The sequence below is a fragment of the Pollachius pollachius genome (assembly GCF_949987615.1).
Source record: "Pollachius pollachius genome assembly, chromosome: 11".
In the NCBI taxonomy this organism is placed as follows: domain Eukaryota; kingdom Metazoa; phylum Chordata; class Actinopteri; order Gadiformes; family Gadidae; genus Pollachius; species Pollachius pollachius.
In genome coordinates, this window is record NC_136944.1 from 13,607,552 (window position 1) to 13,668,499 (window position 60,948).

General features: G+C 46.3%; 1 protein-coding gene and 2 long non-coding RNA genes across 9 annotated transcripts; 2 read left to right on the plus strand and 1 right to left on the minus strand.

Annotated features, from left to right (window-relative positions):
- Positions 1-24,094: 24,094 nt before the first annotated feature.
- On the plus strand, positions 24,095-24,833 carry LOC307082492. Its single transcript, XR_013812223.1, has 3 exons — positions 24,095-24,115; positions 24,193-24,267; positions 24,370-24,833. It is a non-coding gene; the product is annotated as an uncharacterized lncRNA (long non-coding RNA).
- A 6,055-nt stretch (positions 24,834-30,888) lies between these two features.
- LOC307082318 lies at positions 30,889-31,746 on the plus strand. Its single transcript, XR_013812211.1, has 3 exons — positions 30,889-30,909; positions 30,987-31,061; positions 31,164-31,746. It is a non-coding gene; the product is annotated as an uncharacterized lncRNA (long non-coding RNA).
- On the minus strand, positions 31,739-56,123 carry LOC307082317 (uncharacterized protein). Of its 7 annotated transcripts, none has more exons than XM_079745844.1 (17): positions 56,069-56,123; positions 55,764-55,934; positions 54,937-55,126; positions 50,815-50,964; positions 45,890-45,970; positions 45,160-45,290; positions 44,196-44,234; positions 44,038-44,074; positions 43,724-43,873; positions 38,642-38,758; positions 38,256-38,395; positions 36,196-36,264; positions 35,218-35,345; positions 34,790-34,898; positions 34,208-34,282; positions 33,826-33,966; positions 31,739-33,317 (listed from the first exon to the last, which is right to left on the minus strand). In XM_079745844.1, the coding sequence occupies exons 2-17, from the start codon at positions 55,932-55,934 to the stop codon at positions 33,234-33,236; spliced, it is 1,812 nt and encodes a 603-aa protein (XP_079601970.1). In that variant the 5' UTR covers positions 56,069-56,123; the 3' UTR covers positions 31,739-33,233. The 7 variants fall into 7 exon arrangements, 6 of the variants coding, with proteins under 6 accessions (XP_079601970.1, XP_079601969.1, XP_079601974.1 ...); XM_079745843.1 differs by having other exon boundaries at positions 45,160-45,293; XM_079745848.1 differs by lacking the exon at positions 50,815-50,964 and having other exon boundaries at positions 45,160-45,293; positions 54,958-55,126.
- Positions 56,124-60,948: the final 4,825 nt, after the last annotated feature.

Sequence of the window (60,948 nt, forward strand, 5' to 3'; positions counted from 1 at the left end):
ACCTTACACCCAACTCTCTTGCCCCGAACACCCTGTTTGACCTCGTCTCTGCCCACAACCAAAATTGTGGAATATGCCGTCTCGCAGAGACATTTTTTTAATTAAGTGGTGGCTTTATTGCTGTTCAGGCATAGGTCACCTTCTATTCACTACAGTCGTGAGTTCATATTTTAATTAGCATTTAAATATTATATATATATGCATTCATGTCGAGATTTTTTAATGAAATGGTAATAAACTTTACTTTTGGGGTATGGTTCTAATCCTTTATGGTGTTCCCTGTTGTAATATTTAAAGCAGGACATACAGATGTCAGATACATAATACCAACAATTGACAACAGGGAGCACTAGACAAATCCTCCATGTGGAACATCAGATATCTCAACCCATTGTGGTGATATATAATACAGAGCAGAACCAAAGCAGGTGGAGGCTGGGGTGGTGGTGGGCCAAAGCCTTCACAGCCCACTTTACTTTGAGCGTGTGGGAGGTGAAAGGTCTTAAATCTGTGTAAATGTGTGCTTGACTGGACCAAATCTGCCATCAATTAATAACGCAGCGCATGACTAGAGGGTCCTTCGTCCCCTAAAATCATTTGTTTTAGGGTTTGGTTCTCCTTTTAAATACCTTAAATAGCTCTTTTAACATGGTGCCGTTGAAACGGATACTCTGCTTCCAGTTCCTCGACCTGTGCCTGCCGCCCAGCTTCTCAAACTGGCTGGGTGTGTACCACGTATAGCTCCTCAGGATGCACGGCTCTCCTGAAACCACAGAGACAGTGAGGTTAAAACTGCTTGAAGGTGGGAAATAGGTTTAAAAAATAAAACAGAACTTAACATTGCATTTCTTTGTTTGTCAAACCCCTCTAAATTGCGTTTAAATCTCTGGTCAAGCCCACTCTGTTTAACCTGAAGAGACAAATAGAAACCCCATCTTGTTGTTTTTCCCTTTCCTCCAGTTGGTCACTGTTTCCAGTGTAACCAATGTCTTTTCATTTTTTTTGTTATATATTAATTAATTTTCAAATGCAAGACCTGGTTTGATTTTCAACATTTCTAATGAAAACCATAATAATTCATCTTTAATGTTAACAATAATACAGAAAGTTTAATCATGAATCCCCTAAACCAAGGAGGAAATCAGGCTTTTACTCCTTCATGGCTCATTTTGTAGTCTTATTAGTTCATAACCTCAAACGCCACACTGAAAACTTCAAGACCAATTCCTTCACATAAATAAAAAAACATAAATCCCATTGCTGTGTTTCTGTACACAACTTTGTATTTAAACTCAACCCTTGGAACAAGAATAAAATGATCACACATTCCAGCCCCTAATCAGGCTGTTTCCCGCTCACCTTTTGCCAGTTTGGTGCGGTAGAGCACCCCCTGCTGGTCACCACAGGTAACAGGAATGTGTGAAGCCAACTCCGCAGAGCCTGGGCTCAGGAATACAGCAAAAAACATATTAAAGGCCGTGTTGCAGGCTTTATTTTCCAACGAATTTGTGCAATTTGCTTGTTGATAATAAAGATTTAAACAATAGTCATCCATTGAATTTAATGTTGTTAGGTATCACAAAACAGAATGTAATATGAAAAAGTAGGTACTATTTTAGCGGTTTGCTATTGATTCTCATTTCCCCCAGAATGCATTGCATGACGTCACTTGGGGAGACACGGACCAAAGCCGCATTGAGTCCCTTGAGAGTAGAGACAAGTAAGAGAGTGTTCAGCAGATTATACAGATACATATAAATACATAGACATTATATATAGTTAGTATATGCTACACGTGACCCTCCTAAGATGGCACAATTTGATTGGTTCGCTATCTCAGGATATTGGGCAATATCCCATGATTGACATCTCAAACTCAATATAGTTTTCATCGCAAAATGTCTGCTAATAAAAACAAATATATCCTGGCAAAAAGTGTTATCTTGTTTATTTTTGGGCTGTTCACGTGTAGTATACACTAAAACATTTAATTAACAATTATTCACCTCAGGCTCCGTGAATAGTGTTTCACTATTCACTTCGCCTTCGGCGAATAATTGTTCATTAATAGCCTAGATAGATAGATAGCCTAGTCAAGTCTTTATTAATACCAAACGACACAAATCGTCGGGAATTCATTTAGGTGATTCTGCTCACACAGGACAGTATAGCCTACAAGACCACACAGAACAAGGGAGACAACAAGTCTGACTGGACATACCCAAAATACATCAGATTAAAACTAGACACATGCGTTGATAGATAGATAGACAGATAGAAATATAATTAAATATGTTCTATTATTTGCCTTGCGGAGCCAGCCATCCTGTGCAGGGATGCAAATTAGCCATGTGCGCCTAACAGTAATGTTGAGAAGTCATACTAAAAACGATAGCAAGCGAAAGCTAAACCAGACTGTATCAATCACACACTTTGGGTCCATTCTAACTTATGGTAAGAGGCTATTCTTTAAATCTTTGCAATGACTGAATGTTGACGATAAAACGGATTGTTTTGCATAAGATGAGTGTGTGCGACTGTGCGTGTGTCCTTTCTGGCTTCTGCATACTGCATGATTATGAAGGCCTTGTGGTTAGTTGTGGTCTTAGTGCGGCAGCCTAGCCTTGGAGTTGGATACGTTGGAGTGATTGTGTACGGGCGTGCGAGAGTGAGAGAGAGAGAGCGCACCCGCCGTGGTGATGTTTGGCTTGTTGTGGGCTGTCTGACACCACGATCGGTCATACTTGCAAGCACTCATTTGCAAGTGCACTGATTGCGTGTTGTGGCAACCCGTCTCCCCAAGTGTCAGATACCCGGTAGGAATTACACGGAAAGCAGGGGTTAAAGCCGCAGTCGGCGTTTATTTCAACAGAATAAGTAGTCTGTATACTCGTGCTAGGGTCTCAGTGAGCCTCTAGATCGCCGGCGTGGTGCGGAATCCCTCCGTGTCGCTTCGCCCTTCTCCCGGTCTAGCGAGTACTCCCGCCGTGTCACTTGCCCGGCGCTGTGCGGAATCCCTCCGTGTCGCTTCGCCCTGGTGCGTACTCCCTCCGCGTCCCTTGCCGTTCGCCCGGTCTGGTGCTTACTCCCTCCGTGTCACTCTCCCGTTCGCCCGGTCTGGTGCGCCTTTTAAGCCCGGCTCCTGGTCCTTTCCCTTCCTCCGGCCAGGTGTCCCCGATTGCGCTGATTGGGGGGAGAGACGTGGTGCTCTCTGTCGCCGGCTGGAGGGTGGGGACGGTAAACCAGGTCTACTGCGTGTCCTCGGACCCGCCCGGTCCGAGGTTCAGCGGCGGGATGCCACACTCCTCCACCGCTTGCTCAGGCCTCTGGTCGTCGGTGAACCCGCTCAGGCAGGCATCCCGGCGTGACAGGGCGTTGGCGTTCTTGGCTCCGGCCATCCACTTCCGGGGGCGTGGTTGGTGACCAGGATGACCTCCCTCCCTAGGAGATAATACCTGATGTTTCAGAGGGCCCGGAACCACCGCGTCACTCGTGCGTTGGTGTCCCTGGCTCCGGCCATCCGCTTCAGGGGGGCGTGGTCGGTGACCAGGATGACCTCCCTCCGCCCTCCACCGGCTCTGGGCTTGATAGGCACACTCGTGGTCCACTGTGATTCGCTGCAGCGGCTTGGCGGTCGACGCCTTCTTGGAGCCGGGGTCCTTGGTCACCTCCTCCATCAGGTCGTCGTCGTCATCGTCGTCGTGGCCCGTGGGTCCAGAGGGGACCCGGTGGTCGTCCGAGCTCTTGTCGGGATCTGGAAGCTTCACAGGTTTACCTGTCTCCGGGAGGTCGTCCCCATCCACGTCCAGCGTGATGGCGGCTTCATTGGGGATAGACACGGGCAGGTGGTCGTCCTCAGCTTCTTTAGCGGAGTCCCTTGCTTCGACTGACGTCTCTGCCGCTTCCGTCTCTGCCTCTGCCTCCGGCTCGGTGTCGACGTCGGCCTCTGGCTCGGCCTCGAGCTCTGACTCCAAGTCGGCCTCGAGCAGCGCCACGGCCTCTGGTTCCGGTGAGGCCGCGGGCTCAGCCTCCGCCTCGGGCTCCGTCTCCACCACAGGCTGGGTCACGACCGACGTCTCATCGGCCTGGATTGAGGCCTCTGTCGTTGGCTCGGTGTCGATGTCGGTCTCTGGATCGGCCTCGAGCTCTGGCTCCGAGTCGGCCTCGAGCAGCGCCACGGCCTCTGGTTCCGGTGAGGCCGCGGGCTCAGCCTCCCCTGTTCGCCCTCCGGGGGGCGACGGAGGCCTGGTGGCCCCGTAGGCCTGTTGAGCTCCCCTCACCCCTCTGCGGGGTGGTTCTCTCCGGCTCCGGAGTTCAAGCGCCGGGTCCTGTAGCCAGTGGAAGATCGGGCAGTCCTTCCCGATTAGCAGCGGCACCGGGAGGTGGGGTACGATCCCTGCCCGCGTCGTGAATACCCCGTGCGGGGTCCGGATGACGACGTGGCAGGTCTCGAACGTCCGGGTGTCCCCGTGTATGCAGGTCACCTCTATGGGCGCGCCCTCCTTCCCGCCCGCCAAGTCGGGGCGGAGGAGAGTGACCACGCTGCCGGTATCCACGAGGGCCTGCGTGCCCCGGTTCATTACCCGCGCCGCTATGGTCGGGCTTCCTGTTTTCCCCTGTGCCCAGCAGGTCGCTAGCATGCATGGCTGCGTCTGCTGCCAGCGTGGCTCGCCTCGGGGCCCCGTCTCCCGCGGCCTCGTCTCCCGCGGCCCTGCCTCCCGCGGCCTCATCTCGGGCCCCGTCGTCTCTGGCGGCGTCGTCTCCGGCTGCATCGGGGCGGCGGTCGCGGCGGCGGTTAGTTCTGTGAGCCGTAGTACGGCCTCGTAGAGCAGGGCCAGACTCTCCGTGGTCTCCCGCTGCTGCTGCTGGGCGGGCGTCGCCGCGGTCCCATCCGGGTTCTGCATGCCGGCTGAAGGGGGTTCCCTCACAAAACCGGCCCGTAGCGCGGTCGAGTTGCCTGCATTCTCCACCATATGTGGCAACCCGTCTCCCCAAGTGTCAGATACCCAGTAGGAATTACACAGAAAGCAGGGGTTAAAGTCGCAGTCTGCGTTTATTTCAACAGAATAAGTAGTCTGTATACTCGTGCTAGGGTCTCAGTGAGCCTCTTGATTGCCGGCGTGGTGCGGAATCCCTCCGTGTCGCTTCGCCCTTCTCCCGGTCTAGCGAGTACTCCCGCCGTGTCACTTGCCCGGCGCTGTGTGGAATCCCTCCGTGTCGCTTCGCCCTGGTGTGTACTCCCTCCGCGTCCCTTGCCGTTCGCCCGGTCTGGTGCTTACTCCCTCCGTGTCACTCTCCCGTTCACCCGGTCTGGTGCGCCTTTTAAGCCCGGCTCCTGGTCCTTTCCCTTCCTCCGGCCAGTTGTCCCCGATTGCGCTGATTGGGGGGAGAGACGTGGTGCTCTCTGTCGCCGGCTGGAGGGTGGGGACGGTAAACCAGGTCTACTGCGTGTCCTCGGACCCGCCCGGTCCGAGGTTCAGCGGCGGGATGCCACAGTGTCCAATAGGCTATACCTGCCATTTATTCAGTTGATTGCTCATTTAAGTGGTGCCAATTATTGTCGTGTTTGCATTGTAATGCACAACTTTGCCTCACCTTGTAATGAATCAACGGGCATCCAAACAACTTTAGCCAATGCAGCCTCCTATGTCAGTGTTGCTTTAAAATATATAGCATATCGGATCATCAAAAATTGTTAGTAGCCTATGTGTGTTGTCATGTAGGCTAAATACTGATTGTCTTGGCTTGCATCAATGAAATATTGTAATGTTAATGTTAAAATGTATATCGGTATTGCGCAACAATCAGGAGATGGGGACCCCTGAATATTGACGGGTATTTCGCACACTGGGTAAAATAAAGCTTAGAAATAAACACTAGGCAAAGATGTTGTTACTGGAGCTAGTAGGCTACCATTAGAACGTGCAATAACTAATCGGAAATCGGTTTACAACGTCGGGGGTAAGATTTAATTAGGGATTATCAGGGAGGGATTTCTCACGCCGACAGCTCCCTCTGGTGGGCTTGTGTGTGTATGGACTCGGGCAGTCAACACGCGTCAGTCCTGTTATGTGCCAGCTCGTTAATACATGTTACTAAGAGACACAGCCCGACTCCGTGTATTATTCTATTCACCTTCACTTGCAACCCCCCCCCCCCCCCCCCACACACACACACACACACACACACACGCGCGCACACATCCGCAGCAGGGTTCTAACCATCGAAGAGACTGTCTCGTAGCTGCTTCAGAGTGGGGTACTGGGTCATCATGAATTCCTTGAAGACGCAGGTCCAGAACATCTTGATGTCCGGATGTCGCTCTTTCTCGATCCAGCACAGAAGTTTATATACGTTCTGCTGCATTTCTTCGCTGCTGTTTATCGTCTCCTGGAGATGGGAGGAAGAAAAGTTTTTCATTAACATCGAGGGGTATGAATGAGGTAACAGATTTTCGTGGACGTTTGAGAGTGGAGCGAGTCACAAACTATAGTATGAGGACCATAATAAAGGGCATTGATGCCTATTGGAATAGTCCATTTCTACATTCCCACCTCTGCATTTATCAGTAGCGGTTCCTGGCCGAGCTCACCAGGGACGAAAACATGAACGCTCATTCATGATGAACGCGCGCAGTGCACTCGCACATGCATTTCTTTTCTAAAGCGTGTGGCCTGGCCTACACTGATGTAACTAAAAAACATACTCGCGTGACGCGTCGTGTGGAGGCGCATTAGAGAGGATCATAAGATTCATAACTAAAACTGCACTCTGCTGACACTTAACAGTGTCAGCAGAGTGCAATGCTTCTTAACTTTTAATCAAACGTGCAGACAAAGTTCAACTTCATAAAGTAAAGTTCATTTCCTGGTGCGTGCTGCTTAAATGTAAGGCAAATGAGCCCTCTAGTCAGTTGCCGCACAAGGCGGCAACTAAAGGATTTCCGTTCTCTTAGCCCATTATATTTGCGCGCATTATTCAAATATGTTGCGTCAGACACTCATGGCTCTTTGATCCGAGATACTTTTAGTCTCACCTGATATTTCTTCTCAAGAATGAGCTGGTGATCCCGCAGCTGGTTTAAAAATGTTTGCGGCTTATCCATGCAGGACATTTCTGTCTTATTGTGCCCGAAAAACCGTAGAAGATGTAAATAGTCAAGTTCATCCAATGGGTTCATTTTGAATAGTTCCGTCTGCAATTCCATCTGTAGATACAAATATGATAACCATGTTACAAGTATAACCTCAATGTAGACGTCTACGTAGGCTATGTACTTACAAACGCGTAACAACAAGCAACCTGTGAAAATATGACGGAAAATCAAGTTAATTTGCTTACGGACTGAAAACACAATCGACGCGAAGTGGTAAACGTTTTCAGGTCCTCTTACGCAGTGATGTTTCAAAAAATGAAACTTGGGAGGCGTGCTTTATTCAGAAGCAGCCAATGGGCACCCTTGCGTAGGCTACACACACACACACAGTAGTATATATTTAAATGGCTATTGCTCCCTGCCAAGGATGTGAGGTATGTTTTGATCAGACAGACACGTGTGTGATTGTGTCTTCGGTTTTTGTTGAGTGGATCTTTCTGTGTGTGTGTGTGTGTGTGTGTGTGTGTGTGTGTGTGTGTGGCGGCAGTAGTTTTTTTTTAAGGTTGAACATCAGAATGTAGATGGTCCTAGTAGTCAGCAGGTATGTGCAATGAATACTTCTGTATTAACCCTGTTATATACATTGTGTGTGTGTGTGTGTGTGTGTGTGTGTGTGTGTGTGTGTGTGTGTGCGGCGGTAGTAGTTTTTTTTTTAAGGTTGAACATCACAATGTAGATGGTCCTAGTAGTCAGCAGGTATGTGCAATGAATACTTCTGTATTAACCCTGTTATATACATTTAATTAACACTGATAACATTAGAAATGGTTCATGTCAGAATGTACTGAGATATAGCATGGCCATTGAGCCCACATCTAAAGACATTACCCCATCAACAGAATGATGTTGAAGTTGAAACTATGAAAGCAGTACTGGAGAGGAAAGGACCCACTATGCTGGCTGATAACGAGGCCAATAGAATACTGTTTGAGAAATCGAGGAAACTCCTGGTTAAGATTGGTGTCAGTGTCTTGGTTAAGGGGAAGAGATTGTAAGTTAATACACCATTTTAACATGTCACTATAGCTAGCTATAGTGACATGTTGACATGGTAGCTTAGTACTAAGCTACCACTTAAATAGGCTGTGTGTTACGGGGCCTTACCATGCAACCACCTCCCGACGAAACCAATTTTTTTTAAAGGTCTGACCATGCTGAACATGAATGTGAATGTTAACATGTTAACATTGAACATTTTGGGTTGCACTACCTGTTTCAGCCCCATTGATATATATACATTGAAAATCAATGAATTTCTATACATTGGAAATACATTACCCCTAGGTCAGACTTGGTACAGGCGAGAAGGCAATTTGATCACTTGGCGTTGGCGATTGTTGCTTGGGCTTCGAACGGGAAGTTGATAACATGGTTTCTAAAATTAGGTGGCAGACAGATAGCTTTTACATCACCTCAGAGACATTTCTTAGTTACAATAATAATGTCTTTACATTAAATAGTGGATATTTCTCGATAGGTTTTGCAGCATTTATGACAGGATTCCCTAACGTCTGATAGTGATTGAGACATACTGCCGTATTTTAGTGAGCGGCGCCATGTTGGACGTTTTGTTGGCGCATGTTTTGCATATATTTTTTGGTGCAATGTAATCTAGCACAGTCAAAATTGAAAGTTTGTGAACCCCATGAAATCATTCGTTTTTTTGCATAACTTCACTAAATGTGATCTGATCTTCATCTAACTCACCGGTATGACTAAAAACAAAGTGCTGAAGCTAACTGTGCAAAGCAAAAACATCCAAAAATAAGTGACCCCTTGGAATCAATTACTGTTTAAGCTTCGTTTGACAGGAGTAGTCTCAACCAAGTGCTCCTCATAGCTGTGAATCAGATATGCACAGTGCCCATGTGGTATTTTAACCCATTGTTTCTTCAATTGAGCCATATTTTTAGGATGTCTGATGTGAATAGCTTGGCTAGGGACACTCCATTTGCGCTACTAGCTTCAGCATATTGTATTTGTTTAGTGACTGAGTACATGTCATGACCAACTAATGCAGAAAACCTAATAATTCCAAGGGGTTCACAAAGTTACAATTATGACTGTGTTATGTAAAAAAAGTATTATCGATTTGGAAATGTGTTTGGAACCATGAATATGTGTAATGTTGACTAGTTTTTGTTCTTGTTTGATAATAAAATGAAATAAATGATTGGAACCAGCATTTCCAGTGTGCTGTACGATCCTGCAAGCCTCCTTGAACATCACCAGTCCCACCTGCTGTGTATTGGACATCCCAACATCTCTGCTCAATACATCCTCATAGCCGAAAAAGACAAAGTCGCCATCCCGCTTGAAAATAAAATGTATATTTGTCCCAGGTGTAAAATCAACTTGCAGCATGTAAGAAAACTGATTGATACTTGTCTGATGAACAAGATTACACAATCTTTTTTAATCAAAACAATTGTCAACAAACTATGGAAGCATATATGTAGCAAAATTCAAATGGCAATGCAATTTGCAAGTCATTACATTATGCAATGACAATTCATTATGCAATTTAATAATGTAAATACGTTATTCAAAGTGTATTTTAATATGCAAAGTGACAATGAAATCCTCAATTAAATTTGCAAAAGTTATAACAATAGAAATAGAATAGAAATAGAAAACAAATTTTTGGAGTTCCTTTATTCAAATTGAAAAGCTATAGCGTCCCCGTGATTGCAATGCACTTCGCCACGCTCCGTATGTTGCGAAATTAAAATTATATTTCAATCCGCAAAACGCTTTGCATAAGATTTTCCAAAATCAGCGAATGCAATTGAATATGTTATTCTGTTATTCTATTTCTGGGCGGGAACTCCGTCACTTCCTCGTCAGACCAGCTGATCATCCACGACCTAGCACTAGGCACTTTCTTTCCTATGCCTAGCATTGTGCCAGGTTTGACTGGGTTGACGTTTGTAGTAATAACTTAAGGTTAAGAAATTAACCAAGGTTTTCTGATATATGAGTGAGGTATCTCACTATGGGACACGCCCCTCGTGCTGTCCCCCAGAAGCAATTTTACACTACGCCTGTCGTGACTGGCCAACAGACGTGACGTCTGCTTGCAGAGGAGGGACTCCTCCTACTACATAAGTCCCGTCGTCACGTCATCTCTTCAGTCTAAAGGCAAACACCTCTTCCTCGCTCCGGGCAAGGAGGGTGGTCTGGTGAGATACCTCACTCATCTCTCAGAAAACCTTGGTTTATTTCTTAACCTTAAGTTTTCTTTCAATATTCGCTCGGTATCTCACTATGGGATATAGTAACTCCCGTGTTGCCAAAGAAGTACCAGTGCAAACCCATCAAACAGGCATGTTCACTGATCCAACGCTCAAGACTGTGAGACAGATTAGGCGCAGTAACATCCAACCTGTAGAATCTAGTGAAAGTGTGAGGCGTCGCCCAGCTGGCAGCCGCACATATCTCTTCCACTGAGACCCCCTGAAACAGTGCCCAGGATGCGGACATGCCGCGAGTCGAATGTGCGCGCAGGCCGATAGGGGGTTCCAAACCCACGCTATTATAAGCCATGGCTATAGCCTCCACGGTCCAATGTGATAAACGCTGCTTCGAGAGAGGCTTCCCCAGGTGTGACGTAGCACATGATCCAAACAGCTGCTCCGATTTCCTGAATCCAGCCGTCCTATCAACATAGACGCGTAAAGCCCGCACCGGGCAGAGCGCATTCAGCCGCTCCTGCTCCTGGGAGGAGAAAGGAGGAGAATGGAAAGCCAACAGCTCAATAGGGCGGTATGACAACGCAGAGTCGAATACCTTGGGAACAAACGCAGGATTCGGCTTTAATAAAACCTTTGAGTTCCCCCGCAAAAACTGCATACATGCCGGGCTAACCGACAGCGCATGGATGTTACTCGCGCGTTTAGCCGAGGCCAACGCGAGCAACAAAGCCGTCTTAAACGAGAGCTTCTTAAGCTCTACCTGTTGTAAGGGCTCAAACGGTGGGCGTGACAGTGCATCAAGCACCGTAGATAAATCCCACGGAGCAGCCAAGCTCCGCGACACCGGCCGAAGACGGCGTGCACCTTTCATAAACCGGCAAACGATAGGCCTGCCGTTTTGTCCCCAAAACCTATGTGACAAGCCGATATAGCGGCCAAGTACACTTTGACAGTGGAGAAAGCCCGGCCTTTATCCAGCAAGTCCTTTAGAAACGTCAGAATAACAGGCACGGGACTCTGGAAAGCTATTTCCCCAGCTTTCGTGCACCACTCCTCGAACACACGCCATTTCCTGTCATATGCGTTACGCGAAGAGGAAGCCCTGGCGCCCTGGATGGTCGTAATGACATTCCATGGGAGTCCAGCCGTCGTTAGGTTCATCCTTTCACGGGCCAGGCCCACAAAGCCATGCGCTCCGGATGAGGATGGAAGATTTCCCCATGCGCTTGCGTCAGGAGATCCCTGCGTAAAGGCAGAGGCCAAGGCTGGCTGCACAGCAACTGGACTATTTCCGCAAACCAATATTTCCCCGGCCAACGGGGGGCTATAAGGATCAGCGCATGACCCTTCTCTCGCACTCTGGCGAGAGTAGGAATGATCAGTTCTAATGGGAGAAAAGCGTACAGGAGGACGCGCAGCCACTCGGATGCCAAAGCATCCAGCCCCATCGGGGCGCTCCGACCGGTTAGGGAATAGGACACTGAGCACTGAGTGTTCTCCTCTGATGCAAAGAGATCGACCTCCGCTCGACCGTATCTCTCCCATATCTGGTTCACGACCACGATGTGGAACTTCCAGTCCTTGTAGCGAGGGTCGTCCCTGGACATTAAATCTGCTCCCCAGTTCCGCGCGCCCGGCACGTGTGTTGCTCCCAGCGACAACAGGTGGGCGTTGCCCCACATGGTCAGTCTGTGTGCCAACGTGTGCATTTGAGGGAGCGTAGCCCCCCCTGACGGTTTATATACGCCACCAACGTGGTGTTGTCTGTCCTGACTAGAACATGTTGCCCTCTCAGAAAGGGAAGAAAATGTTTCAGCGCCAGTTACACCGCCTGAAGTTCCAGGCAGTTTATGTGAACAAACTGCAGATGTGAACTCCACGTGCCATTTATTGTTCTGCCCTCGTATACGGCTCCCCAGGCCGCCCGAGAGGCATCCGTCGAAAGGACCTTCCTTGCCAGGATAGTGCCCATGGTAACGCCTGTAGTTAAAAAGGACGCGCGTCCCCAAGGGCGCAGCGCCAAGACGCACGCCATGGAGATCAAAACTCGGCGATGGCCATGGCACGTCGGGTTCAGTCAGGGTTCAGTGATGCAACCCATCGCTGAACCGGCCTCATATGGAGGCGGCCAAGTGGGACTACTACCAGCTCCGACGCCATCAGACCCAATAGTCTGAGGCACGTTCTGAACTTCAACATCGTCCCCCTGCGAAAAAGTGCCAGACAAGCCTGAAAGGCTTCCACTCTCTCCGCGGATAGACGTGCTTTGAACGTCACTGAATCGAGACACAAGCCTATGAACGTTATGCTTTGAGTAGGGACCAAAACACTATTTTTCACGTGAAACCCAGGGACATTTGGTGCGATATGAGCAAGCTGGTTTGCGCCTGAGCCTCCTGGGGTGACTGTGTGGCTAGAAGCCAGTCGTCTATGTACGTTGCTTAACGCATTCCCTTCAACCTGAGGGGCGCGATAGCAGCCTCCGTGCATTACACAAACACCCGTGGACTTAACGAAAAGCCCAACGGGAGAACCAAATACTCGTACGTTACGCCCTGGGAGGCGAACCTGAGATATTTCCTGTGAGGGGGATAAATGGGGATATGGAAATAAGCGCCCGTCAGAGCTATGCTTGTGAACCAGCCTCGCACGAAGCGTATGAGAGCGGCGTGTGTCAGCATCCTGAAACTGTACTGTCTCATCTGTTCAGAGCGCGTAAACCTAATATCGGCCGGAGGCCCCCTCCCTTCTTTGGGACTAGAAAGTACCTCGAGTAAAAACCGCTTTGGTTTTTCTCCGGTGGCAATATCTGAATTGCCCTTTTGGTTTTTAGAGAGGTGATTACCTCCCGTAAAACATGAGCTTTCTCTCCACGGGCCTGCGACTGCAGTATCCCCTTGAAACGGGGAGGAGTGGACGCAAATTGGAGCCGGTAGCCGGCGGTTACAGTTTTTATAACCCAATCTGACTCACCACATGCACGCCACTGTTGAGCCCGGCCAGACAGCGGCCCCATCCTGGCTGGTTCCGCTGTCGTGCCGGGCCGAACGGGCATGGTGTGCTGCGCACCGGAGCTCATGCCCACCAGGCACCGTTTTATGACATTCTGTTCCTTTTTTATTTTTTATTTTTTTCTGTTTTCACAAACAACTGCGCCGTCGGCTCGGAGCCTGGATGCGCGCTGGCAAACATATTTAATGAACAATGATTTTGGGAAGGGGGACACATGTGTGATGTTGGGCACTGGCGTGTGCTCATACACATGCATGTGTCTGCGAGACACCGCTGCGGCTCCACTGAGCTCTCTGCAGGTCCGACCCTTCTCTCCTTCGCGTCGTGAACTGTGAAGACCGAACGGCCTTCTGCACGCCTTTTGCAGGGCTTGGAACACGCCCTCTGTAACCTTTTTTGGAACCGGGTGTGGAACAGAACATCACGGCGACGGCGTCTGGCCGGGCCTGCCGTACCCCCCTGGTCGCAGCGCCTCAGGTAGCGCGCCGTTTCTTCATGGCTCCCTGAGTAGCCGAAGGGGCCGCACGGTCACCTGGCGCCGCCCCGGGCGCGGGTGGTTTCCTTCCCACACGCGCCACTGTGCTCCGGCGGTTTGTTCTGGCCCCGGCCGGCCCCGTGGGTTGGGTGGGGCTGACGCTTCTGGATGCGGTAAGCCGGCGGAGGAGCGCGGGGCTGGGTGAACACCTGGCCGGGTGCGTTGGCGGGGAAAGGCGCTCTTCTGGGAAGACACAGTCGCAGCGCCTCACCCTCCCTCTTTTTCTCCTCCCAGCGTTTTAGCATGACGCCGTACGCTGGGCCAAACAGGTCCTTCGGGTCCACAGGCACGTCCAAAATGTGCAACCACTATGAAATGTCCCTGTGACGGGGCGCATAGCTACCGTCACGGTAGCGATACGCTACACACAGGAGACTGAGTGTGAATATTGCCTGTGGGTTTGTCTTGTTTGTTTATGTATTCCGTTATCTTCATACTGTTTTAAAATCATTCATCTACCATGTCATTTATCATACGCACTACGACAGTTTAATACAATCTTGCATGTACCATCATTACAACTTTCTGTTTGACTCCATTTACCATTAACGTCACCTGTTTTGTCGCAATAACCACTCGTCTTATGTTTATATGAGGGTTGGAGCACCGCGTCACCAGGGTTTATATCGACGTCAAATCTTCCGGGTAAACCGGAAGTGACCCTGATTTATTATATTTATTTTTATTGCTGTCTTTGTACATTTTGGCTATGCCAAAATATAGCAATGGTGCACAGTTTACAAGGTTAATTGTTTCTCGCTAATTGAGGATAGAACGGAAGCTGTTTTAAAGCTGTTGTGTAACTGCTCTGGTAAACACCCCTGACGCAACGGGAAAATTGGTATGCACCAATTAGCAGTGGGGGTTAGGCCTACTTAGGCCGACAATCAACAGTGGTTGTAGGAAGCGGTTAGAAAAAGGACTTATGCCTGAATATTGCTCTCCTGTATTTGACCTGTTTAAAGGTCCGGTTTCTTGAAGTTTTGACTTATGTTTTTTTTGGTGACTCTCAAGCCTATTTGATATGCTGAGTCAACCTTATGTGTATAGAATATATATAGAGATTTTTTTTATGTTTTTGTTTTTTTGTTAATTTTTGTTCTATTTTTTTATCGCCTTAAGGGCCTTAAATTGGGATAAATAAAATATCCCATCCTATCCATCACTCCTCGTCTGCTCCTGAGTGTTTTTTCCATTTCGTTCAAGTCGCTCCAACACATCTACCCATGACAGTCCCCTGTTGTCAGCGAACATAGCCAACGTGGTCTTATTATAGCCCAATCATTAACTAAAAGCCACATAGAAAGAGTAAAGCATCCATCATATGATTTCAACAATGTGTGAGGGCATATGCAGCAGGGATGAACGCACAGTGGAATGTTTATGGAAAACCAGCGGACGAGCACTGGGCGGAGATTTCAGAAGCAGGGAGATTATAGAAAAATATAATTTGTCAGTTTGCCGTTTGTCTAGTCAATATGTTAACCTACTTATTTCTTTATTTCAATTTTGTCTGTGACGAACGAATCGGGGCAAAATCGGGCTGAAATCGTGTAGTCTGAACCAGCCATAAGCAAGCAGTAGCAGCGCCATGGGCAAATTCCCTACTAGACCAAACAAGACTCGTAATGGTAGGTTAAAACAATAGTTTATTATAGCATGCAATTGTGATGTAGATTTTTTTTTAAAGAAAACAAAGTGCTTGCATGATACGGAAGCCTACAGTGATCGTTAGTTAACTTGTGTGGCGGTGCCTTATTATTTGTTTACCCTTGGGCCATGGCATCGCGATTGCTACCTGCTGTAGTACTCTCATTGGCTGAATCGTTGAGAATGTTTAGAATAGAATGCTTTATTGTCATTATACAAAGTACAACGAAGTGCAATGAGCAGCTCCTTAAAAGTGCATAGATAGTTATCGAATCTATAATAATATACAAAAGCAATATATAATAAAGATAAATAAAAATTTAAATACACAGTAAAACTTAAATACAGAGTAAAGACCACAAACAGACAACAATCAGTGCAGATCTGAGTTCAGTATGGTGACAGCTTTGGGAAAGAAGCTGTTCCTGAGTCTATTTGTTCTGGCATATATGGACCTGAAGCGCCTGCCAGAAGGCAACAGGTTGAAGAGATGGTAGCCGGGGTGGGTGGTGTCCTTCAGGATCCCTCTGGCCCTGCTGAGACAGCGGGAGCCGTAGATGGTGCTTAAGGAAGGCAGAGGGCAGCCAATGATTTTTTGTGCGACGTTTGCCACCCTCTGCAGTCTCTTCCTGTCGGCCTCCGTGCAGCTGGAGTGCCACACTGACACAGCGTAGGTCAGCAAGCTCTCGATGGTGGAACGGTAGAAGGTCACCAGCAGCTGTGTGTTTAGATGCTCCCTCCTGAGCACCCTCAGAAATTGTAGCCGCTGCTGGGCCTTCTTGACCAGCGCTGAGGTGTTGACCGACCAGGAGAGATCAGCAGAGATGTGGACTCCGAGGAATTTGAAGGACTGCACTCGCTCCACACCTTCACTGTTGATGTACAGGGGGGCAGGGGCAGCTCTGTTCCGTCAGAAGTCCAGGATGAGTTCATTGGTCTTGGTGATGTTCAGTGCCAGGTTGTTAGATGCACACCACTCACCAAGTTTCAGGACCTCATCTCTGTAGGCCGCCTCATTTCCCCCTGTTATAAGGCCCACCACCGTTGTGTCATCAGCAAATTTGACAATAATATTCTCTGGGTGGGTGGGACTGCAGTCGGATGTGTAGAGGGAGTAGAGTAGTGGGCTCAGCACACAGCCCTGGGGAGAGCCAGTGCTGAGAGTGCGGGAGGAGGAGAGTTGAGGACACAGTTTCACCTGCTGGGGTCGGTTGACCAGAAAGTCTTTTATCCAGGAGCAGGTGGGTGGTGGGAGCCCCAGGTTGATTAACTTGGGGATCAGAATGTCTGGTATTATAGTGTTAAAAGCTGAGCTGAAGTCAATGAAGAGCATCCTGACGTAGCTCCCCCTTTTCTCCAGGTGACTCAGCGCGGAGAATGGAGAGCGATTGCTATTGCGTCGTTTTAGACTCAATCAATATAAGGTCGTGGGGAGGGAAGCTCTGTTCATTTGTATAGTAACAATATTAGGCCAAAACATTACTAAAAAACGAAATAGTTCATCAATACAGGCTAAAAAAATATATATAATTTTTTTTTTCACGAAAAGTGGGGTGGCCATTGGCCCCGCGGCCTCATAGGTTCCGGCGCCTATGCTTGTAGCCCTTCTCGGTCATTGACGACTGGAAGGAGTCGGCTCTGGATGGCAGTGTAGGGCTCGCCGAAGTCATGGCGGACTTTTGCGTGGGGTGGAGGTGCGACGCCAGCGGTGGTTCAACCGGAGGCAGGTGGGAGAACCCCTTTTCCTCCATTCTGGCCCAATCCAACCCTGATCCACCCTGGACAGGGATCTTGGCTGAGAGAGACTTGCTCCAAGACCAGGTCGCTTCATCCAGGCACTCGGGAAAGGCCAGAAGTAGCAGGCTGGTTGAGGCCTTCGCCTTTGGGAGTCGCTTGCCCTCGTAGCGAGATGTGGCGGTCTCCACCGGGGGCTCAGGCCACTCGATGTTCAGCCTCGCAGCTGCCCTTTTGCAGGCCTCGTGGAGGTCCACGCTGACGGCGGGGTTCAGGGAGCTGGTGCACGCGGTGCGGGGGGAAAAGTGATCATCGTCCTCGTCGTCATCAGAGCCGAAGTTAATAGATTCCTCCCCCGACTCAGAGTAACCGCCCTCGGCTTCATCAGGCCCTGCCAGCAGGCTAGCCTCGATAGCGTCAGGTGGAGTCAACTCCAGCGTCAGGGAAGCCCCGGTGAGGTCCACCTCCGATCCCCAGCTGGTGCCCGTAGGCCGGTGAGCCCCCGGGAACCTCCCGCAGGGGATTGATGAAGTTCTATCTATTGAACAGAAAGAAACACTTTGTCATTGTAGAAGGTCAGAGAGCGCGCGGCGACCACAGTTCGTCGTCCCTCACTGGTAGCTCGTTTATTTCAAACAAAAGTAAAACAGAACAGAGGCTTGAAACTATTAATCAACAGTGCGGGAGAGTCCTCTCGTTCAGCGCTCCGCGATCTGTGATCTCTTCTGGGGACCGCGTTGGATCTCTCCCTCTCTCTGCTCCCGGTTTCTCCCTACTACAAACAAAGCAGGCACATAAATACACACTCCCTGATTGGCCTGATTGCGAGCAGGTGCCCGCAATCAGGCCCGATCCCCCCAGCTGATCCGGTGCGCTCCCAACCTGCTCACCCTCCCCCTGCAGGCCAGACGCCGCACGTCCCCCCACAGTCATACTTTACACACTTTACCAGAGCATTGGCCTACTGAATGCCACAGATATATTTTAAGCATTGGACTGAATGCCACATAAAAATATAATTATGTTTTGCACGTTTGCAACGTTTAAAAGTTCAGGGAAAAGTATATGCCTCTACTGGTGTTTCTTAAGCCAATAGCCTTTTGAGGCAGTGTTGTTTCTGAATATTAGCGTTAAGGGCCAATAATGCTTACTATCATACATTAGTCACCATGTCTGTGAACACATTTTTATGCAGTCACATGTTAATATACCCCCCCCCAAGATGGCAGTATGTGACAGCATGTCTCTTGTCTGATCAGTGTCGCTCTGGATTAAGTTGTTTTAAATGAATTGGACTGCATTTTTATCCTTGTAAAAGTTGCAGTTTGCTGTTTTTATTGAAATCTCCTCAAAAACTTTTAGAGAATTGTGGACTTTTAATGAGTTTAAGGATACTCTGCTACATTTGCTCTAAGGTGGGCTAATCAGGCCTGTGCCTACTTCATCCTCCTGGAGCCAGCGCTAGCTTGCCTGGGCCTGCTACATCCTCCTGGAGCCTGGGCCAACTATCCCGAGCCTGCTACATCCTCCTGGAGCCTGGGCCAACTGGCCTGGGCCTGCTACATCATCCTGGAGCCTGGGCCAACTATCCCGAGCCTGCTACATCCTCCTGGAGTCTGGGCCAACTGGCCTGGTCCTGCTACATCCTCCTGGAGCATGGGCCAACTAGTTTAGGGCAATGGCATTTTTCTTAACTTTAGTATAGTTTGTTGGCTGTTTGGGACCTGAGACCAAGCAATTAGCCCTTGGTGAGTACCTCTAGCAATGTGTGGACACTTACTATAGTGGCACTAAAGCTAATGCTGCCGGGCATCTTCAGCAACCAGTCTCATTTGGTTTGGGCCTTAAACTTGTGGTTGGACCAACAACCACTTTTTTTTGCTCTATATAAACTCACTCTTTCGCTTAAGGAAAGGCATTGCCTGGCTTCAAAATTGAATGTGAAACGAGGACTGAAGATTTTCCTACTCTTACTTCTGTCTAAAGATGTGTAATCAAACCCTGGTGATAAGATCAACAGATGCAGATATTGTGATAATTTCCGAAACTTGGCTGACGAAATCTATTACAATGAATGCATTAGCATACTCGGATAGAATGTTTATCGTACCGACAGGCTGAAGAAAGGTGGTGGTGTAGCCATTTAGTTTAAATCAAAATTTGAGGCGTCAATTGTTTTGTCTGAGTCTGCAACCAAATGGAATTTTTGGCATTGAAGGTGGAAATAGCCAAGTCCCTAAGCATCTCTTGTCCAAATTAAATTAGAATGGCTGGAGATCTGAATTGGGACTGGCTAAATGCAGTTTCTGATTAATTTAAATCTTTCTGTAACTCTATTAATCTCAGCCAGCTGGTCAACCTACCTACAAGGTCAAATTTTAAGTCCACTTTGATTGATCTAATTCTAACAAATGTTCCTCATAAATGCTCATCTTTGGGAGTCTTCTGCAATGATAATCCCCAAATGTAAACCACGCATTATTTTCAAGAGGAATTTAATTTTTTTTAATGAACAGCCTTATCATTATGATTTGTCTTGGTTAATTGGGGGCATATAGGTCTGTTGCCGGAAGTAGAGCTAACTTGGACATTCTCTTAAAATGTTGTGAAAATTGCAAATAAACATGCTCCTATCAGGAAAAATTCAGGGTGAACAGCCTCAAAAACCCTTGTTTTTCTCGTGAACAGCCTCAAAAACCCTTGTTTTTCTCGTCAGTTGTCAGATACCGTCTATCACCGTAATGTGGCATGGGCCAAAGCAGGAAATAGTGATTTCGCCTCTGACTGGTCTATTTTCAGGCAATTAAGGAACAAATCAAAATCTCTTGTCAAAAAGGCAAAATCAGAATATTATTCTTCTGTCACTACTGAGAACCTCAATAATCCACAGAAATTTTGGAAAGTGATCAAGTCTTTATCTGTAATTAAAAGTCTGCAGGTCTTCCGAAAATCTCGGTCCCAGTCTATGATAAAACTAAGGTCCTAAATTGCTTTCACAAGCATTTTGTATCATCTGGTTCTTTGTTTGACTCAACAGGAGCTGCCCCTGTGACTCCATGCACAGACCCCCCAAGGTTTTCTGGAGAACCCTTTCATTTTTTACCTTATACTGTGCAGCAAGTGCATAACACCCTCAAAGCGTTGGATCACAGAAAAACCCCTGGACCTGATTTGATAGAGGCCTATTTTTTGAAAATAGCAGCTGACTTTGTAGCACAGGCTCTAACAATCCTTTTAAATCTCCCAATTGAAAACAAAGAAATTCCATCCGTTTGGAAATCAGCTTTTGTAACCCCCTTATTAAAGGAGGTGATCCAGCAGCTTTAACTAACTACAGGCCAATATCAAATTTGTGTGTCTGGTCAAAAATTCTTGATCTCTTGTGTGTGATCAACTTAAAGTGAGAGAGTTTCTAAACTCAAATGATCTCTCAAAACTGCAATCAGGCTTCAGGAAAAATCACAGTACCATCACTGCGGCTACAAAAGTGATCAATGATATACTTGTTGCTCTTGATAAAAAGCAGTACTGTGCCTCACTTTTTATTGATCCGTCAAAAGCTTTTGACAATGTGGACCATGCTGTTTTAAAGCACAGGCTTCTTTGTTTTGGTTTGTCCAATCATGTAATTTCCTGGTTCCCAAATTTGAGTGACAGGACTAAGTGTATTAAATATTATTGGTCTGTGTTTGTGAACACTGAATTTGTGTGTCTACAAGGGGATGCCATAGGGTTCGATATTAGGACCCCTCCTGCCTATTATGTACATTAATGAGTTGGGAAAAAAATTGTTAGATGCTATCATGCATTTTTATGCCGAGGACACAATTATTTACTGTTTTGGATCCACTCATGCTAAAGCTGTTGAATCTCTGCAGAGAGCTTTTGATGTGGTCCAGCACACACTTTTGCAGCTAAAACTAGTCCTCAACGCTGACAGGACTAAACTAATGTTTCGAAAAACAAAGAAAGTACCTAAAACTGTCCCAACAGTGTCCACTCTTGACGTAAATGTCATACAGGTGGTTCATATGTACAAACACCTTGGTGTCTTGCTTGATGACTCCCTCACCTTCAAGCCCCATATTGTCAATCTTGTGAAGAAACTCAAACTTAAATTGTGTTTCTTCTTCCGAAATAAATTGTGTTTCTCTCTTGAGGTGAAAAAGCGGCTTGTCACTGCAACCTTTTTAACCATTTTAGATTATGGGGACCTGATGTATATGAACGCCTCAGCTCAATGTCTTAGTAAGATTGATGCTGTTTATCATGCTTCTCTGAGGTTTATTGCTAACTTTGGAGCCCTGACCCATCATTGTGAATTGTATTCTCGAGTAGGATGGCCTTCTTTGTCCCCCAGGAGACTGGGACACTGGTGCACTTTTATTTACGAGGCCATGCTTGTGCTACTACCCTCCTACATCTGTAATCTAAGAAGTGTAGAGAAGTGTTGATTCTTACGGTTTGCGTTCAAATGATCAGTTCTTGCTGACTGCTCCATTTGCCCGCACAGAACTTGAAAAAAGGCCTTTCATCTACTCTGCTCCTTCTACATGGAACATGCTGCAAAAAGTATGGAAAATAACTGAACTGATTTCTTTGAATGCTTTCAGATCCAGAGCACTTGAGACGACCTCCTTTACTTGTAACTGTTTATCATTTTAATTGCTGTCTGTATGTTGTAACTGTGTAACTTTTGCTGCCTTTTTTTGCTGCCTCTTGGCCAGGACTCCCTTGAAAAATAAGTTTTTTAACCTCAATGGGACTTTCCTGGTTAAATAAATGTTAAAAAAAAGCATACATATTATTATTAACTAATAGGTAACGATTAGAATAAGTAGCCAAAAACAAATTTACACAAATGTGTTAACTTTAAACTAGAGCAGGGGTTCTTCAACGTTTTCCAGGCCAAGGACCCCCAAACTGATGGAGAGATGGAGCGGGGAACCCCTACTTATATATTGTATAAAATTGTGTTCTAAAGAAAACTGGTCCTATAGTGCCATGTATAAATGTACCTTGCTATTTTGCATTCAATACTAAGATATTCAAATTATACACAGGTTCATATATTCATGTTTTTATTTTAAACATGTGCAGGGTACAGTGAGTAGGGTGGCCATGCCACTGCCATTCATAAACATAACATAATAAACTGATACCTGCCAAGATCAACAATGTCTGTCAATTGCATGTAATCACGCATAAAAGCTATTCAAATTGACATTTTTAAAACATAAATGTGGAAACGAAAATTAGTGATGCTTGTTAGTGTCATTTTTTGCCTGATTCACATCTTTCTTAACACTCTTAACACTCGTGTGCGGTTGCTAAGCGACGTCAACGTCTTTGGCAGACTTTCTCTGCTGATCGCTTATTTTTCCGATAATGACCGGCGTTCTGTACATTATCCCTTACATAACAGCACTCTCTCTCTCCCAACAGTCTTGGCTGCGCAATCTCATCCAAATATGTATTGTTTGCGGCGGAGGAGGGGGTAGATATAAAGACGGGACGAGAAAATTACGTCGCTTTGCTGTCCTTAATTAAAGGAGCAGGCAGAGATAAGCTCTCTCCTGCTGAACTTTCATTAAAATCAAATACATAAAAATGGCGCCGCCGGTCCAGATGTGTCAGGTGTGTGCGAGAGACATACCACTTTTGTAAATGCCATATATACAATACATTCGGATCGCATGATAGGAATATATCTATTCCGAGTAGAAATTGGATCAGAAGTGTCCATGTAAACGCGGCTAGTGTGTTGGATTCATGTTAATGTGTATTTAAAGACATTTCAATTTATCAAAAAACTTGCAGCGGGGGAATATAAAAAAAAGGTCTAATCAACCAAAACCTTCGCGACCCCTAGGGGGACCGCAGAGGTACTGCAGGGGGGTCGCACATTAACATGAATCCAACACACTAGCCGCGTTTACATGGACACTTCTGATCCGATTTCTACTCGGAATAGATCTATTCCTATCATGCGATCCGAATGTATTGTATATATGGCATTTGCAAAAGTGGTATCCCCAGTTGAAGACCTCTGCACAAGAGTGTTCAAACATCAACACATTAACTGTATTGTATGCGTTTAACATAACAATAGTTATTTTCCCTCCTGGGCAAAGGGAACGATCTTGCGCCCCAAGGGGTGCTTCGGCGAAAGGAGGCGTGTTCTGGCGCAAACGTTCCCAGGTGCTATTTTGCAGTTTCAGAAACCACTTGCGCCACAAACCAGGAAATACCTGGTTTAAAGTCAGTGGCGCGTTGTTGAGATGCTATTTTAAGGGCGCATGCATAATGTTGCTTGTGCACCTCGCGCATACACTTTGCTTCTCTCATCTACCTAGCCACACATTCTTGGTAAATTATTTGGGAAAGAACAGCTGATACAGCGGTAATAAGTTGTACTTTTAAATCAATGCATCTGCAAACACCGTACAGCAAACAAATATTTTCTTGACACAGACATCGTGTACATGCCCATAACTTTTAGGATGGATGAGTATTTGATTGTGAGAAAACATTGTTTTACCGCGAGTGAGTGTTAAAAAGAATGAATGAATGAGGGCGCGTGTGTGTATGTGTAAAATAATAAATGAATGCGGGCACGCGTATGTGCGTCCATCTGTTTAAACACACGCAAACTAAACACGTGTAACGTATGGGACGCTAGGACCCAGGTCACCAGGTGGGGAACCTAGCAACAGCAGCCTCACAGTACATGAGACTAGGATCTCGCGGGACTTTGCAAGTCCACGTTTGTTCTCGTAGCTCACCCTCGTCCATGCTCCTGTTGCCGGCGTCGCAGGTCTGAGAAGAAAAGAGGTACAAACACTTTTCTGGGTCTATATGCTTTTGTTTAATGTTGAGTTTAGATTATTTACCTCTCCTTGCATTCTTAGTGTGTCGGTTGGTGCCATGAGGGTTAAACTGCATGGTACCTCGTACCTGTAGGCCTTACCTCGTAGCAGTTTAAGGTGGGAGCTACTAATAATGTCCACCTAATATGATGTTGCCACCCGTCTGCTGCTGTACATTCGGTGGTTTATTTAACTTTGTATTTCCTGTTATATTTGTAGATATTAATCATCAGCACTTTATGACAAGCAGCATTAGCTGTCCCAGTCAATCTACTGTATTACCTGGATGCGCTACAGCTTAGCTCAAAGCAGGTACGAGAGACTGGGCATGGGTATCATCTGGGTCAGTTTTAATAATACTGTTGAATTTCTTGTAATGTATTTATTCGGTCCTGTAGGCTGAACTGGCGACACACGTCGGCAGGGCAGCCACTGTTCTCTCCTCCCAGAAATCCTTATAATTAGTGTCTCCATTTTTGTTTTGTTGCGCTTACCTTGATAGTTGTGACCATCCACCTTTCCATGGTGTCGTAGAATTTAATGTTTGCTCTGGAAGTGTGCAGTGCCTTCGAACCTATAAGTATACAGTGTTTTGAGCTGTTTAAGTGTGCAGTGCCTTTGAACTTTTAAGTGTGCAGTGTTTTTTAAGTGTGCAGTGTCTTTGAAGTGTGCAGTGCCTTCGAACCTTTAAATACATAACAGTATTCACCTGGTTATGTGTGTGTCCAACTCTAGGTATCAGCCTTATCAAATACAAAAGTATTGATTTTATTGTTGAGGGGATATTGTTAAAATAAACTTTATTTTTGTACAACTTCAAGAGCCTCTGCTTGTCCTTGCCCTAATAGGTATTAACCTGAGTGGGGAGTGGTTGCTGTAGATTAGTCACACTGCGTGTAGTCCAGGGTCTCTCCCCTTTAAAGAGAGTGGCGTTGTCATACACAAGTAATCCTAGTGCCGGTCACATTTGGCGTTGACGGCAGGATTAGCGGAGGCTTTTTTTTTTTTTTTGTGTGTGTTTTGTTTTTGTTTTTTTTATTTATTTGGAGGCACTAAGGTAGCAAAGGTTGGGGGTGGAGGAGGAGGACAGTGGTTGCCCAAGAGGACATCCACCGCACTCTAGCTGCAACACCGCCCTCTAGCTGCAACGCCGAACCACCAGCGTTTTACAAACACAGTGGACAAAGACATTATTCTTGGGGGGGGGGTTCGCTTACCCATGTCCAAGAATTGATTGTTGGGTGTGTTTTTTTTTTTTTGTTTTTTTTGAGAAAGTCAATTAAAATGTCTGAATCAGAGGAACAAATCAGAGCCTTGACTGAACTTGTTCAGCAACTAAAAGCAGAAAATAATAGACTCAAAGATGGGGGAAACGGAACAGTAAATGTAGAGGCCCCTGGGCCATCTAGCCGTGTAGTAACTAATAATGTCAGTAGTGATTCAACGGGGCGGGTGTACATGTATGCACCAAGAGAGAGGAAATGTCCACGGTTTTCAGGAGATATAGCTCAGGATGGGTTAACTGTAGAAGACTGGGTAGAAGAAGCAAAAAAGTCACTGTCTGTGCAGCACACACAGGTTGAACAAGCAACATTTCTTTGTGATCTGCTAGATGGGGAAGCTAAGCGGGAGGTCAAATTTAGCTCTCCAACTGATAGAGCCACACCAGAGGCTATTTTCACAATACTGTTTGATAATTTTGGGTGTGATCAAACATATGTGAGCTTACAGAGACAATTTTTTCAACGCCGGCAACAGGATAATGAGTCCATACATGAGTTTTCCCATGCTTTGTTGCATTTGATGGAACTACTTGAAAGTAAAGATCCAAGGGGGGTTTCAAATTCAGATTTGGTGATTCGCGACACATTCATTGAAAACGTACGTGACACCAAATTACAGCGTGAATTGGCCCACTTGGTTCGGCAACATCCTAACTATTCCTTCAAAGATGTACGTAATGCAGCTATCAAATGGGAAAAGCGAGGGCCCCCTGCTTGTGGACAAAGAGCACGAGCATACTCCTGTGATTCAAATGCTTCAGGATTAGGTCAAGGTGATGTCGACACCAACGCTATTGCTGCTAGGCCCAGTGATGAGCTGGCAGAATTGAAGGAGTGTTTACGTAAACAGCAAGTACAGCTAGATGCCATTCTTAAACACTTAGGCTCTTCGTCCACTGCCCCTAATTATACAAGCCCCCAGGATCCCCCCAGCAGCAGCAGGCCAAAACAATACCAGTTCCAGCCAGATGGAAAACCAATATGCATGCGGTGTCACAAGGCAGGTCATATTGCTAGATTTTGTCGGGTTGAAATGGGTGGTCTCCCTGGGGGGGTGGGATCACGGGGACGGGGCCAATGGGTGGGAGCAAGAGTGAATGCAGTGGAGCAGCAGGAAAACTAGCGCCCTCTGGTGTTGGGAACCCGATACCAGAAGGGGGATTTGTGGGTTCTAAACAGGCAAGTCTGGCATCCCGGCTAATTGGACGCTGCCCAGTAGTAAAGATCAGAGTAGGGGGGGTGGAGGTGCCGTCCTTACTTGATACTGGATCAATGGTAACTACTGTAACACAGGCTTTCTTTGAACAGTATCTGATGCCACAAACAAATGAGCAACTGAAATCTTGTACCTGGCTCAAATTAACAGCAGCTAATGGATTAGATATTCCATATTTGGGGTATGTGGAGTTAGATGTTGAAGTCCTCGGCACCACCCTTCCACAGATGGGCATCCTGGTGGTAAAAGACCCTCCTGATCCAGCTTCCCAACAAAGGAAAACTGTAGTACCTGGTCTGTTGGGAATGAACATTATCAGTGGCTGTTACTCTGTATTATTCAGGGAACATGGTGACAATCTCTTTTCTTCTCCTCTAGTAAAACAAGCTGAGAGGGAATGGGGGCGTGCATTGTCAGAGTACCAACAGATGGACCGCCTCTTGCAGACCGGCCATGTAGGGGAGGCTGTGACACCACCGGGACCGGCAATCCGGATACCAGCGGGCTCCCTACAGTTTGTCCAGGCCACCTGCAACCAAGGCCCAGGCCCAGCCCTTGGTACTGTATTGCTGGAGCCTCTGCCCTATGGAAAAGGTCGGTTACCCATGAACCTGCTCATATCTAGCGCCCTCCTCACTGTTTCCAGAGGAACTGTCAACATCCCTGTTGTTAATGTTGGTGAGGAAGACCAGTGGCTGAGGTCAAAAACAGTGTTGGGGACGTTACATTTGGCCGATCTACATTCCTCATCCCAGGCTGTACAGGTGGAGGAGCAGACACAGGACGAAGGCCGACAGGTGGTATTCATCCAGTCTACGGCAGTAGAGGCCTCTTCCCCCCACCCCCTCCCTGGCCTGAGTGAACTGAATTGGCCCGATCTCCCTGTTAATGATGCACAAGCAGCCAAGAGTTTGCTGACAAAGTACCGAGACGCATTCAGCCTGGATGATGGGGATTTGGGCTGTACTGACCTGATCTACCACGAGATCCCACTGATGGATGACGTCCCTGTTCGCCAGCGGTACCGCCGTCTCCCCCCATCTCAATTTTCACTGGTCAAGTCCCACATACAAGAACTGTTACAGCGAGGGATTGTGAGAGTGAGCTCCAGCCCTTACTCCTCCCCCATCGTAGTTGTCCAGAAAAAGTGTGGTGACATCCGGCTGTGTGTCGATTATCGACAACTCAACGCCAAGACGAGGAAAGACGCATATCCGCTGCCGCGCATTGAAGAATCTTTGGATGCTCTTACTGGTGCCAAATGGTTCTCAACGCTCGACTTGGCAAGTGGATACAACCAGGTGCCAATGTCAGAGAGAGACAAAGAGAAGACGGCATTCTGCACCCCGTTTGGCCTCTTCGAGTTCAACAGAATGCCATTTGGACTTTGTAATGCGCCAGGAACTTTCCAGCGCCTAATGGAACGTATCTTCGGGGATCAGAGTTTTCAGTCATTGCTGCTGTATTTGGACGATATCATAATTTTCTCCACATCCTTCAGTCAACACCTGCAGCGGTTGGAGATGGTCCTGAGTCGGCTCCAGCAGCATAACCTGAAACTGAAGATGTCTAAATGCCATTTTTTTCAGCGGGAGGTGCGATACCTTGGTCATATCATCTCCCCTGCCGGTGTGGCAACCGACCCAGAGAAGACCAGGGCAGTGGCAGAGTGGAAGCGCCCATCCACCGTCACTGAATTACGCGGCTTCTTGGGTTTTGCCTCCTTCTACAGGCGTTTTGTAGAAGGGTTCGCAAAGCATGCAGCCCCGCTTCATCGACTGGTTGGAGAGCTAGAAGGAAGCAAGAAAAAAACAAGGTCAAAGGTCAGTGCCAAGTTGGAAGGACAGTGGAGTGAGTCATGTGAAAAAGCATTTCAGACACTTAAAAACAAGCTTGTCACTACTCCTGTCCTTGGCTACGCGGACTTCAAGAAGCCCTTTATCCTAGAAGTGGATGCCAGCCACCAGGGCCTGGGTGCAGTACTTGCTCAAGAACAGGATGGAGCCCGTCGGCCAATCGCATTTGCCAGCCGGGGGCTTAGACCAAGTGAACGACCCCCTGAGCTACCTCCAGACGGCCAAGCTAGCAGCTGTAGAGCAACGGTGGGCATCCGAATTGGCCAGTTTCAACTTTGACATTAAATACCGCCCCGGAGCAGCCAACCGTAATGCTGATGCCCTTTCCCGTCAACCGAACACCCCAGCCGTACATTCCATTTCTGACATCGTGCCTGGTTTTAACATTCCATCACAAACGACTGGCTCCAAAAAGTACTCTCCCACACAACCACAGCTCACTGGTAACGTCATGGCAGTGGACGCAGCTCCGGTGCGGGAGAAGGCTGATCTGCAGGCCCTGCAAGCCACAGACCCAGTGGTCAAAGCATTTCTCCCCTACTGGAGGAGAGGACGCCCCCCAGACAGAGCAGAACGGTCTAGAGAACCCAACCAGGTTTTGGAGCTTGTCCGACAATGGAGGAGAATCAAGGAAAAGGGCAATGTGCTTTACAGAGAGGTACAGATGCCCCCAAGCCGACAGACAGTTCACCAGCTGCTATTACCAAAAGCACTACAAGCAGAAGTACTGACCAGTTTACATGACAATCACGGCCACCAGGGGGCAGAAAGGACGACAGCCTTGGTCAGAGAAAGATGCTACTGGCCAAATATGCGTTCAGACATTGACCAGTGGTGCAAAGAGTGTGAACGTTGCATCATTGCCAAAGCAGTGCGGCCCTCAGTCCGGACATCCATGGGACATCTGACGGCCTCCAAACCTTTAGAGGTTGTTGCCATTGACTTTACCACCTTGGAAAGAGCCAGTGATGGGAGAGAGCATGTCTTGGTCGTGACCGACGTTTTCTCCAAATTCACTCAAGCATATCCAACATCGGACCAGAAGGCCCATACTGTTGTTAAAATCCTCACGGAAAAATGGTTTTACACCTATGGAGTGCCTAAAAGAATTCATTCGGACCAAGGCCGCAACTTTGAAGGTGAACTACTCAAACGCCTTTGCCAGCTGTATGAGATTGCAAAAAGCAGGACGACCCCTTACCACCCAGAGGGAAATGGACAATGCGAGAGGTTTAATCGAACCCTTTTTGATCTTCTGCGCTGCCTCCCAGGAGAGAAAAAGCGAAAATGGCCTCAATTGCTCCCCCAGTTGGTGTTTGCTTACAATACAACAGTCCACCAGTCAACAGGTCATTCACCATACGAACTGATGTTTGGTCAGAAACCCCAGCTACCTGTTGACCTACTACTGGGGCAAGCGGATGAGGAGCCAGCTTCAATCACACCAGATGACTGGGTCACCAAGCATCAAGATCACTTGGCTTCTGTGTATGTGGCAGCTAAAAAGCATTTGGAGGCAGCTGCCACAGCCAGAGAGCAGCGCCAACCTCCAACAACCACAGCCATCCTTCCAGTTGGCACTCTGGTCTATCGGAAGAACCATGTACTAGGACGTAGAAAAATCCAAGATGTCTGGGAATCAACAGTTTACCAAGTGGTGAAATGCCTGGATAATGTCGGTACAGTATACAAGATCCAGTCCCGATCCAACCCAGAACAGCAGAAAACTGTTCATCGCTCTGAACTAAGACCAATCACTGAGAGAGGCGTGCTGGTCTCAGAACCACTAGTGGCTCCCCCTCCCCCCAGACAGAGGGATGAAACCCCCCCCTTAGGAAACGCTAGCGAGGATGAGGACAGCAACAGCAGCCTTCTGTCAGGTTTCATCAGCTCCCCCTGTAACGTTAGCTCTATTGCCGAACAGGAGCCAGCCCCAGACCCCCAGCCCCCAGAGACTGGCCTTGTGTCCATGGAAGAACCTGAAGGTCTCCCAGAGAGCAATCCACCCTCTCCTGAAGGGCCAGAAACAGCCCTCCAGTTCTTGTTGGGACCAGAGATGATACGACGCTCCCACCGAACCACAGCTGGGCAGCATTCAAACCCATTCCGTCTACCCCAACCCCTAGCCCAACGGCCCCCAGACCCTTTAGCACACAGGCCACGAGACTAATGTTCCTGCTAAGTAAAGTGAGTTATGTCACCGGGACGGCGACCTTTTAAAGTGGGGGTGTATGTAACATATGGGACGCTAGGACCCAGGTCACCAGGTGGGGAACCTAGCAACAGCAGCCTCACAGTACATGAGACTAGGATCTCGCGGGACTTTGCAAGTCCACGTTTGTTCTCGTAGCTCACCCTCGTCCATGCTCCTGTTGCCGGCGTCGCAGGTCTGAGAAGAAAAGAGGTACAAACACTTTTCTGGGTCTATATGCTTGTGTTTAATGTTGAGTTTAGATTATTTACCTCTCCTTGCATTCTTAGTGTGTCGGTTGGTGCCATGAGGGTTAAACTGCATGGTACCTCGTACCTGTAGGCCTTACCTCGTAGCAGTTTAAGGTGGGAGCTACTAATAATGTCCACCTAATATGATGTTGCCACCCGTCTGCTGCTGTACATTCGGTGGTTTATTTAACTTTGTATTTCCTGTTATATTTGTAGATATTAATCATCAGCACTTTATGACAAGCAGCATTAGCTGTCCCAGTCAATCTACTGTATTACCTGGATGCGCTACAGCTTAGCTCAAAGCAGGTACGAGAGACTGGGCATGGGTATCATCTGGGTCAGTTTTAATAATACTGTTGAATTTCTTGTAATGTATTTATTCGGTCCTGTAGGCTGAACTGGCGACACACGTCGGCAGGGCAGCCACTGTTCTCTCCTCCCAGAAATCCTTATAATTAGTGTCTCCATTTTTGTTTTGTTGCGCTTACCTTGATAGTTGTGACCATCCACCTTTCCATGGTGTCGTAGAATTTAATGTTTGCTCTGGAAGTGTGCAGTGCCTTCGAACCTATAAGTATACAGTGTTTTGAGCTGTTTAAGTGTGCAGTGCCTTTGAACTTTTAAGTGTGCAGTGTTTTTTAAGTGTGCAGTGTCTTTGAAGTGTGCAGTGCCTTCGAACCTTTAAATACATAACAGTATTCACCTGGTTATGTGTGTGTCCAACTCTAGGTATCAGCCTTATCAAATACAAAAGTATTGATTTTATTGTTGAGGGGATATTGTTAAAATAAACTTTATTTTTGTACAACTTCAAGAGCCTCTGCTTGTCCTTGCCCTAATAGGTATTAACCTGAGTGGGGAGTGGTTGCTGTAGATTAGTCACACTGCGTGTAGTCCAGGGTCTCTCCCCTTTAAAGAGAGTGGCGTTGTCATACACAAGTAATCCTAGTGCCGGTCACACACGTAACGCATAATACAGTCCATGGCAATGTATATTAACGGGGGGACACATGCATATTAGGAACACAAGTCGATAACGATAATGCATGCAATACTGATAAGAAACAGATAAGAAACATTAAATAGAACCAGTTACCGTATATCATATGTTATATCATATAAGATTTCTTTGCCGAAATTTATTTGAGGACTCAGTATTTCTGAAGTTGTGAAAGAAAACCTTATTCCATGTGTGAATTAGGCCTATTATTTGGCCATCAACTGAGCCATTTGAAGTTTGAAATTCATGTGCATCTGTCTCATCGGAGACTGCAGACGCGCTGTCAAAATATCAACTCGTCAGATTCAAATGCGCACATGGCTCTTAAAGGGGATGGGAGCTGGCACTCTCATTGGTTTATTGCACGTTACGCCCAAACCACACCTAAGGGTAATTAGGCTACTTCAAACCAACCCTTTTTAGATTTGCGCCGGGCGCAAGTCATTTTTTGCGCAGGTAAAATAGCGACATCGCCATAGAACCGCCCACAAAGCTACTTGCGCTTGGTGCTTCTCACTTGCGTTTCAGACCGTTAAAATAGGGCCCAAGATGTGTTGTCCTTAACTAAACACATGGATGCGTTAAGAATATGTTGTTTCCAACGCATCCTTTTTGAGAGTGAGAAACAATGTATAACTGTAAGGGGTCTCCTTCTAGAAGCCAATTCATTCTACGGTATCAGATTTAGCACCCCCATCCTGCCAATGGAATGTCCTCACAATTATCCTGGTATATTATTAGACTATTAAGTTGATGTTGACTAAATATCTTCATCCTGAGATGTTGAAAATCTCCATTAGTTATATTTATACTAGGGCTGTGATTTTTGCTTACAATTCCCAAATCTGTGGTGCTACTTATTTGAATTGAACTACACTTGTAGTAACTGTTGGTTTACAATTGTACTAAGTAACTGCCTGTTTACAATTCCCAAATTTGTTGTGTTCCATAAGTTTCATATTTAACCCACACTGAGTAAGTCAATAAAACTCCCTCAAGATCACTTGGTCTAGTTTTTATTTATTAAGTATATTTTGTATGAATGATAATGTGTCATTCCATTTGATAACATTTGACCGCCCTAATTTTATACATTAAAGGCCAGAACATTATAAAAAGTTATTTAATGTTAACGTAAGGAATGTTGTGCCTTTCACACAGACAAGTACCCGTTCTTACTGCTAAACTGCCTTGTTCCTCAACGAGCTAAACGCAACACAGTGACGAATCCACACATTTAATTCTAGCATGTCCGAGGTCCATTAGCACGTTGCATTTCTCTGCTATTGCCTGCGAAAAACCTTTTCTTCCTCTTGTTCATAGAACTCTTTCAGTCTGATTCCCATGTCCCGGAACTCTGGTTTATTCTGAAAAAACAAAACAAATCTATTAAACATTACCAAAGACCTTTAACATGCCTGGCAAAAATAACTAATGAAAAAAACAAAAAAAACAATGACTAGTCTAGCTTACATATCTAACTCGCACGGCCGGTGTAATGCCGTGTTCGGGATGCATCGTACACCACCTGCCCGAGCTACAAAGTGGAAAATCTCCCAGCTTTCTTGCGACTTTTCACAGAGGCACGCCCCCTTTTGGTTGTAATATAACCTGTCCCACTCGTAGTCCTGAGAGTCCACCAAGTTCAGCAAGGTTAACCGCACGACTGGTTTGCTAAAGAGGCTAATGTAGCTAACAATAACAATGAATAGCCAATGACTGTTCTTCCCCGATGCCAACAAAGAGAAATGTAAACGCTATAAGTGCTACAAGCCAGGAAATTACGTCAAAAGAGCAACTCGGGCGGGTGGTGTACGATGCATCTCGAACGCGGCATTATTTGTGAGCCGGGAGGGAGGAGTCCTACTCACTAACCTGGTTAAATTGATCACAGTTGGAGAAAATGAGTTGGATATCGGTTAATAACTGTCCGACGGTGTACTGCTGGTCTAGGAGCTGCTCTGTGATCTTGTCCAGCCACATAGGAGTCACGATTTGAGAGCTGTATCCCCTCACCTGAAGTGAGGGAGGGAGGGAGATAAAGTGAGAGCAAGAGAGAAACTGAAAATCTTTCTGATTTGGTTCAGTCGTACAATTGCCAGTATGTTTGTTTATATCTGTCTGCTAGAGAGTTAAGGAGGGAGAGAGGGAGGGATGGAAGCAGGGAGGGAGGGAGGAAGGGAGGGAGGGACAGAGAGACCGAGCGAGATCACATACATACACAATAGAGAATAATGTTGAAAACAGTGATACTTACATGGATGCATGGATCTTTTGCAAAAATGTGATCCTTGTCTGCATTGTACAGAGACAGGAGCAGGTAGTGGCACTGCTGTTAGGGCACAAAGACAGCTTTTATATTACAAATTACGATATGAATACTGTATGTTGCTATTTTGGAAATGCAATATTACCATGAGTTGTGTCACAGCTAAAAAGACAACTTTTATTTTAAACCTTGGGATGCAGCAAATGGTTTTATTTTCCTTATAGCCAAATACGTTTATTCTATATGCTGTTACTTTACTGCTTTATGTATGGATTTGAGACAAAGTTACTGACCCTGTGTGCCAATCGGTTTCATTTTCCATATTACCAGGGACCAAAAAAGGCCCCTGCCAAACCTTGATCCTGGGTGGCCAAATGTCTTTAGCACCAACAAATAGGCTACACTAGCAGGGAGCGCTAGAAGGACGGTCTAGCAGAAGACCTAGCACTTGATATTCAAGGACTTAGTGTGATGAGTTAGCATGTGAGCTAGAAGGGAGTTAGCATGGAAGCTAGTGTGTGAGCTAGGATGGTAGCTAGCAAGAGAGGTAAAAAGGACCAGGGTGGTTACCAGCATGTGGTTGGAGACAGGATGCATGAGGGTCTCTTCGTGCGTCATTTGAGAGAGATACTCATTCATATTCCAGATGCAGAACGTACACAGCCAAGCACTGTCGTCCCTTTTCTCACACACAAAAACACACAGGCACATATACACACACACACAAGGTTAGGATGTTTTACTTTTTAGGGGAGGCAATGTGTTTGTGTGCCTGTGTATGTGTGTCAGTACGTGTCTCGTGTGCTTTTGTGTTTGTGCAAATACGCATGTGTGTACCAAGGTGTCCCTGTGTGTGTGGCTTTGGGTTTGTGTGTACATGCATATGTTGTGTGTGTGCTTGCACCCCATCGTTTGAACAGTGATATCTTAGCTTGTTGTCCCTGAGTGTGCGTGTAACTGGTGCGTGTGTGTGTGGGTGTGTGTGTGTGAGTGCTCACCCCAGTATAGAGGGGTCCAGCCGGGGCAGGTGACACTCTGGGTGGAAGGAGCGTGGACATTGGTCACACATCACCAGGTTACCCTCACTCCCACACACATAGCAATCATCATCATTCTTCTGTTCCTCCTGCACACACACACACAGGCACACATGCATTTACACACCCACATACACGTGCGCCCACGTGCACACACACACACACACACACACACACACACAAGGAGAACTGTAGTTTTAGGTGAAACTTCTGATCACAAATGATCTTCCATATGTGTTTAGTAAAGTTTCATGGTTTAATATACATAAATGTAGAATAGCTGAACCGAAGTGAAAAGATTTTAAAAGAGTTCAATACATTAATGTCGGACTGGAGTAAACGTAACAGTTTGAACGAACCAACCATTTGAATGATGTAAAACTGTTGGTTTTACACCTAAGTGAAAGAGGTAAACAAATGGCTAAACTTAAGTGATATAGTTTGAACCTATGTCTAGTAGTATGATTAGCATTAGTTTGATAAGTAGTATAAGGATGATAGGTAAGCCTAACAGAAGTACTACGAGTATAATGCATAATAGTATCGGAATGATCCCTTCTAAGTAGTAGTATAAGCAAAGGTAGTACAAGTATGAATCATAGTAGTATTGCTATGATACCTTATTATTAGTTTAAGTATTAGTAGTAGAATTAGTACTAGTCTGATACATAGTAGCATTGGTATGATAACTTACGAGTAGTAGCATTTGTCTGATAAAAGTAGTGTAAGTAGTAGTATAAGTATGATAAGTAGCATTGAAATGACCGGAAATAGAATAATATTAGTATTTTGTATGATAAATAGAAGTAATGGTATGATAAGTAGTCCTGAACATCCTTTTCCAGCTGTTTAGGATAACTCCTAAAATAATATATTTGGGGGTCTTTTCTTCACCAATCAAACATGTTGCAACTATCTCCAACAGACAGGGGGACTCACCAGGGCTTTAGGCTCAGGATGGCACAGCTGACAGAAACACTGCTCAGAGTGTAAGGTCAACCTCTTCCTCTGGAAGGATCAAGAACACACTCTCTCAGATATATGTAAAGGGTATGAATGATACTAATGTGAACTCAAACCTAAACCCACACCTATTCCATATTTAATATATTTTGCTGTACACACACAAACACACACACTTACATAGGGCTGGGAAAAATCTATATATGATCAACTACATAAAAAGTTGTTTATGCAATTGTGCTGTATTCTGCATTAAGAAACAACAGCTTTAAGAATTGGTTAGTATTTTTTGTATTGTTCCGTCATTTTATAATATTATCTTTTTACGTTAACTTGGGTAGTAAAGGGTACTGCAGGGCAATAGTTAGTGCATTGCAACTAACTAAAATATGGTTTGATTACAAAACTTGTTGTAGTTCTATAATGAAGAAGAGGCCTTCACAAGGCAGATGATCGGATGGGTATTCAAATGTTACACATGCATACACACACACACACTCATGCAAGCGCATATCGAGGTCTTAAAAGGTCCCATGGCATGCTACATTATGGATGCTTTAATATAGATATTAGTAGGCCCCAAACACAGTATTTTAAGACTTTCCCGAAATTCAGCTGTGGTGCAGAATTACAGCTACGACGAGCCAGTCGCACATTGAGCTTTTCCCAAATGCGCCGTTTCGGTGTCTGTAGCTTTAATGCAAATGAGGAGCAGAGAGGCGGGTCAAGGAGGAGGGTGGGGGTGTGGCCCTGAGCAGCTTGCAGCCATGGTACCATGCGCTCTGTTTACATTGGATGTATCGCGATGGCGAGGCCACACAGCCTTTAGCCTAGTTCTGTAAATATTCTAGAACACACGGGAGTACTGGAGCTCTATATCTAAATAATATCATATTATACATAGATATCATATAATATATATTATCACGGCCAAAGCTGTGTTAGCCTCCAGACGATATTATGAATCACAAACGGCCGCGTCGGGTTCTCCAACGTCTCTGGTTCTTCCACGTCCACATCAATCTGAAGTTGACTGAACCATGACGTGGAGGAGAAAGGGATTGTTGACCGCGGTTGTCTCCCACTGGAGCCTCGCTGCCGAGGGACCACCGCCTCGGCAGCGGTCAGCGCTTAGGCACCACCGCCTCCTGGCGGTGGTGCCTCGGCAGCGGGAAACCTTCTGCAACCATGGCTGAGATAACTCCAACGACAGTCTCGTTGTGGAAATACAAGAGACGTCAAAGAACCAATGTGTTATGCGCCATAACACCAACAGCAAACACTTGCGTTACAGTGTGTGTAATCACACACACACACACACACACACACACGTGGCACTCACACGGTCGTGTCTCATTGGCGGGCCAAATTCTCTGGGCAGGCAAGGCAGAGAAACGGGAGGAGATTAGATCCTTTATGACGACATAAGGGACCACATTCCATATCAGCGCGCTTGAGCCTCCGTTTTTTCATAGGCAAGCAGAACACCTAGTGCTCGTTTTACACCGAATGCAAGTTTTAGCCACTGGGGGACCATAGGCAGGCTAGAGGAACTCATATTTAGGTTAGAAAACCTCATAAGGTGGGATTTTCATGCCATTGGACCTTTAATGTTATATTGTAGGATATTTTCAAATGAAAGATATCAGTTCATTCTCTTTCTATCATCAAATGAGGTAACATAATGGTTATTAAGCCTGTGGTCCTTCTATTGCAATGTGTGAAAGTTCCGAACTAGGTGGCAACATGTACATTTTTTTTACTTTTATATTACCTAACAAAACATACAGCGGTCCTAACCTCGGTGACCTCAATGGCCTCAATGGAAGTGTGTGTGTGTGTGTGTGTGCGTGCATGCTTTTTTTTAATTGCACAAACAACTTTTTATGTAGTTGTTCCGAAATACATTTTTCCCAGCCCTATGTAAGTGTGTGTGTGTGTGTGTGTACAGCAAAATATATAAAATATGGCATAGGTGTGGGTTTAGTTGTGAGTTCACATTAGTGTCATTCACGCACACACAGAAAGTGTGTTACCTCAATGAGACTGCTGAGAGGTTGTCCTTCCCATTGGATGTCCCTCCTCCAGTGGGCGTGAGGCGCTGCTGACCCCTGCTCCACGAACTCCACTGGACTCAACCAATGGTCCTCTGTCCGAATACTCTTCCCACACCTCCCTGGAGAAAGAGGACCTTCAGCCATCCGACCACGCCTGACCAGACCATAACTCACCTCACTTTCGTACAGCGTTCATAATGCCACACAACATTAAACAAATGCCGTTCTTCATGCCATGATCATAATCAATATGTATGCATTTGCCACGTCTTTTTTAAATAAGTCAAAGTGCATTCAATTATCTATATTTTGGTCCAGGAAGACAATTGGCAGTCAGGAAAAGGTAGACAGATAGACCCTGATACCTGAGGCGAAGCGGCTCTTGTGCAGCATCCCACTCAGAGCTCCACAAATGACTCTGAACACATTCTGGCCGACCCTGGGCGTCTCGTCTGTCACTTCCTCCCGATAATCTCCTTTGTCTGTATATATATACACACACACAACATTTGAATGAATAATTATGTCAATAATTATGTCAACAATGCTAATAATTCCATTGCTCAAAATGCTAATTCTAGTATATGGTTGTTGCAGGTCTCAACAAGTTAAATTTAAGACCAGACTTTCATGAATGCAATTTAAGACTTATTTAACTAACATACTTGCAAAAAAGTATGAAGGATATGAAGGAAAATCAAAGTACCAGAATTACTTGCAAAGTAAATAAATGTATTTGCATTCAAAATAACACGACTACACAGAACTGTGTGTACGTAAGGGTTGTACGAGTATAATATGCAATGCTTCATTCAACAAAAACATAGATCCCACTAGAGACATTGTAGAAGACATAAAATGTCTGCAGCTGGTGGTTAATCTAACTGATTAGCCACATACAGTCACATAATATATCAGAGAGCGTGATTCATATAATCACGTGTGATAGGTGCCTATAATTTAGTACTCTGTAAGACATATCTGTTTACAATTATGAGATACGACAGATACAAACAAAAGTTAGGTTTGTGGAATTTCGCCGAATATGCTGACGTGAGCTATGCCTCATTTAGGTAAAAATGCTTGTGTCCGCCACATACAACCGTTTTTGAGCCATTACAGAGTTACAGGGTCATTGTTAATGCAGTGTGGGTCGCGCTGGAACCACCTTGATGCTCCCGATGTGAATACTGAACGATAATGGGTGAAGGCAGGAGTTTGCTGGTGGCTTGTAACAGCGGTTTTATGCTTTTCTGACTTCCCATGCGACTCTAAAAGCCGTTATACCCAAAGTTCCTAATTTGAGCATTTTCTTGCACAAGGTGCAGAGCTGTTCTCGGGCCAGATCTTGTTGAAGTTGCACTTAGCCATAGTAGATGAAATTAATGTTAACACAAACATGTTTCCATTTTTTTGACGAGAGGACACGCCACTAGGCCCTGCAACACACTGTTTTGGGGCACATGACGCTGGATGTGCTCTGATAAATTCTAACCTGATTGAACCGTTTTACTGGCATTACTGGTTATTGGTTCCATAATCCAATACATTTTTAAAACCTGTCATAATCATATCTAAAGAGCCAGTGAACTCGAAACCACTTTGTTTTAAAACGTGGTTGTTTGTCTTATATGATCATCCACATAATAATCAATGCAATTTTATCACTGTTTATCACTGGACAAAAGCAAAACATTCTCCCCAAAACACTTGCGTTCTTCTCGCGACGTCAGACTACTTTTTCCAATGTAGTCTGATGTCACGATGAAGGGGCTCCGGCGGCGCGGTGTGTGTGGATTTGTGGAGCTCTGTCTGGGAAGCGGTTGACTGCGTGTCGCAAGAAAGTTGGGCTTTTCAGACACTCATAGTAGAATGCCATGATGTGTGTGGCTGGTGAAGCTCCATCTGAGCAGCAATGTATTTAATACCCTCATCTAAGGATAAGGCTTCCCGGACACATACAGCATAACGCTACTGTGTGTATGTTAGGGCTGGGTAAAAATATCGAGTCATCATTGCACTGCAATTTATTTGTTCTCGATTCAATTTCGATTCAGAATTTTTTTGAAATCGATTATTTCATAAAAAATAAAAGAAGAAGCATACTCAGTCATTGTAATCTAGAAGCGAGTATGCCTAAATGTACATGCCCTTTTACATTTGTCCATGTTAAGATTATTACTTTTATGCTGCAAGTTTAGCTCAGGAACAATACTATACAATGGTGTATTCCCTTTTTGCTAGTTAAAGCACAATGAAATGGTTAATTCATTATGAAATGGTTAATTCTAAATAATATTTAGGTATTTTTGTCATCTGCACTTGGAAATCGAATCGAATGAAGACCTAAAGAATCGAATTTGATTGAATTGTGAGGTACCTGGCAATACCCAGCCCTAGTGTGTGTGTGTGTGTGTGTGTGTGTGCATATTAGTGTTGACTCGTTCGCGAACGAATCAGTTTGAATGAACGAATCGTTAAGACGAACAAACTGAACTGGTTCCTCTCTCTCTCGTTCGCCTCGTTCATCTCGTTCGCCTCGTTCGTCTCGTTCGTCTCGTTCGCCTCGTTCGTCTCGTTCGCCTCGTTCGTTCTCAGACTCGACTCCTCCCAGACCCACTAGTTGCTGACTCGCTGACAGTTCGTTCACTCACTGTGTGAGTGGTGAGGAGGGACCGACTGAGAGACGTCACGACTCACGAGAGCCAGCCAATCGTATGCTGTTCTAGGACTGAGTTTAGGACGCTCTCGTTGAATTTTAGTCAATGAGAGACAGAAATCAACAGGTTTAATGGGGAAAAAACAAATGGGCTTAGTGAGCGAGCTATCTATTATTCACATTGGCCATCTGTTGCATGGACTTATTTAAAGGATGCATTGTACATATTTATAATTCGAAATTCGTCCCAGCCTTTATACCACATTTTCACAACCTACCAGCTCTCGTTGTGAAGACTAGTCGCCGCGCAATTCGTTTCAATGGAAATCACGACAGTATACTTTCAACATAAAGTGTACATATTTATCATTTGAACTTCGTCCCAGCCTTTATACCAGAAACTCTAGAGTCTATAGTGTAGCGACCCTGGGACATTTAAAGAGTTTGTGTGTTATGTGTTGCATTGTATTTCGTTGTCCGTTATGCCAGTTGTTCTCTGTGCATGCATTGGATGTTCTTCTTGTCAATCAGTGTGGGGGGCAAATCATCAGGTCAGCTGGGGGAGGGCCTTGGGAGAACAGGAGGGTGGGGGCTTGCACGTTGAAGGGACCGGGTTGGGGGGTTGCCCGGGTAACCGGTTGTTGTTAGTGTGGCTTTTTGCCATTGGTTACGGGTTTTCAGTGACCTGGTTTGTCACCGGCGAGGTCATTACAATAGCGTTTAACTGCGTTGTCTGATGACAGTTTTTTGCATTTTTCACAATTAACCAGCTCTCGTTTTGAAGGCAGTGTTAATTTTTGCAGCTAGATTTAGTCTTTGGCTGCACAGGGTTCTGTTTATGGGAGCCTAAAACACCCGGGACACCCACCATCATTGCTAAATCAAGTCTATTATTTTGCTGATATGTTAAACATCCAATAATCAACTTCACCCCCCATCCCGCTGCGTTTGGTTAAAGTTGTAATGTTGACGTATGAGAATGAGAACGAGGGAGGCGCTGAGTCTGAGCCGTTCATTCCATGATTCTACCGGAAACTCGACTGAACCGGAAACTCGACTGAACGAACGAACGAACGAACGAACGAACGAACGAACGAACGAGGGGCTGAGTCTGACTGACTCAGAGAACCGTGTATGATTCGATTCACCGCTACCGGAAACTCGACTGAACGAACGATTCGCGAACGACTCCTCTTGGCGAACTGAATGACGCGAACTGGTTCGCGGAAACAAATCACTAAATCCAACCCTAGTGCATATGTTGGAGCTACAAACGGCGTCCGTTGATTACGTAGCTGCCGCTATAGCCATCCGGCTAACCCCGCCCTACCATATTGGTACGGTCGGCGTTGGAAACGCGAGCAGCACCTAACCGCACCTAACCATACCGCACCTAACCGCAGTGTTGGGAAAGTTCAGTTCCCTCTTTGGTTGCTCAGTGTGACATGGGTGGGATTCCTGGTACAATAAGGAGAAAGTGTGATATGATTAGATTGTGGAATCGTTTTATTAATGTGTCAGATGACAGGATCAATAAGAAAGTTCTCCTTTGGAGTAAAGTACAGAACTCTCCATGGGCCGCAGAGATTCATGCTGTCTTTGAAGAAGCCAAATTTCAGTATATCTATAGCAATAATTTATCATGCAGCATAAACAAAATTAGAAAAAACTTACTTGTCGGGTTCAATAAAAAATAGTTAAATGATATAATGTTAAAACCAAAATTACGGACATACGTCCAAATCAAGCATAATTATGAAACAGAATAATTTGTTAAAACAAATTTACCAAGAAATCAGAGATCCTTGATTGCTCAATTAAGAATGGGAATCCTTCCCCTTGCACTTGAGGTCAGCAGATTTAAAAATATCCCAGAGGAACAGAGACTTTGTGAACTTTGTGATTTACGAGAAGTGGAGAATGAATCTCATTTTCTTTTATACTGTCCCTTCTATGATGAACTAAGAGTACCTTTTGTAAATGAACTGTTCAAGGGTGCTCAAAACCCTGAAATATTTTGGAGCAATGATGGTGTCAGGATGGAATGTTTGTTTACCTTTAATGTTTATAAGTTAGCCTCTTTTGTTACTAAAGCCTGGATGAAACGTCAGGATGGTTTACATCGATAATGTTAGTATTGTTTAGCATCTACTTTTGGTTTTTGGTCTGTCTATGTTGTTTTATAATGGTGCCCCAGCCTTTATACCACAGATACTATAGGGTCTATAGCATATAACCACATTTTCTGATTACAGTTTAATATAACAGTAAGCTGACAACACCGCAACTGCAAATGAACCACACGGAGATAACCATGGCAACTGGTCAAACAATCTTCTTTTTGCGATCATTCTGTGCGCGCATCCGCCGTGTTGATAGAAAAATAATCCCCCTATTGAACGAAGTTAAACCGAGTGAGCGTGCCGTTCACAGACACCAGAATGAACGAGTTCACAGTAATGTTCATCAGGCAGTAATACAGTACGTTCAGTTCACGTTTGCCCAAAATATGAACGAGTTCATGAACTATCGTTCAATGAACGCGTTCAGGCACATCACTGCCTAACCACACCGCTCGGTGGAATTGGCCACTTAAATTGGCATGGGTCGTAACCATGTGGATAACACTCCACCCTCTTCCCAAAAACTCCTCAAAACACATTTGAAGGCTTAAAATTCAGATATTGGATTTTAGCCTGTAATAGCTAATAATCCTTTTAATATAAATTAATACTACAATAGTGGTAATACATTTTAATGTGTCCATATGTAGCACTGTCTCATGTACCTGTATCGGAGCTCTGGGTAGAGCAGTCATTCCCCTGCAGTTCCACTTCGTCCTCAATGCTAACCTCGTCTTCATCCGGGTTGGCCTGCAGCCCCTCCTCCTCCCCCTCCTCTTCCTCCAACTCTTCTTCGCTGTCAGAGATAGCTGGAACTGACAATAGAAAAAAAGCTCATGCAAATGTTCATTATCATCTCTGGTCATATTGATTGATCTCAGCCTCACCTGTTCAGTCACTTAATAGATAAATGCGGTAAAAATACCTAACCTTTACAAGTAAAATGTCAAATAAATGAAGCAGAATAACCGCAACAAACCGGTGTTTGAGCTGCAGGGGGGCATCAATTTCTTAGCCTAGACATGAGAACAAACGAGCAGAAGGAGGACAAACAGCCAAGCATGAATCCTGAGAAAACACAAACCAGCAATCCAAATGATTTTACGGTAACCGCCGGATTGATTTATTGAAAGTTACCTTGCTCTTATTATATCCCGGGCATTTCAGGTGTCCCTGCTGCAATAGGGTTTCACAACACACACACACACACACACACACACACACACACACACACACACACACACACACACACAGACACACACACACACACACACACATTAAGCTAATGGAAAGAGGTTCCTCACATAGGATATCAACTCCCCTATGTCTAAACAGGCTGTGCTGTGAGTGTGTTTAGAATGTAGAATCTAGATATTTTAAACAGAACCAAAGTGATTGATCACTAGTAGTTTGCTCATGCAGGCATGAACTCTCAAACCTTACACCCAACTCTCTTGCCCCGAACACCCTGTTTGACCTTGTCCCTGCCCACAACCAAAATTGTGAAACATGCCGTCTCACAGACACTTTTTTTAAATTAAGTGGTGGCTTTATTGCTGTTCAGGCCTAGGGGTCTTCACTTTCTACTCGAGTCATGAGTCCATATATAAATTAGTATTTTAATATTGATCCATATTCCTAACATCACTTCTGTCATCTGATAGATTTAACGATTTTTTGGTAATATGGTAATAATTTTGGTTTTGGGGTAGGGTTCTACTCCTTTATGGTTTTCCCTGCAGTAAGATTTTAAGCAGGACATACAGATGTCAGATAGATAATACCATCATTTGACAACAGGGAGCACTAGACAAATCCTCCATGTGGTACATCAGATATCTCAACCCATTGTGGTGATATATAATACAGAGCAGAACCAAAGCAGGTGGAGGCTGGGTGGTGGTGGGCCAAAGCCTTCACAGCCCACTTTACTTTGAGCGTGTGGGAGATGAAAGGTCGTAAATCTGTGTAAATGTGTGCTTGACTGGACCAAATCTGCCATCAATTAATAACGCAGCGCATGACTAGAGGGTCCTTCGTCCCCTAATCCAAATTAGGGGACAAATCATTTGTTTTAGGGTTTGGTTCTCCTTTTAAATACCTTAAATAGCTCTTTTAACTTGGTGTCGTTGCAACGGATACTCTGCTTCCAGTTCCTCGACCTGTGCTTGCCGCCCAGCTTCTCAAACTTTTTGGGTGTGTACCACTTATTGTTCCTCAGGATGCACGGCTCTGCTGAAACCACAGAGACAGTGAGGTTAAAACTGCTTGAAGGTGGGAAATAGGTTTAAAAAATAAAACAGAACTTAACATTGCATTTCTTTGTTTGTCAAACCCCTCTAAATTGCGTTTAAATCTCTGGTCAAGCCCACTCTGTTTAACCTGAAGAGACAAATAGAAACCCCATCTTGTTGTTTTTCCCTTTCCTCCAGTTGGTCACTGTTTCCAGTGTAACCAATGTCTTTTCATTTTTTTTGTTATATATTAATTAATTTTCAAATGCAAGACCTGGTTTGATTTTCAACATTTCTAATGAAAACCATAATAATTCATCTTTAATGTTAACAATAATACAGAAAGTTTAATCATGAATCCCCTAAACCAAGGAGGAAATCAGGCTTTTACTCCTTCATGGCTCATTTTGTAGTCTTATTAGTTCATAACCTCAAACGCCACACTGAAAACTTCAAGACCAATTCCTTCACATAAATAAAAAAACATAAATCCCATTGCTGTGTTTCTGTACACAACTTTGTATTTAAACTCAACCCTTGGAACAAGAATAAAATGATCACACATTCCAGCCCCTAATCAGGCTGTTTCCCGCTCACCTTTTGCCAGTTTGGTGAGGTAGAGCACCCCCTGCTGGTCACCACAGGTAACAGGAATGTGTGAAGCCAACTCCGCAGAGCCTGGGCTCAGGAATACAGCAAAAAACATATTAAAGGCCGTGTTGCAGGCTTTATTTTCCAACGAATTTGTGCAATTTGCTTGTTGATAATAAAGATTTAAACCATAGTCATCCATTGAATTTAATGTTGTTAGGTATCACAAAACAGAATGTAATATGAAAAAGTAGGTACTATTTTAGTGGTTTGCTATTGATTCTCATTTCCCCCAGAATGCATTGCATGACGTCACTTGGGGAGACACGGACCAAAGCCGCATTGAGTCCCTTGAGAGTAGAGACAAGTAAGAGAGTGTTCAGCAGATTATACAGATACATATAAATACATAGATATTATATATAGTTAGTATATGCTACACGTGAACCTCCTAAGATGGCACAATTTGATTGGTTCGCTATCTCAGGATATTGGGCAATATCCCATGATTGACATCTCAAACTCAATATAGTTTTCATCGCAAAATGTCTGCTAATAAAAACAAATATATCCTGGCAAAAAGTGTTATCTTGTTTATTTTTGGGCTGTTCACGTGTAATATACACTAAAACATTTAAACACCGAACCACCTTGATGCTCCCGATGTGAATACTGAACGATAATGGGTGAAGGCAGGAGTTTGCTGGTGGCTTGTAACAGCGGTTTTATGCTTTTCTGACTTCCCATGCGACTCTAAAAGCCGTTATACCCAAAGTTCCTAATTTGAGCATTTTCTTGCACAAGGTGCAGAGCTGTTCTCGGGCCAGATCTTGTTGAAGTTGCACTTAGCCATAGTAGATGAAATTAATGTTAACACAAACATGTTTTCATTTTTTTGACAAGAGGACACGCCACTAGGCCCTGCAACACACTGTTTTGGGGCACATGACGCTGGATGTGCTCTGATAAATTCTAACCTGATTGAACCGTTTTACTGGCATTACTGGTTATTGGTTCCATAATCCAATACATTTTTAAAACCTGTCATAATCATATCTAAAGAGCCAGTGAACTCGAAACCACTTTGTTTTAAAACGTGGTTGTTTGTCTTATATGATCATCCACATAATAATCAATGCAATTTTATCACTGTTTATCACTGGACAAAAGCAAAACATTCTCCCCAAAACACTTGCGTTCTTCTCGCGACGTCAGACTACTTTTTCCAATGTAGTCTGATGTCACGATGAAGGGGCTCCGGCGGCGGTGTGTGTGTGGATTTGTGGAGCTCTGTCTGGGAAGCGGTTGACTGCGTGTCGCAAGAAAGTTGGGCTTTTCAGACACTCATAGTAGAATGCCATGATGTGTGTGGCTGGTGAAGCTCCATCTGAGCAGCAATGTATTTAATACCCTCATCTAAGGATAAGGCTTCCCGGACACATACAGCATAACGCTACTGTGTGTATGTTAGGGCTGGGTAAAAATATCGAGTCATCATTGCACTGCAATTTATTTGTTCTCGATTCAATTTCGATTCAGAATTTTTTTGAAATCGATTATTTCATAAAAAATAAAAGAAGAAGCATACTCAGTCATTGTAATCTAGAAGCGAGTATGCCTAAATGTACATGCCCTTTTACATTTGTCCATGTTAAGATTATTACTTTTATGCTGCAAGTTTAGCTCAGGAACAATACTATACAATGGTGTATTCCCTTTTTGCTAGTTAAAGCACAATGAAATGGTTAATTCATTATGAAATGGTTAATTCTAAATAATATTTAGGTATTTTTGTCATCTGCACTTGGAAATCGAATCGAATGAAGACCTAAAGAATCGAATTTGATTGAATTGTGAGGTACCTGGCAATACCCAGCCCTAGTGTGTGTGTGTGTGTGTGTGTGTGTGTGCATATTAGTGTTGACTCGTTCGCGAACGAATCAGTTCGAATGAACGAATCGTTAAGACGAACAAACTGAACTGGTTCCTCTCTCTCTCGTTCGCCTCGTTCATCTCGTTCGCCTCGTTCGTCTCGTTCGTCTCGTTCGCCTCGTTCGTCTCGTTCGCCTCGTTCGTTCTCAGACTCGACTCCTCCCAGACCCACTAGTTGCTGACTCGCTGACAGTTCGTTCACTCACTGTGTGAGTGGTGAGGAGGGACCGACTGAGAGACGTCACGACTCACGAGAGCCAGCCAATCGTATGCTGTTCTAGGACTGAGTTTAGGACGCTCTCGTTGAATTTTAGTCAATGAGAGACAGAAATCAACAGGTTTAATGGGGAAAAAACAAATGGGCTTAGTGAGCGAGCTATCTATTATTCACATTGGCCATCTGTTGCATGGACTTATTTAAAGGATGCATTGTACATATTTATAATTCGAAATTCGTCCCAGCCTTTATACCACATTTTCACAACCTACCAGCTCTCGTTGTGAAGACTAGTCGCCGCGCAATTCGTTTCAATGGAAATCACGACAGTATACTTTCAACATAAAGTGTACATATTTATCATTTGAACTTCGTCCCAGCCTTTATACCAGAAACTCTAGAGTCTATAGTGTAGCGACCCTGGGACATTTAAAGAGTTTGTGTGTTATGTGTTGCATTGTATTTCGTTGTCAGTTATGCCAGTTGTTCTCTGTGCATGCATTGGATGTTCTTCTTGTCAATCAGTGTGGGGGGCAAATCATCAGGTCAGCTGGGGGAGGGCCTTGGGAGAACAGGAGGGTGGGGGCTTGCACGTTGAAGGGACCGGGTTGGGGGGTTGCCCGGGTAACCGGTTGTTGTTAGTGTGGCTTTTTGCCATTGGTTACGGGTTTTCAGTGACCTGGTTTGTCACCGGCGAGGTCATTACAATAGCGTTTAACTGCGTTGTCTGATGACAGTTTTTTGCATTTTTCACAATTAACCAGCTCTCGTTTTGAAGGCAGTGTTAATTTTTGCAGCTAGATTTAGTCTTTGGCTGCACAGGGTTCTGTTTATGGGAGCCTAAAACACCCGGGACACCCACCATCATTGCTAAATCAAGTCTATTATTTTGCTGATATGTTAAACATCCAATAATCAACTTCACCCCCCATCCCGCTGCGTTTGGTTAAAGTTGTAATGTTGACGTATGAGAATGAGAACGAGGGAGGCGCTGAGTCTGAGCCGTTCATTCCATGATTCTACCGGAAACTCGACTGAACCGGAAACTCGACTGAACGAACGAACGAACGAACGAACGAACGAACGAACGAACGAGGGGCTGAGTCTGACTGACTCAGAGAACCGTGTATGATTCGATTCACCGCTACCGGAAACTCGACTGAACGAACGATTCGCGAACGACTCCTCTTGGCGAACTGAATGACGCGAACTGGTTCGCGGAAACAAATCACTAAATCCAACCCTAGTGCATATGTTGGAGCTACAAACGGCGTCCGTTGATTACGTAGCTGCCGCTATAGCCATCCGGCTAACCCCGCCCTACCATATTGGTACGGTCGGCGTTGGAAACGCGAGCAGCACCTAACCGCACCTAACCATACCGCACCTAACCGCAGTGTTGGGAAAGTTCAGTTCCCTCTTTGGTTGCTCAGTGTGACATGGGTGGGATTCCTGGTACAATAAGGAGAAAGTGTGATATGATTAGATTGTGGAATCGTTTTATTAATGTGTCAGATGACAGGATCAATAAGAAAGTTCTCCTTTGGAGTAAAGTACAGAACTCTCCATGGGCCGCAGAGATTCATGCTGTCTTTGAAGAAGCCAAATTTCAGTATATCTATAGCAATAATTTATCATGCAGCATAAACAAAATTAGAAAAAACTTACTTGTCGGGTTCAATAAAAAATAGTTAAATGATATAATGTTAAAACCAAAATTACGGACATACGTCCAAATCAAGCATAATTATGAAACAGAATAATTTGTTAAAACAAATTTACCAAGAAATCAGAGATCCTTGATTGCTCAATTAAGAATGGGAATCCTTCCCCTTGCACTTGAGGTCAGCAGATTTAAAAATATCCCAGAGGAACAGAGACTTTGTGAACTTTGTGATTTACGAGAAGTGGAGAATGAATCTCATTTTCTTTTATACTGTCCCTTCTATGATGAACTAAGAGTACCTTTTGTAAATGAACTGTTCAAGGGTGCTCAAAACCCTGAAATATTTTGGAGCAATGATGGTGTCAGGATGGAATGTTTGTTTACCTTTAATGTTTATAAGTTAGCCTCTTTTGTTACTAAAGCCTGGATGAAACGTCAGGATGGTTTATATCGATAATGTTAGTATTGTTTAGCATCTACTTTTGGTTTTTGGTCTGTCTATGTTGTTTTATAATGGTGCCCCAGCCTTTATACCACAGATACTATAGGGTCTATAGCATATAACCACATTTTCTGATTACAGTTTAATATAACAGTAAGCTGACAACACCGCAACTGCAAATGAACCACACGGAGATAACCATGGCAACTGGTCAAACAATCTTCTTTTTGCGATCATTCTGTGCGCGCATCCGCCGTGTAGATAGAAAAATAATCCCCCTATTGAACGAAGTTAAACCGAGTGAGCGTGCCATTCACAGACACCAGAATGAACGAGTTCACAGTAATGTTCATCAGGCAGTAATACAGTACGTTCAGTTCACGTTTGCCCAAAATATGAACGAGTTCATGAACTATCGTTCAATGAACGCGTTCAGGCACATCACTGCCTAACCACACCGCTCGGTGGAATTGGCCACTTAAATTGGCATGGGTCGTAACCATGTGGATAACACTCCACCCTCTTCCCAAAAACTCCTCAAAACACATTTGAAGGCTTAAAATTCAGATATTGGATTTTAGCCTGTAATAGCTAATAATCCTTTTAATATAAATTAATACTACAATAGTGGTAATACATTTTAATGTGTCCATATGTAGCACTGTCTCATGTACCTGTATCGGAGCTCTGGGTAGAGCAGTCATTCCCCTGCAGTTCCACTTCGTCCTCAATGCTAACCTCGTCTTCATCCGGGTTGGCCTGCAGCCCCTCCTCCTCCCCCTCCTCTTCCTCCAACTCTTCTTCGCTGTCAGAGATAGCTGGAACTGACAATAGAAAAAAAGCTCATGCAAATGTTCATTATCATCTCTGGTCATATTGATTGATCTCAGCCTCACCTGTTCAGTCACTTAATAGATAAATGCGGTAAAAATACCTAACCTTTACAAGTAAAATGTCAAATAAATGAAGCAGAATAACCGCAACAAACCGGTGTTTGAGCTACAGGGGAGCATCAATTTCTTAGCCTAGACATGAGAACAAACGAGCAGAAGGAGGACAAACAGCCAAGCATGAATCCTGAGAAAACACATTGGGTCCATTCTAACTTATGGTAAGAGGCTATTCTTTAAATCTTTGCAATGACTGAATGTTGACGATAAAACGGATTGTTTTGCATAAGATGAGTGTGTGCGACTGTGCGTGTGTCCTTTCTGGCTTCTGCATACTGCATGATTATGAAGGCCTTGTGGTTAGTTGTGGTCTTAGTGCGGCAGCCTAGCCTTGGAGTTGGATACGTTGGAGTGATTGTGTACGGGCGTGCGAGAGTGAGAGAGAGAGAGCGCACCCGCCGTGGTGATGTTTGGCTTGTTGTGGGCTGTCTGACACCACGATCGGTCATACTTGCAAGCACTCATTTGCAAGTGCACTGATTGCGTGTTGTGGCAACCCGTCTCCCCAAGTGTCAGATACCCGGTAGGAATTACACGGAAAGCAGGGGTTAAAGCCGCAGTCGGCGTTTATTTCAACAGAATAAGTAGTCTGTATACTCGTGCTAGGGTCTCAGTGAGCCTCTAGATCGCCGGCGTGGTGCGGAATCCCTCCGTGTCGCTTCGCCCTTCTCCCGGTCTAGCGAGTACTCCCGCCGTGTCACTTGCCCGGCGCTGTGCGGAATCCCTCCGTGTCGCTTCGCCCTGGTGCGTACTCCCTCCGCGTCCCTTGCCGTTCGCCCGGTCTGGTGCTTACTCCCTCCGTGTCACTCTCCCGTTCGCCCGGTCTGGTGCGCCTTTTAAGCCCGGCTCCTGGTCCTTTCCCTTCCTCCGGCCAGGTGTCCCCGATTGCGCTGATTGGGGGGAGAGACGTGGTGCTCTCTGTCGCCGGCTGGAGGGTGGGGACGGTAAACCAGGTCTACTGCGTGTCCTCGGACCCGCCCGGTCCGAGGTTCAGCGGCGGGATGCCACACTCCTCCACCGCTTGCTCAGGCCTCTGGTCGTCGGTGAACCCGCTCAGGCAGGCATCCCGGCGTGACAGGGCGTCGGCGTTCTTGGCTCCGGCCATCCACTTCCGGGGGCGTGGTTGGTGACCAGGATGACCTCCCTCCCTAGGAGATAATACCTGATGTTTCGGAGGGCCCGGAACCACCGCGTCACTCGTGCGTTGGTGTCCCTGGCTCCGGCCATCCGCTTCAGGGGGGCGTGGTCGGTGACCAGGATGACCTCCCTCCGCCCTCCACCGGCTCTGGGCTTGATAGGCACACTCGTGGTCCACTGTGATTCGCTGCAGCGGCTTGGCGGTCGACGCCTTCTTGGAGCCGGGGTCCTTGGTCACCTCCTCCATCAGGTCGTCGTCGTCATCGTCGTCGTGGCCCGTGGGTCCAGAGGGGACCCGGTGGTCGTCCGAGCTCTTGTCGGGATCTGGAAGCTTCACAGGTTTACCTGTCTCCGGGAGGTCGTCCCCATCCACGTCCAGCGTGATGGCGGCTTCATTGGGGATAGACACGGGCAGGTGGTCGTCCTCAGCTTCTTTAGCGGAGTCCCTTGCTTCGACTGACGTCTCTGCCGCTTCCGTCTCTGCCTCTGCCTCCGGCTCGGTGTCGACGTCGGCCTCTGGCTCGGCCTCGAGCTCTGACTCCAAGTCGGCCTCGAGCAGCGCCACGGCCTCTGGTTCCGGTGAGGCCGCGGGCTCAGCCTCCGCCTCGGGCTCCGTCTCCACCACAGGCTGGGTCACGACCGACGTCTCATCGGCCTGGATTGAGGCCTCTGTCGTGGGCTCGGTGTCGATGTCGGTCTCTGGATCGGCCTCGAGCTCTGGCTCCGAGTCGGCCTCGAGCAGCGCCACGGCCTCTGGTTCCGGTGAGGCCGCGGGCTCAGCCTCCCCTGTTCGCCCTCCGGGGGGCGACGGAGGCCTGGTGGCCCCGTAGGCCTGTTGAGCTCCCCTCACCCCTCTGCGGGGTGGTTCTCTCCGGCTCCGGAGTTCACGCGCCGGGTCCTGTAGCCGGTGGAAGATCGGGCAGTCCTTCCCGATTAGCAGCGGCACCGGGAGGTGGGGTACGATCCCTGCCCGCGTCGTGAATACCCCGTGCGGGGTCCGGATGACGACGTGGCAGGTCTCGAACGTCCGGGTGTCCCCGTGTATGCAGGTCACCTCTATGGGCGCGCCCTCCTTCCCGCCCGCCAAGTCGGGGCGGAGGAGAGTGACCACGCTGCCGGTATCCACGAGGGCCTGCGTGCCCCGGTTCATTACCCGCGCCGGTATGGTCGGGCTTCCTGTTTTCCCCTGTGCCCAGCAGGTCGCTAGCATGCATGGCTGCGTCTGCTGCCAGCGTGGCTCGCCTCGGGGCCCCGTCTCCCGCGGCCTCGTCTCCCGCGGCCTCATCTCGGGCCCCGTCGTCTCTGGCGGCGTCGTCTCCGGCTGCATCGGGGCGGCGGTCGCGGCGGCGGCTGCGGCGGCGGTTAGTTCGGTGAGCCGTAGTACGGCCTCGTAGAGCAGGGCCAGACTCTCCGTGGTCTCCCGCTGCTGCTGCTGGGCGGGCGTCGCCGCGGTCCCATCCGGGTTCTGCATGCCGGCTGAAGGGGGTTCCCTCACAAAACCGGCCCGTAGCGCGGTCGAGTTGCCTGCATTCTCCACCATATGTGGCAACCCGTCTCCCCAAGTGTCAGATACCCGGTAGGAATTACACGGAAAGCAGGGGTTAAAGTCGCAGTCTGCGTTTATTTCAACAGAATAAGTAGTCTGTATACTCGTGCTAGGGTCTCAGTGAGCCTCTAGATCGCCGGCGTGGTGCGGAATCCCTCCGTGTCGCTTCGCCCTTCTCCCGGTCTAGCGAGTACTCCCGCCGTGTCACTTGCCCGGCGCTGTGTGGAATCCCTCCGTGTCGCTTCGCCCTGGTGCGTACTCCCTCCGCGTCCCTTGCCGTTCGCCCGGTCTGGTGCTTACTCCCCCCGTGTCACTCTCTCGTTTGCCCGGTCTGGGGCTCCTTTTAAGCCCGGCTCCTGGTCCTTTCCCTTCCTCCGGCCAGGTGTCCCCGATTGCGCTGATTGGGGGGAGAGACGTGGTGCCCTCCTTTGCCGGCTGGAGGGTGGGGACGGTAAACCAGGTCTACTGCGTGTCCTCGGACCCGCCCGGTCCGAGGTTCAGCGGCGGGATGCCACAGTGTCCAATAGGCTATACCTGCCATTTATTCAGTTGATTGCTCATCTAAGTGGTGCCAATTATTGTCGTGTTTGCATTGTAATGCACAACTTTGCCTCTCCTTGTAATGAATCAACGGGCATCCAAACAACTTTAGCCAATGCAGCCTCCTATGTCAGTGTTGCTTTAAAATATATAGCATATCGGATCATCAAAAATTGTTAGTAGCCTATGTGTGTTGTCATGTAGGCTAAATACTGATTGTCTTGGCTTGCATCAATGAAATATTGTAATGTTAAAGGCCTACTGCAAAATGTATATCGGTATTGCGCAACAATCAGGAGATGGGGACCCCTGAATATTGACGGGTATTTCGCACACTGGGTAAAATAAAGCTTAGAAATAAACACTAGGCAAAGATGTTGTTACTGGAGCTAGTAGGCTACCATTAAAACGTGCAATAACTAATCGGAAATCGGTTTACAACGTCGGGGGTAAGATTTAATTAGGGATTATCAGGGAGGGATTTCTCACGCCGACAGCTCCCTCTGGTGGGCTTGTGTGTGTATGGACTCGGGCAGTCAACACGCGTCAGTCCTGTTATGTGCCAGCTCGTTAATACATGTTACTAAGAGACACAGCCCGACTCCGTGTATTATTCTATTCACCTTCACTTGCAACCCCCGAACCATCGAAGAGACTGTCTCGTAGCTGCTTCAGAGTGGGGTACTGGGTCATCATGAATTCCTTGAAGACGCAGGTCCAGAACATCTTGATGTCCGGATGTCGCTCTTTCTCGATCCAGCACAGAAGTTCATATACTTTCTGCTGCATTTCTTCGCTGCTGTTTATCGTCTCCTGGAGATGGGAGGAAGAAAAGTTTTTCATTAACATCGAGGGGTATGAATGAGGTAACAGATTTTCGTGGACGTTTGAGAGTGGAGCGAGTCACAAACTATAGTATGAGGACCATAATAAAGGGCATTGATGCCTATTGGAATAGTCCATTTCTACATTCCCACCTCTGCATTTATCAGTAGCGGTTCCTGGCCGAGCTCACCAGGGACGAAAACATGAACGCTCATTCATGATGAACGCGCGCAGTGCACTCGCACATGCATTTCTTTTCTAAAGCGTGTGGCCTGGCCTACACTGATGTAACTAAAAAACATACTCGCGTGACGCGTCGTGTGGAGGCGCATTAGAGAGGATCATAAGATTCATAACTAAAACTAGACACTTAACAGTGTCAGCAGAGTGCAATGCTTCTTAACTTTTAATCAAACGTGCAGACAAAGTTCAACTTCATAAAGTAAAGTTCATTTCCTGGTGCGTGCTGCTTAAATGTAAGGCAAATGAGCCCTCTAGCCAGTTGCCGCACAAGGCGGCAACTAAAGGATTTCCGTTCTCTTAGCCCATTATATTTGCGCGCATTATTCAAATATGTTGCGTCAGACACTCATGGCTATTTGATCCGAGATACATTTAGTCTCACCTGATATTTCTCCTCAAGAATGAGCTGGTGATCCCGCAGCTGGTTTAAAAATGTTTGCGGCCTATCCATGCAGGACATTTTTCTCTTATTGCGCCCGAAAAACCGTAGAAGATGTAAATAGTCAAGTTCATCCAATGGGTTCATTTTGAATAGTTCCGTCTGCAATTCCATCTGTAGATACAAATATGATAACCATGTTACAAGTATAACCTCAATGTAGACGTCTACGTAGGCTATGTACTTACAAACGCGTAACAACAAGCAAACTGTGAAAATATGACGGAAAATCAAGTTAATTTGCTTACGGACTGAAAACACAATCGACGTGAAGTGGTAAACGTTTTCAGGTCCTCTTACGCAGTGATGTTTCAAAAAATGAAACTTGGGAGGCGTGCTTTATTCAGAAGCAGCCAATGGGCACCCTTGCGTAGGCTACACACACACACAGTAGTATATATTTAAATGGCTATTGCTCCCTGCCAAGGATGTGAGGTATGTTTTGATCAGACAGACACGTGTGTGATTGTGTCTTCGGTTTTTGTTGAGTGGATCTTTCTGTGTGTGTGTGTGTGTGTGTGTGTGTGTGTGTGTGTGTGTGTGTGTGTGTGTGTGTGTGTGTGGCGGCAGTAGTTTTTTTTTAAGGTTGAACATCAGAATGTAGATGGTCCTAGTAGTCAGCAGGTATGTGCAATGAATACTTCTGTATTAACCCTGTTATATACATTGTGTGTGTGTGTGTGTGTGTGTGTGTGTGTGTGTGTGTGTGTGTGTGTGTGTGTGTGTGTGTGTGTGTGTGTGTGTGTGGCGGTAGTCGTTTTTTTTTAAGGTTGAACATCAGAATGTAGATGGTCCTAGTAGTCAGCAGGTATGTGCAATGAATACTTCTGTATTAACCCTGTTATATACATTTAATTAACACTGATAACATTAGAAATGGTTCATGTCAGAATGTACTGAGATATAGCATGGCCATTGAGCCCACATCTAAAGACATTACCCCATCAACAGAATGATGTTGAAGTTGAAACTATGAAAGCAGTACTGGAGAGGAAAGGACCCACTATGCTGGCTGATAACGAGGCCAATAGAATACTGTCTGAGAAATCGAGGAAACTCCTGGTTAAGATTGGTGTCAGTGTCTTGGTTAAGGGGAAGAGATTGTAAGTTAATACACCATTTTAACATGTCACTATAGCTAGCTATAGTGACATGTTGACATGGTAGCTTAGTACTAAGCTACCACTTAAATAGGCTGTGTGTTACGGGGCCTTACCATGCAACCACCTCCCGACGAAACCAATTTTTTTTAAAGGTCTGACCATGCTGAACATGAATGTGAATGTTAACATGTTAACATTGAACATTTTGGGTTGCACTACCTGTTTCAGCCCCATTGATATATATACATTGAAAATCAATGAATTTCTATACATTGGAAATACATTACCCCTAGGTCAGACTTGGTACAGGCGAGAAGGTGTTGGGGCAAAATAACCTGCTGAGCACATCACATGTACATTATAAATATAGCTAACTCCTACCCTAGCTTAATGAGCACATCACATGGCAGTCACCTTATAATATAGTCAACTTTTAACACATAACACATACATGAGAATATAGTCAGGTCAGGGCCAGAGCCAGGGCCCCATATCTCCTCCCGGCAGATGGTAGACACTCAGACAATGCACCAGTCATCCTCAAGGACGGGAGGACCACAACAGGTGATGCTCTGAAGCTCTCCCCCGTAAGGAGGAACACAAGAAGATATACATGCATACACTAGTGCCTGGGAACCAAGGTCAAGTAAAAACACACAGAACCACACACATCTCAAACGCACACACCTCATCACGAGGAGATACAGCATAAGACTGTATCACTCTGAGACTCTTCACCTTCTTCCGAAGCAGACCTTCCACGGAGGCGAAGCTCCGGACGAACCATCAGCGCTGATTAGGGACTTAGACATATTCGATTTCTCACGCTTATGACTCTGTATAACCGTTGCCACTTTACTTAATAAATCCAAGGTCCTCGTGCCGATAGACTTTATTACCTCTCCGTCTCATTTCATCTGGTCCAGTAACTAGACAGACCGTTTTTCCCAACAATTTGGTGACCCCGACGTGATTTTTTCTGAATTGGACCGCAACTGGGAAACGAGAGACGGAGAGCGGCACGGCCTCGGGACCCCGGAGAACCGGACCGATTCCTGCAGTCTCACCTCGCGATCGCCCAACAAAAGGTAGGCAGAACCTGTTGATAAAATCCAAACTCTGCATAGTTATATAGGAACCACATTAGGAGATGAGACTGTGAGAACGGTTCGCTACGGGATATCTCGTGGGGACTAATAGGACTGCACCCCAGCATTTCCCCGTAAAACCCGATTGACCCCGAATGCGTGACACATCGAATATCGGCTCGTTGCATGGTGAAAGAATACCCTCGAGACCATAGGGCCTATAAGAATCGGTCAGTGATACAAGACTACCGATGGCCAAAATAATACATGCCTGAGCCATTGAGTGGACTCAGAGGGATGCCTGGGCCGGGTTCGGAACCCAGATGGAATTAATGCCTGAGCCATTGAGTGGACTCAGAGGGATGCCTGGGCCGGGTTCGGAACCCAGATGGAATTAATGCCTGAGCCATTGAGTGGACTCAGAGGGATGCCTGGGCCGGGTTCGGAACCCAGATGGAATAAATGCCTGAGCCATTGAGTGGACTCAGAGGGATGCCTGGGCCGGGTTCGGAACCCAGATGGAATAATCTGTGTATTAAATAATTCTATGTGGTGAGAAGTTTAGAGTCCTTTATCAGGGTTAAAGTCCCTTTGCAAAGGAAACAGCGTGTGTATGCGCGAGTGAACGAGAGGCAGTGTGTGTATGCGCGAGAATAAGAGAGAGAGAGACGGAGTGGCTGTGTGTGTGTGTGTGTGTGTGTGTAAGAGGCCCAGAGAGAGAGAAAGAAAGAGAGCGAGCGTATTTTTGGGCCGGCTAAAATATGGAAATATGTGTGCAACGCTTGCTTGCTTTGCTATGCTTAACGCTATTCTGCTGTGTCTGATGATTGTGGGTGCGGGACACAGAATGAGAAGTCTGTCGATATGTTTCTGGGTGCGTCTGCGAGAAAGAGGGAATCTGTGAGTGAATCAGTGGGTGTGTATGCGTGATCCGCTCTATCTTTGTCCGTTAAAACGGGTAAATGTAGGAATAGATAGATTGATAATAATGAATAAATGTCTCTCTGACGTATTGCGTTGCTCTATGGCGTAACCAGCGGAAATAGATAAATTGACAATGATAAATAACCTTTTTTACTGTGTCGCTTCAATTTACTGTTTGAACCGTTAAAACTAGACCTAGACAAGTTGACAAGGATAAATGATATCTCTTTTACTGTGTTTCTTTGAATTACTGCCGGACCTGTCGCATAGATAAACCACAATACTAAACAACATCTCTTTGCCGCGTTGGTTGACGGTTTAGTCTGATTGACGCAGATTAATCAATAAAGATAGATAACGATTATTGGCTATAAAGAATATCTGGATGTATTGAATAACGTCTATAGGCCCTGTTGTTGTTTTTTGCTTCCCTCCCCCCTGTTTTTTCCTCCTTTTTCTCGTTCTCCTCCTCCAAGAGTGACAAAAGTTACCCCCTAGTCTCTCATCCGCTCTTGTGTGTTAGACAGGCCACACAGAGTTATAGCATCAGGGCCGCCATTTTTTGAGTTCTCTCGCTCAGTCCGAAGCCACACCTCCCCCTCCGCCAAAAGTTTAGCCACTCCAACCTTACCCTTCCCCAACTAGACTGCCCCCTACTGGACCACTCCAACCTTACCCTTCCCCAACTAGACTGCCCCCTACTGGACCACTCAAACCTTACCCTTCCCCAACTAGACTGCCCCCTACTGGACCACTCCAACTTTACCCTTCCCCAACTAGACTGCCCCCTACTGGACCACTCCAACCTTACCCTTCCCCAACTAGACTGCCCCCTACTGGACCACTCCAACCTTACCCTTCCCCAGCCATAGCGCCCCCTGCTGGACCACTCCAACTTTACCCTTCCCCAACCACCGTGCCCCCCACTGGACAACTCCAACTCTACCCTTCCCCAACTACAGCGCCCCCCACTGGACAACTCCAACCTTACCCTTCCCCAGCCACAGCGCCCCCCTACTGGACCACTCCAACCTTACCCTTCCCAAGCCACAGCGCCCCCCACTGGACAACTCCAACTCTACCCTTCCCCAACTACAGCGCCCCCTGCTGGACCACTCCAACTTTACCCTTCCCCAACTAGACTGCCCCCTGCTGGACCACTCCAACCTTACCCTTCCCCAACTAGACTGCCCCCTGCTGGACAACTCCAACTCTACCCTTCCCCAACTACAGCGCCCCCCACTGGACAACATCAATACCAATCCAACCCCGACTCTCGATCACCCCCTGCTAGAAGAATTATCCCGGTGAATAATAAAGATAAAAAGACAAACCTCCCCGCACCCGGCCTCCAGTGCAAAGGCGTCCACGACCCCGACCACCCCCACACCAGACACTCGGGAATACTCCCGGAGTATCCCTCGGCCCAGAGGGCTGAACTCACAGCCATAGTCGTAGCCCTCGAAGCCGCGAAGGGCCTACGCCTCGACCTTTACACCGACAGCAACTACGTGTACGAGCTCTGCCACCTGAACGCTAGCCAAGCAGAAAGGCGGGGTATGCTGACCTCTACAGGGGCGCACCTGAAGCACAGGGACCTCGTCGTCCGCCTACTCCTCGCCATCCAGCTACCAGAGTCTGTGGCCATCCTCAAGTGCCAGGGCCACACAAAAGGAGACTCCCTGATCACCCGCGGTAACAACGCCGCCGATGCCGCCGCCAAGAAGGCGGGGGGCTACGCACCGCCACTGGTCCTTTCCCTGATGGACCCCCTGGACGGGGAGCCATACCCGAGGAGCATGAGCGACTTCCTGATATACCTTGGCGAAATGCAAGAACACGCCGGTCCTTATGAGAAGAGCTGCTGGATCGCACGAGGATGCACTCAGGACGAGCTCCCCTACACACTCCCAACCTACGCCTCCGAAGAGACACTCCCAGCCCCCGCCGACGACTGTGTCCCCGCCGAGCCGGACATCTACCCGTGAGTGCGAGTGGCCTCTCCAGATGCAC

Excerpts from the sequence above, each read along its gene's own strand:
- LOC307082317 (XM_079745843.1), bottom strand. The coding sequence starts at position 55,934 with ATGGAATTGCAGACGGAACTATTCAAAATGAACCCATTGGATGAACTT. Across the intron at positions 50,965-54,936 it reads TTCGGGGGTTGCAAGTGAAG|TTCCAGCTATCTCTGACAGC; the intron begins GTGAATAGAATA and ends TTCTATTGTCAG. Across the intron at positions 36,265-38,255 it reads CTCTCAGCAGTCTCATTGAG|AGGAAGAGGTTGACCTTACA; the intron begins GTAACACACTTT and ends TGATCCTTCCAG.